The following is a 58,809-nucleotide window of genomic DNA, read 5'->3' as shown; positions in this document are numbered from 1 at the left end:
CTCCGCAATACAACTCCTGAGGTCGTTTACATATATAATAAACAGAGGAGGGCCGAGTATGGAGCCCTGTGGCACCCCCGCCTTAACGCTCAGCACATCCGAGTAGCATCGTCTCACAGTGCCTGCAGCATCGATGAAGGACACTTCTACGGCCTGTCGACGATCCCTCAAATAAGATGAAAGCCATTGGTTCGCCACTCCTCGAACTCCAATGCCTTCGAGCTTCTTCAACATGATGTCATGGGAAACCACATCGAAAGCCTTCCGAAGATCGAAAAAGACACCGGAAGCAGACCTACCTCTATCCAAGGCATTTACTATTTTGTTGATGAGCGTAAACATTGCATTGACAGTTGACCGTCCTTTAACAAACCCAAACTGATTCTCAAACAAAATACTGTTGTGATTAATAAAAGACCATAATCTATTTAAGACTGCCCTTTCAAATATCTTTGAAAACGTTGATGTGATAGATATTGGTCTAAAATTATCGAGTTCATCCACTCTTCCTTTTTTAAGCAAGGGCTTCACAATAGAAAGCTTCAACAAATCTGGGAAAACTCCACCTTCGAATGAACAGTGAATAAGGTGAACGAGTGGGTCAACAAAACATTCACTACATGACATAAGCAATTTAGATGATATCCTGTCGCAGCCAGAAGACGTCTTTGGCTTCAAAGACCTGATGATATCTGTTATCTCTCTCCTAGTAACTGGTGATAAGAAAAATGAAGATGTACACAATCCAGGCTGCACATAAGAATGAGGAATACTGGATGAGGTTGAGGCACTATTAGACACATCAATAAAGAATTTGTTAAACGTGTTTGAAACCAGTTTTGGATCACTGATATCAACTCCCTGGTCATCTTTGACGGTGCGGGGGACATTACATGGAGACTGATTCTTCCCTCTACTTTCATTAACGATCTCCCACATAGTTTTGACTTTATTAGAAGATTTTTGTATAACATCAAGCACCTTAGATGACTTAGCAAGCCTAACACAAGACTTGTATTCTCTCTTCAATGATAGGTAATGCTTTCTCCTCAGATCAGAAGAATCCAAATCTTTAGTGAAGCAATACCACTGGAGAACCGTATCTCTAAGTTTCAATTGGTCATCACTCAAGGACACTTTGCTGCGTGAGGCACCTTTGCGAACTCTTCTTTTCTTTTCAGGAAAAGCCTGTTCAAAATAAAAGGAGATTGAAGATTGGAATAGACGCATTTTATCATTTATGGTCCCAGCCTCGTAAACATTAGACCACGTTTCTTTGTCAATTAGATATTTGAAAATACGGATATTATCATCAGAAAACGATCGCTTGAGATAATACTTAGGATGACTTGAGTCACTTGAAGTGGGCAGTTTGACACTGATCACCAGTGCATGGTGATCGGACAATGCAGTAATTAAAACGTCATCAGGGAGATCGGTGTAAACATGGTCAATCAGGGACTTGGAGTTTTTAAATTCCCCGGTATAAGATTTTACCTTATTTTCAAGTTCATGAGAAGCCATGGTGTAAATCAAGTCATCAACTTTACCATCAGACACAGACAAGTCGACATTGAAGTCGCCCACAACAATGGTTCTGATATCTGGACTTATAATTTTTTCCAGACATTCTGATAAACACCTGTAAAATGTCTCATGTTCCTGTATTGAGGACGAAAAAGGTTGTGGCTTATAAGCAGTGATTATCAAAAATGAGGTGTTACTAAGGTGAAGCCTGGCAGCAGCAAGCTCGCACCTGCCCTCCAGACAAAAACGTGAGACATCTATTACCTCAGATTTGATTGAAGACTTACTATAAATACATACGCCTCCCTTATGAAGAGTTTTTCGACAGTAGGCTGTGATGCCATTATATCCATAGAAAGATGCAACTTCAAATTCAAAGTCTCTTAAATGGTGTTCCGAAAGGCAAATTATGTCTGGATCTTCAGAGTCAATGAACATTTGAAAATGGTCAAACTTACTTCAAAGATCCTGAACATTATGGTGAACTATCTTTAGTTTGCAAGGTGAACTGTGCTCAGCTACAGTGATAGGGTCATTTGAGACAGATCCTCTAAAAAATGTTCTCCTTGGGTGATATCAGATGGACTGCAAGGAACCTCCTCGGGCAGAATTGGCTCTTTTGAGGCATTTTCCTCCAAGCCAGGAATTACACCAACCGTGTCATATCCCTTTTTAAGACCAAAGGCAACAGAAAACACTTCTGAAAACAGAGTTCCTAGCTGATGGCTACCTCTTCTATTCAGATGCCTACCCTCTCTGGCAAGATGTTGCTTCTTCACCCAACAATTTGCCTCAACAAACATTACACCAAAATTGTTGCACATGACATCCAGCTGATCATTAAAATCAAACAAAGCTCTATATGTTATATCAGACCTTACTAATATGCTATTAACAAAAATCATAGTATTAGGAAAATGGGTTTTGGTGGTGAACAAAAGGTCGGCCATGTCATAGAGGGCCTCACGCTTTCCATGGCCACCGTTATAGCCAGCCCCTCCATTATACCATCTTTTAAGATTGTTTGTTCCCACATGAAAATATATGACAGAAATTTTTTCACCAGTGTACTTCAACAATTTCTCTTTTATATCCTTAATTTTGCCACCCGGACAAAGTTCCACTATTGCTCCCTTCTTAAAAGTTATTTCACTTGCATATCGAATAATTGAGTCACCTATTAATAACACATTTTCATTAAATCTAGAGTTGTTACTTCCGTTACTCACATCTTCGACCAACAACTCACTTTGAAGAGTAGACTGATTTTTAGTCATTGTAATAGGAGTCATTACCTGTTCTTTCTCAGTCACAGACTGAGTTTTAGTGTGGCGCATTAATTTAACATGGTCTTTTCTTGAAATGTTTTTATGCTTTGACATTGAACTTTGAGATTTTTGTTTCCATGTTCCAGATACATTTTTTATGTAAGACACTTGTACATCAAGTGGTTCTTATGAACTTAAACTACTAAACTTATTACTACATTCAAAGCGAGCTGACTGCTTTGCAACCGGCATGAATTTTATTTCGTTCCCTTTAGTTTTATTTTTTTTTAACTAACTTCCAGCAATTTTCTGCTGATTTCTTGAGTGTTACAGGACTTACAATTTGTCCGGCATTATCACTAAAGCTATCAGCTCTTTGACAGATAGATTTTCTATTTACAGGAAGATCAACAACATCAGTTTTATTTACAGAGTCATCAGGCAAACTCGACCCATCATGGAACCATTCGAGAAATGGTTTTTGTACATGAGAACAACAAAAATAGTTGAAAATTAACTTTGCATTTAGGATTACATTTATTTATGCATACATAGGAAAAGACAGCCTGTGACTTTTTTCTATGGGGTTACTTAAAAACAAGAGTGTGCCAGAACGATCCACCTAGAACTATCCTTGCCCTAAAAAAACGAATTCGGGACGAAATCGAAGGAATACCAGTCAATATGCTGCAAAATGTCATGAGAAACTTCCATGCCCGGCTGCAGCAGTGCATAGATTCCAATGGAAGACATATGACAAGTTTTATATTCGAAAAATAATTTTTTCACTTATTGTACAGTAAATGGCTACCTTTTTTCTTTATATTTATAACCATTAAATAATAAAATTAATTTTTCTTAACGAATTAGATACTTATTTGAATCTTCCCGTTTCACTGGCTAACCCTGTACTTTAACAAACAACCTTAATTTTATGTGTCTAGATGTAGAGATACAAATAAAATATAGCTTTTCAGGCGTATTTCAAGCATTTCTGTTTTTATTCATTATTTTGTAAAAAAACTGTTTTGAAAATATTGGTGACAAAATCGGGTGAAAAGAGCCGTGGTATATAGAGTAGTCGATACCTCGATATCACTGTGTACCAAGGTATTCATGTATGAAGTTCTAGAACCGGTTTAAATCGAATCGCTGATTATATTCAACAGAATCTATTAACTTTTTAATAACACATTTTCTTTGCACACAATATACTAGAATTGGTGAGTTGGCAAAACAATTCGCTATTCGTTTACTTGTGGCAATTTGCCTATTTATAATAATTGTTACTTCCCTTTTTAAGCGTCAAAATACTAAAAATATGTAGTACGATTCCTGGATAGTGTTTATTCATTACATTCTGTTACAAAAACGATTTAGTACGACATAAGTGCAACAAAACGGATACCTAAAAATTAACCATTTATCCGTAAACAAAGGTTCATTTATAAATGTGTACAAGCCACGGACAAAGGAGATTGGGAACCCTGGGCAAAACTGTCAACTTGCACCCCCCCTTTTCCCACTCGGTCACACTATAATATTATGTTTTCTATTTATCATGATTAAATTTTAGACTTTTTCCGTTTTAGACTACGTACCCTACAGTCTGATCTAATCTGATGAGATATAACATATCAACCTAACCTGACCTATTGCTATTTTGCCTGTAGGCCAGCGTAAGTTCCTAGCATATTTGCCGCACTATCATAGATGTTCCGAGTATATATATATATATATATATATATATATATATATATATATATATATTTTTTTTTTTTTTTGAAGCCTGCTATTTTTGAAGCCTCTCACTAAATTAAGAAACAATATTAAATAATCGAACATAGGCAAATAAATTATTCCAGAACGAATTTAAGTTGCCAGAAGAGAGTATATTGATCTGAAGCAGTGGATTAATATCAAGTGCCTGCTTCATTGCTTTTATCATGCTACTTTTTCAACTTTAAAGGCAAGCGGGACGGAGCTGGAAGAGTAACGGGCTTTAAACTATCCCTGTCTGGACAATGAGATGGGATTTGAAAAATCATGGTCCCGTTCAAAAGGGGATGGCTGCGTAAACTACTTATTTTGATGCTAAGTTTATTACGATGAGTGAGTTCTGCAGCATCAAAGAAGATAAAATATTTTTAATACAGTCAAATTAAATTTATTTTACGTCACGCACAACACTGACCATCACATTTGTTGGATGTGGACAATTCCTAATTTATGTAGTGTTTTGAACAGTTCCATGAAAACAGATAAGTTAAATTACAATATATGTCACAGACGTTCAATATCAATAACTTACGGATGTCTTTGATGTAGTTCTGAAATCATTTTATATATTAAAAGAAAACATGTGCCAATAGTATATGAAAAGTAAAAGTTTTATGTAAGCTAGATTATCTGTTAACGAGAAAATAATGTGTAATAATAACACTCATCTAGGGCAAGCTTACATATTTACACATAATATCTATAGCTGGTTGTACTGGCGTATTTAATTTTCCAAAGCTATGTATGGGTGGTTCCCGATAATGATTAGTCATCGTTCTGGAAAGTTTTGTTGACGTCATAGCCCCCACTCCTTTGACCTGGTTCACACCAAGAATAGATCTTCCTCTTTCGTCGTCGAGCTGTTGTAGTGATCGGTTGTAGTGCTCCTGTGATTTTCTACAATTCCCTTTGTCTCCAAAAGGTAAGAATTCCTTTATTTTATATTGAAATTGTATTAAAATAACAAGTCATTTCAACTTATCAATCGTTTTAAACAAATACAGGTTGAATTTTAGAGTGGGCACTGGTTGAAGTATTTGAGTCTCCTCGTCGCCATATTGTGATGAAAGATTACATTTCTCAGTAGGACGATATTTTCGATAGTTAATGTTTGTTTTGTTTAGTTTTCTCCAACAAATATTTTCATAGTCGTTGATTTTTTATTATTTATTTGATTGTAAAATAAAATAGTCTTACTGTCTTGTGTCCTTGAAATATATTGCGGATGTGACAAGTGACAACTGCGTCATTTCATTTCTGACAACTGCGACTTTCATTCTTTCAAGGACAAAGTGATGCAATTTATCTTGAAAATTTTAAGTCTGAGTATCATTTTTAAACTATAAATAATGTAATATTTTAGCTATCACGAGGGTTTTTGAATAAGTTTAGAGTAGTTCTTTTTGTTTGTTTTCACAATAAGGTATGTAGTTTGATTAATTGCTTTTGATCACTGGTAAGTTACAGGGAAATTCTGGGATCCCCTGGTAAAACCCTACTGTAGCCATCTCACAATATGTTGCATTTTTAATAGGAAAAAATGCTTACAAAGTGAGTAACAATAGTGAAAACAATTAAATTATGGGCAGCTCGGTTTATGGAATTAGGCCCTAAAGTGTGTAATTTAGGTCTTCAACTGGTCTTTGACATTTCTGTAATATCTGGCACTAATTATTCAGTCAAAATCAATCTAAATTGTGTATAATGTTTATTATTGAACTAAAATGTACACTATTATATATTTTCTTTTTAGTACATTGCAAGAAATATTTTAAATGCAGTTAGACCTAGGCTATTTTAATATTTATACTTAGGATTTCTTTGGCATTAGGCCTACAAATGAAAAAAAGATTAGGCTAATAGGCTAAACAAAAAAGTTGAAAAGTAAGGCCTTCCCAAAAAATTGCTTATTTAAATAAAAATATAAGATGGCCCCAAAACAGTTGGTATGCAACAAAATAGATCCCACTTATAAAAAAAAACAAAATTTAACATGTAAAATTTTGTAGACATTTCCCCTATGGTTAACTCACTATTACATATCTTACTACTTGATGGCAAATTCCATGATGAAAGTTAGATTATACAAAATTACAAAGACCGAGAAATGCAGAAATGCCTGTAATCGTGTTTGGAATGGATGCCTATCTTTGGACTAGATAGTAATAAACAGATGTTTAAACCATATTATCTTGTTAAGGAAGAAATTCTGAACACTGATGTAATTAGGCAACTTTTTATCCGGACAAAACTTTTTGTCAAAAGTAGAAAAAAATCCTGTGAGTAATATTTTTTACATTCTCTCAAAATAGGCGAGTTAACGTTTTGTATTAAAACAATAATTTTCGTGCTTATTTATTACGTATAATCGTTCAAAATACAATACATCAAATTAAATTAGACTTTGAAACATTCCAATTAATCTGATGTAAAAGTTTTCCTACTTAAATTTGATTTATGATGGAAAGAATTGACTTTGTATTACTTGGAAAATGACATGTCACAATAATCGGTTTTGCTTCCCAAAAGGAAGTGGTCATTGAGAAGTAGGTTGCTCTGTTTCTATCTACTTGTTATTACACAAAAAAAGTAGGTTTTGAATAGCTTATTATAAATATGTTAATAAGAGTACCAAAGTTAAAAGATAAATTTTACGGGCACTTACTTGAAAGTTAAAAGATAAATTTTACGGGCACTTACTTGAATTAAACTTGAATTTGGGTATTATCTCGGGGATTTAATAATTTTGAACCAGAAGTGTGGAACATTACTGCAGCCCACTTTGATAGCCAAAGATCACTAGTTAAATCATTCAGTTTTCCAACGACGTCAGTAGGGTTGTTGCAATATGAGGCTAGTTCCGATATTTGTTATCGATATCAATATCAAGCTTGGATATCGATATACCGATATTATCAAATCCAAATATCGATATCCTTAATATCGACCGATATCGAAATAAGGGAAGGGGAATGATTAAATTGGTGTATACAACCTTTGAATTGATGAGTGTGTAACTAGTATAATCAAAGATACAACTTACGAGTTCATTTCCAAAATAATGTTTTTAATACAAGTAACAACTTAATACATTAAAAAATAAACCATTATTTAAAGATAAAAAAGAAATTCCTTAATTATTCTATTTAACATTTTTTAACTAAGAACCATTTGAAGCACAATTATTAAAAAACAATTGTCAAAGTAAGAATAAAAATTACAATTTTAGAATTCAATATAAATCTATAAGAATCTAAATTGAATTTTTAGTACAACAATTACATTTTAAAAAGCAACTATAATTATATATGCTTAACTGAACCAAGCATCGTCTGGTTACTTTTTACTTAATTTGCAAAGTTAATTTCTTTGTTGGCGTTGCATTTAACAACTGAACAAAGCAAGTTGTTTGAGTTTTGCTTTTGCAAAACTAATAAAGGCAAAATAATAAATAATTAGTACCTACTCTTCATTCAATATGATATCAAAATTGTATATTTCTATATTTGTATATTTCTTCCGATATCACAATAATATCGGATAACTTATATCAATATAGGACATATCGAAACGATAATATCGATATATATTGATATCGATAATATCGCAACATTCCTAGACGTCAGATTCCAGAAAGAATTTGTAGAGATGATTCAATGTTGCACAATTATTGATATGTTGAAATTTTGTAATATCAAAATAGTCCCATCAATCAAGTAGACTGAGGGGAATTGGTGCCTTTTATGAGATAAAAAATCTTTCCAAACTCTAATTATTGTGTTGTTTTTGTACTCACTTTTGTAACATATTTCTCTTAGGAAAACAAATAAAATTGTGAAGTGTTAAGTAACTGAAGGTTTTTTATTTTTTACTTTGGCCTTGTGAAAATGTTTTACCTTTTTACAACGAAATCAAAGCACCAAAATATGGACTCACTCCTTCCAAGATTGCTAAATGTAGACAATCGTTCTGACCAGATATTGTAAGTTTCATGACCTCATGAGGACATTGCTACTGCCAAAACAGCCAAACAACTGTCACCATTGAAATCTACAATTCTTTCTGCTTGACATGTGGTGATAGTATTGACTTGTGTATATACAGAGTGAGTTTTATGTCCTGGCACACCTTGATATAATTTAAACGGCCCGAGATATATATGTGTGAAACCTTGACCCTACCTATTATGACATTTTTTTAATTTTTCAAGTTGAAAAATTTGCCCCCCTTTTCTAAAGGGGGTAAAGGGGGGCAACTAAACATTTTCAAATACAAACCCCAATCATGTGACCCCTCATTTTAAAGCGAATAAAAAAAGAAATCCAATAATGCAAACTAGAGGTCTCTACGTTTATTTTAACAGATTTTATGACAAATTTATAATTAAATAAAGGGGGGCAACTAACACATTTTCAAATACAAACCCCTATCGTGTCAAGTTTTTACACACGTCTAGCACACTGTCAAACAGCCGAAGGTGAATAGTTTGAACACCTGCTACATTAAAATCAGGTAACTGTTTTTAGAATTTGCGTTAGTGTTGACTCATGTTACGATAAACAGGACAAGACAGTTACTGATTTTATTATTGTAAGTTTGTCATGGATGTTAGTTCAGAAAAAAATTAAGAGATTGAAGTACTACTCCATGATATGTTGCAGATATTACTAGTGCCGAAGCTTCAATGCAGCTTGTAAACGTTTACGGCCAATGGTTAATTTTTTAACCCAAAATTTGGTTCTACATTAATTTTTTGGGGTTTGTTGTAGGTGCCAAGTCAAGACTGAAGAGAAGATTACGGGTTTTTATTGTCATCTGGGCTGCCCAACCTACAGTCATAGTAGGCCTAGAATAGTGCTTTCTATTTTATAATTATCGTTTCCCAACTTAATTAAGACATGTAGGTTATGCTTTGTAGTACATTTAATGAATTATTTGCATGCTTGGTTGTTGTTTTATAGTAATTTTTGACACGAAAATGGACTTTATTAGGAGAATAGATCCAGCAGCAGAGTTGGACTTTACAGTGTCTAGTTATAATATAGCAGCTGAAGTTCATTATGGATTTTGTAATTTGAGAAGTGGTGTTGGGTAGACGCAGTGATAATTTTACACTTTACTGAAATTATTATTAATCTAGCCAATGAAGGCAAGGCCTCATAAATCGGCGGAGACCTGTGTTTTTGAGGTTCTGCAACTTGAAATTATTTACCATGTGTTTTTGTTAGTAACTATATTGTAGTGAATCTCTCCACTACTTACTATTGATTCAGAGCGTTTGATGGTAATAGCAAACCATAATGGTAATGCAATGAAGTATTAAAATCTTAATCATTAGGAGGCTAACAAGAAATGGCTTTATTTTTAGTAAATTTATTAAATAGGCATTGGAGAAAAAATTGCTCAAAAATGTTCAACTTGGAGACTGTAAATTTTACTTTAAAACAGAATCTTTAATTTTTAATAATTATTTTTAAATCTAAGCAACTAGTCTGCATTATGCACAATAGTTATTCATTTCTACCAGCACGTCGTCTTCTTTCTACACTACTTCTCGCTAAAACAGTTTTTGTAAAAACTATTGTTTTGTTAATTTTAAATACTTAAAGAGTATTATATATGTAAATGCTTCAAGAAATATGTGGCAAATTAGAGTTAGTTACCAACATTATATAATAAACAAGTGCACTTGGTTGATGACAAATATTTTATTCTTAATCTATAATAAAATACCTCAAGATTATATCGACTAATGACTAAATAGCAAAGCAAATGGTGGTCATTTTTTTTATGAATCTTGATATTCCTCAAAAATGCTTATATAAAAACTACTGGCCTAATTTCTGAATTTTCATATACTGACCTAATATCTGCATTTTAATATTACAAGTATGATTTAATTGTCGTCGGTATATCCTTGATATATTTACTAAATTTAATTTCATGTGATGGAATACCTACCAGAAATATAATCATTATTAATTTGTTTTTCAATCGCCGATAAAATTTGGTAACAGGGAAGGAAGTGAAAAGGTTTGAAATTAATTTTTTTACATAACATATATCTTTGTTTAACATAATTTTCAGCAAATATTTTTTTATAGAAGTTAAACTGTTGCAAGCCTACATTCTTGGATGGTTGGTTATATTATCGATGGTTGGTTATTTTATCGATGGTTTTCTCACCTTACGGTGTGGTTATAATTTATACTAATTATGTAAGCATCTTGTATACAAGATATTTTAGCTTGGCACATCTTGTTCCATTTAAACATGCTGTTATAGAAGAATTAAATCAATATTGTTAACATCTCTTATTATGCTTAATAAATGAATACCTTAATGACTGTGTTGATAAATATAATCAAATATTAATATGAATGTTATTACTAAACGTTGTGTGAATAAAATTGAAAAAAAACTCTTCGACAAATCATGGACTAATATTTCATTAAACACAACTAATATTTCTTATAGACCGCTATTGAAGTATAAGATAAGACGTAAGGTATAGTTTTAAGTTGGGAAATGAATCAGGTTGAATTTGTAAGCAGGTTTCCGGGTTTCAGGTAGCTATAATGTGTCATTGTGTTTTCCACAGCTTTCACAGTTGTGGGAGTCCCAATTGATTCTCTAGTTTTTCTGACCCAAGCCTGCCTGTAATGATAATTGTTGTAATGTGGACAGCTCTTTCTACAATAAAGTTTGTTCTGTTAATAATTACTCGTATTTGTTCAATTCTCTATCCTCTAGTTTTTTAACATATCTAGTTTTGTTGGTGCAGCTTTTAGGTTTGGCTGGCTACTTGCACCTGACCTATGGTGTGATAGAAGCAGTTTTTGAGGGGAAAAGAAATAGCGTATTCCGGCCTTTGTCAAGGATTGTATATCGCCACTGCTAATACTGTACATGTGAAACGGTCGTCAAACCCCTTGTAATACCATGTTTGTATGATAGAAGGTATGTGATAGTTGGTATGCAGGACTAAAAGCCTACTATTGTTTGATATGACATTTGGTAAATGATTATTGCGAATGTGCTATTAATGTTGAATGAAATTTAAGTTGTTTATAAAACTGATTGTTTTAAATAGTAATCTCAAGTTTTTTTCTCATCAAAGAATAGCTTTTGCTAAAATCTGAAACTGATCATCTCAAAAATTAAAGAATAAGCAATGCTGTACTATTAAGTTAACTCATGTTTCTATGGAAACTACATGAAGGTTGTGCATGAAGTTTCCATACTGAGAAAATCTCACTCGAATAATTCTAATGTGAAGAAGTAAACATTGAATTGCAGGAATCATCTATGAATGCTTGTACAGTTGAGGTAACATTTGACTCTTTGTTCATAGTTAAAGTTCCTTCATGTACATTTTGGTGTAGATGATTTAGTAGAATACACATATCGAAATTGATTTTGATAAAAACTTATAAAAAGGTGAGATACTTCAGTGACAGTGCCTCACATTAGTGAATGTTCTTATGATTTTAATGGTCGGATATGGAAATGTATGTAATGCAGAACTGATACTTTCAGAAGTACTTAGTATCGTGTGTCGCTGCTCTCCGAAAAATGTTGCTGATACATGAATGACTCCTCAAAGAACAAGGCAAGTTCGTTCAGTTACAATGGTGTCCCTTTTTGGTAATTTTATGGTTAATATATTACATTTTCATTTATTTAGTTATTTTTCGCTGTCTAAATGATCATGTTCTTATTTATCCTAAACGAGTATTATGTAAAATGTTATAGCCTACAAAGCAAAAGAATTTTTGGTTTAAGTTGTACAGCACACAATTCATTCATTGTTGAAGATAAGATAACATGACTTCTATTTTTACAGCCTACTATGTAAAAAAGATTTTTTGTCCAGCAGATATTGTTAAAAAGTAACACATGAGTTGCTGTAATTTACACATGCCATGTTTTAATATTTCTGTTGTGAATTTTTTCTATAGATTTATTAACTGAATAAACATGTTCAGATATATTTTTCGCTTAAAAAATTCATAGCATTGGTTTATGATTGCACTTTTATTAAACAAACCAATTAAACGTACATTTGAGCTGGTTCTGTATTTAACTGAATTTATCAAACGGTTAGTAGTGTAATCTGAAGCCCTATAAACTGCTTAATTAAGTCTATTATTGAACTGAAGCGCGTGGAACTTTTTTAGTGTCTGCTGCCTTAGCTGCCGATTTTACACGTCTATCGACAACACCAAGATGTTCAAGCCGCATTGTACAGAGAAGAGAATCATCAAGGCTGTTTTGATACGGTAACATCGATAGCAATGTGCTTCTCTATGCGTTTAGTAAATCGTAACATTACAGTTATAATGTTTTAGTTCTTCTGATTGTAATGGATGACAACGCATGTACTGTGATGGATGATCAAACTATATAATATCAACAAACAGTTATTGTATCAAACTATATAATATCAACAAACAGTTATTGTAGAAACAAATAACAAAAAATAATCGACTCAATTTTAAATAGCTGAACTTTGTTGCTCACTAGCCATGCTCTCATGTACTGACAATTTATATTGGTTGCTTATTACTGAAGCATTTAAAACAAAGGAATTTCTCCTTTATGAAATCATTCTCTCAACTTAATATCATGGATTTGTAATTAAATTCTCTAAACAAAGCATAGTTAAAACTTTTTATGTCTCTTTAAGATTTAGATTTGAAGTTACTGCCTAAAAAGAGCTTTTAACATGACTAATTTTGTTTTAAGTAAGTAGGTCTGATCCTATAACTATCTTTAAACCAAATTAGCCATTCTTAATTAAAAATCTTCATAAAGAAAGGAATGATGGCTTTTTGTGCAATTATTGACTACTTTAAAGTTTAAAGATAACATTTTGATTGATCTTTTGTCTAGTAATAATATCTGAAAAGGTTGGTAGAATTTGCAGACACTTTAAATTGTTATAGGCTCAAAAATATTTCTAAATCAATCTTAAAATTAAAACAAAATACATGTCTTGGGTTTTGTAGTGGTGCATTCATGAAATTACAAGACTGAATTATGACTAAAAAATAAAAATTTGTGAATAAAATAGGTCGGTTTTTGAAAAAGAGTCATAATTCTGTAACATGTAAAAGGTACCCTAATATTTTAAAATGTAGTGAAATGTTTCTTTCAATTCAAAATTGTGGTAGAAATATTTGATTAAATTAAAATTGTGTCATATTACTGTATAAAGTAGTACAATTGATCATTTTGATGTGAACAATACAAAGAATTATTGGTTTAATTTTTTCCCAATCTGTATAAAATGTTTAGGCTACATACAACAAATAACTAGATAAATGCTACCAATAATTCATAAAAAATGCTCATTTGTTTCAATGAATTACCTGTATTGATGAGTTAAGACTTTGTAAATTTTGTTTACTATTTTTTAAAAATTCTTGAGAAATCTTGCACTATATTGTTGCTGAATAATATATTTGGCAAGAAAAACTATGTTGTAAAAATTTTGTTTTTGTATACAGTTTAACAATTAGGAAGTAACTAAAAGGCATTTTTCACCAGTTCATGAACTGTAGTCTAGTTCTAACTGATTTTGAGTGTTAAAGAGGATACAGTGTTTATTTTTGATTTTTACATTGTCTTTGTTCTCCATTTTGTCGAAGGATTGACAGAAAGTTTAGACTGCTTGATAGAAATTACACTTTTCCAAGATTTAAGTGGACGTTTTAAAAATAAAGCACCTATTTAAAATTCAAGGAATTTCAACATTGCAGAAGTAAATACAATATGTGAAGAAATCACATTTTGCAGGAACTGTACGTATAAAGGAAGAACAACCAACTTCTATTTCAGCTTGTAGTGAAATCAAATTTATAATATTAATCACTCAAATGTGGCAGAAATACATTTCAAGAATTGTTAAAAAATAAACTCAACTGCTAGTGGAATGCGAGAATCTGAAATTATACACAATTTCTTGTAATACAAAGTGAAGTAAAACAAAATCAATTAAATAATCAGCAAGAAAAATCTGAGTTTGATAATGTGATATGAAAAAGGTTAGTATACTTTAATTCATTGCTTTTGTTCATTTAAATTTGATTAAAATACATTTTTAGTAGTCAAAGTAGGGAAAGCAAATATTTATAACATTTTGTTGGTAATTGCCTAATTAAATTTATTTTACAAATCTCAAACTTATTTCCTTCACTTAAACTAACACTATTAAAAAAAGTAGTAATGTGGAGTCTGGCCACATTACTGAAAAATTGTGAGAAGCTGATACAATATTAGCTGAATAATGTGAATCTTTTTATTAAGCTTAAATTAATAAAATACATGAGGGTCACTTTGAAAGTTAAAGATACCAGCAAACTTTCATTCTGCAATATAAATTTTTATAGGATTGTCTCAGTGTTAGTGATTACATAAATAGCAATCTGGAGTCATCTGTGTCTTATCTCATTTAAAATTAATTTGATCATATCTCAAGAGGAAAGCGCAAAACATCTAAAAATTGCCTTGATTCTGAAGTTTCATCTTGTTTTATTGTCTTTAGGTAGCATCCAAAATTTTGAAGATGCTGTAATTCGTGTCAAAATAATAAAACATTTGGGAAGGCTGCATTCTGTTATCACTCAAGAAAACGTTTATTAGGTGTGCATTATTCAATGATTGAGGCTTTTCCTTGGGATTGAAACCGCAGTAGTGCGAATAGTCTTCCATGACTTTATAAGGGTCAAGAAAAATTTATCTCATGGGTAGCTCACAATTTGACAACTGAGCAAAAAACTGAGTGAGAATCAGCTAGCAGACCCTCCAACTGATAAATGAACATGGTTTTCTTCAGGAATAAGAGACAACTAAAGGCTATTAATCTGAAGGGACAAAGGACTTGCAGCAAGTTAATACACTGAACATTGCATACTAGAAGTTCTTCCTCACTTAAAACACAAGTACACTGGTGCAAAATCTTTTTAGAGAATTAGGCCGGAAATTTCATCAAAAGAGCACCCCTCTTATTCACCCAATCTTGCTATATGAGACTGGTTATTCTTCCAACTAAAAAAAGTTTGTACAGTTGTTACTTCGGAAGTCTGAATTGATAGATTCGTAAATATTTTTATTCTATCCAAAAAGTTGGGTGCTTTCAATGAGTGGAAAATTGACTTCAAAGTGCTTTGATGATGTGGAGGGGATTGATTTGAACACGCAACATTTGGTGTACATATGGTACGAAAACTTGATAGATGTATATATTATGAACTTTCAGAGTGACCCTCTTATTTCTTAACACAAAATGTATTAAGATTTTGGTACTTAATTTCTCACGATCGTACAGTTAGTCAATGACTTGATAATTGCTGCTCTTCCACATGCTAATTTTGGACAGTGTGCGGAATTTGTATTTTGTCAAATCATTAATCTGTTGATTACAGATAGTGTGACAAAGTCAACAGTCATGTGAGTAGATAATATTTTTGATAAATAACATTTGTACAGTATTGAGTTTTCATGAATCTGGCATAATAATACAGTAGTTATTACAAATAGACCAGTTAAAATCTAAATGTTCATTACCAACTAAATAACACAATTTAAAAAAAATAATATTTTTTTGAGTGTTGTGACATGGAATTCTTCAGAAAAAGACGAGCGCTTTCACATAACCATGAGGATATAATATGATTTGGGTGGTTTGTGTATGTATTCCAAAAAATGATTTTTTTAATTAAAAAAAAAATTGCACACAATAATTTGAATTGTGTAATAGTGTGTTTGAACTAGTTTTGACAATGTTGAATTAAATTTGAATACAGGCAACCATCTCAACAGATTATAGTAGAGTATCAACTGAAAGTAGCCAAAACAAGTCAATTACAATGTGTTGAAGAGGAATTATATGACAAAATGTGTATTGTGATTGCAATAACTTATGCAGGTAACTGAGGTTTATTCTTAACATTAATTATCAACCAAAGCAAGTTCCATAAAAGATATATTACATGAATTGGCAGCAAGTAATTGTAATGTGAAGACAAATTTAACTAACAAAGAAAAGCTACCTGTATCATCTTTACTAAAAAGTTTGATCAAACTGTGGGCATAATCTTGATTTTCTGTTTTTCATTTGAATTTTGAATGAATAAATAAGCTAAAGCAAAGAAGTTGGCATTTAACTGAATGGTTTTTCATGTCTCCACAAGAGAGTGATGTCATCTTGAATTAAATGCATACCCATTACAGAACTTTGTCAGCGGTGGAACAGACTAGTCTACTACACAGTAGTCTTCTAGTACAAGAGTTATCGAAGTGATGCTATTAAGAGAGAGCCGAGTTGCGGGTGTGCTTTTATGGAACCGACAAGCCCATTCTTCTTATGCCAGCACGATCTGTAAGCTTTTATGGTTATTAACACTTCAATATATTTAACAAACATCCTCATGACTTGAACATGAGTAGTAATAGACATTATGAAATAAATAATGGTCCAATTCCTTAACTGCAGCAGATGCCACATGGATGGTTAAGATGCTCACGATCACTCTGTATAAAACCAGTCGAGTGTTGAACATGTACAAAATTATATAATTTAACTTTTTAATTAACACGTTCACAACGATGTGTACCCAACCAGCTACACGTGATATTTTACAACTGCCATTGTATACCTGATTGGTACACACTAGACTTTTGTATTGCAAGTTGTAGGTACACGTAGCTATGAATTTCGTTTTTGGGTTTTTTGTTGTTTTCCTGTCTTGGTGGTTTTTTAAATTTGATCTCTTGCTTAAATACCTCAAGACTATTGTGTACCCCTCTGGGTGCACAATTGTTTAATTTTTAAAATAATTTTTTAAGCACCCCTTAGGGTTTTTTGCAAAATTTAAAAACATTGAAATAAATATTTTTGTACAAAATTGCGAAACCCTCTTTATACTTACCTTTGACGTACTAAAAATCCTATTACGGTTTTTTTTCCATCCATATTACTTAAAAATTCAACAGCAAATTAGTCTAGAAAAACACTGATGTGAACATGTTAAGGCAATGGAAAAAAGACATAGGTTTTTTTTATAGTTGCTACTACTATTTCAATAATTACTACGAAATTGGGAAAATCTTAAATTATTGACCCTAGTACTGTGGTAGTTTTGTAAATTATGAATTTGTTTAAATTTTTTAAGAATTTGTGAAAAAGTGTGAAATACTAAACTGCATGATTTACTTACTGTTTTCTACAGTTTTATATATTGGTTTATGTACATCTATAATCCCTTTATAATTGTCTTCTTTAATCTGACATTATTTGCAACAAATAAAATAAAATTAGGCTATACATTTTAATGACAAACTTTTCTTTCCTTATTTAGTGAGCTAAAAGAAAAATAAAAAAGTTCTGAAAATTATCAATATAAGTAATACATACATACATATATATATATATATATATATATATATATATATATATATATATATATATATATATATATATGTATATTAATTCTTTATCTAAAGTCAATTTCATCTTGGAAGAAATGAAGACAAGCTCTGTTCTACCCTCAAGGCAAAGCGGGTAGGGGAGGGTGTTTCCTCTTGTTTAGGATAGTCACAATTTTCAACACGAAGATCTCTACCCACTTAGTCATCCTCCTATCTGTCAACTGTATCTCACCAAATCTCAGGAGTGATGTGCGGTTCCTAGACAGTCGTGTTGCCCATATGCGACAGTGATTTTGCTGTACCCAGTGGAGGTTCAACTTGAAGGTACTTTAAGTTTTAATGATATAACCCTAACTAATCTATATTAATCAGTAAAACTAGAATTGGAACAAAAAAAAATGAAAAATCAACACCACTCATGTTGAACACAACCATGGCCAAGAGGGGAATTGAGTCACTCATTTTTATTTGGTCAGAAATGCCAAACTAGCACAAAATAGCTCCTCTTGTTTGTGAGTTGGTGTACCCACTCTTCCTCTTCATTATATTGAATTTTTAAACAAAATATATTATATATATATATATATTTGAGTCGATTTGTTCCTAATATCTTTATCTTTCTGATTAGCAATGTAATTAATTAGTTTAGAACAGCTCAGCGACTATAGGTATAGGGGAAACACGTGCGTTGCAAAAACTTTGTTCAAGGTAGGTTGGTTAAGGTGAGTACTTTTTTCTAGTTTCCATTTTCAGGGATCTTAACTCGACAAGAAGACAATTTGACATATCTTGGAATATCTTCAATTTCTACATCGGTCTAAGATCTGAAACTTATTCTGAAATGAAATGAAATATGCCTCTATTTAAGAGGCGGAGGAGGAGGAGGTTTATTTATTCTGCTGATGTTGACTGCGACTTCAGTTATATTTGATCACTTACAGATTTGACTACATTATTTTACTGAAATTTTAATAAAATTAAAAGTATTTGTCGGCAATATTGTAGTTTTGAATAAGTTTTATTACAATAAAATAAGTATCATATAAATGGTTTTCATTTTTGCCAGTTTTTTTCCGTTTTAATTTAATAACTACACTTGGTGGATAGATTATTAAAATACTAGTCTGTACAAAAATCCATTGAAGTAATATTTATTTGCCTTTTTTTTTTTAATGTAAAATTTGGTTTTGAATGCGTTTATTATTGATACTGTTACAAATAAGTTTTTTTCTGTTAGGATTCAATCAGCTGCCATCTGTTACTGATTTTTTATAACTGTTAGGATCTTAAGGTACATTTTTTCGGTATATTTGGTATCATAAAACGTTATATGTATAATGTAGAAGTATGAAACATATTGCACATCGTGGTTACCCAATATACTTTTTGTTGCTAAGAACTGAAAATTATAAATACAATTACTTGATCACAATGAAATATCACAAATAAAATGTTCATATGCTGCTTATACACTTGCTAATAGTTTTAAGGAATTATTTTAGTGTAGGTTGGGGCTTTTTGTTGTTAATTTTTCTTAGAAAATGCAGACTTTAATATTAATAATGAAAAAAATCCTATTGCATTTAACTAGTGGATTTCGTTTAAGAAAAATTAAGTCTTGGCAAGATAATTTTGTGTATGAACATTATATACATGAAGATCGTATGTGTTGATAAAGCTCCTACTAAAGCTGTGAAATGTTTTGACATTTTCTTGTTGAGCATTTTAATATTTGTTTTAATCAACCATAATGTCATACAGATGTCATAAAAAAATATTTTGTTTCATTAACCAGAAGTATTTTGGGGTTCTATTTAAGCTAATTTGAAAAGATTGGATGATTTAACCTTTTTTTATTGTCTAGTATAATAATTAGTTCTAACGTAATGCAGTAAACCATGTTTGGTGGATTTTGTTCATTGGCTTGACAATAAAAGAATTTATTAGTTGATAAAATTCTTATAGTGTATTAAAAAAGCTAGCAATTAATTTGATTAAACATTTATAATATAATTTAATTGATTTGAATGCTCTGTTATAAGATTATTAAATTGATATATTTTGGAAATTACTGCTTTGTTTTCTCAGAAAACATGTAATATGGTTTTAGAAGTGCTGTTTTGATCCAGCAGGAATTATATGAACTTGACCATGTGACAATATTCTCTATGGCTTCTCAAGTTTCACACGGCATATTTTAGACAGAGGTATGGAGAGAACTCTAGTGTGCGTTTGACCTAAACTGATGTGTAATAAAACCCAGGAGATTGCTGCAGCTGTCGAAAATGAGGTATTTTGGAGATGGGAGTATATTTTGAATATAGATGTTTTATTTTTAACTGTGTACATTTGGATTATTGGTATTAATAAGATCCTTGTAGTTTTTCTTATTTAAAATATTATGGTATGTTATCAAAAAATATTGCTAGTGAATCTTGCTCTGCTGGTCTGATGCTTGTGATGATATTACTAATTCCTAGAAATATTCCTGTAGTTATTTAAGAGAAAAGATTCTGCTGTATCACTTTTTTATTCAGCTTACTTTTTCATTTACATTATTTTGTATCTTATCTTAAAGATGACAAAAAGGTGGTCATATAATTATTATGTTTAAGATTTATTAATCATATTTTGTCAGTCCAATCATAAAAGCACTTTGATTTTTCTTCCAAAGTGATGCCTGTTGGTGATCTTTGTCCTTAGGAATGGCATTGCATACCTTGGCTCTGGCATACATTATTTTTTTTTTAGTAGCTGACATTTTCTATATGGAAAGATGATAACTGCTAGTGTACCTTTTGAAGTAGCTGTGGTGTTTGCAGTTTCTTGCTGCTTCAGGTAGTTTGCAGACTAGGTTTTCCACAGTAAGGACTTTTAACTCTACGAAGTCCTGTCTACAGGATTATCTTTAGTAGAATCCTTAATATTGATGAGAATCCTAATTGGAATTTTTTGTGAATAAGGAGCCACTGCTGCTATCAGCTACCTCCTGTTGTCTCCCTAAACTATAGTCCCATGTCAGGAGCCTTTGTTGATTTTTTTGTCTCTAAAACTTCCTAACCAGCACATAAACAAGTTCTTTTTATAATTTTTAACAAAGATTAAATAATCAGTACAAGTGAGACGTCCTCAGTAACTATTCCTAGGTACTTGCTGTGGTTGTTTCCTCTAGATTGCCTATAGTTTCTTTGTTACTTCCTAGAGTAAGTTCTTTTGTTTTATTTTCATTAACTACAAGGTAGTTTCCTTCACAATACTGAATTCCAATATTTAGTGCAATGTGCACAGGTATTTCAAGTTGATTTTATTTACTTCGCAAGAGTACATTGCACATCAATCTATGGCTGTAGTTTTCTATTTGTCTTGGGGAATCATTTGTTTGTAAAATGTACAAAACTGGCCCCAGTACAGTACACTTTAACACACTACGATTTGTCTTTATGGTCTCCGGGAATGACTTATCTGACATGTCCAGTTATCATTGGTATAGTTTATCGCAGGCTTCATTCTGTAAGATAACTATTTAACCAGTCATTTTAAAAACCTCTGGTGTGTTTTTAACCTCCTTCCCCCAAAATTGCCAAGTTTTGCCAAAAAAGGTGGTCATGGTTGAGGCAGTCAAAGGCTATAGTCAAGTAGAATGGCTGTGGCTTTGTTATCTTCCTTCAGTTGGTCTGTTCTGAATTTCTTCAAGTTGATAAGGTTGATACAAGCTGTTGTTGATCTAGTCTGAAATGCTGCTAAGATGCTTAGTTGACAAGTTTTGTGTTGTCTGGTCAGAACAGTTTTTCTGTAACATTAAAAATAATAAAGTGGAAAACTGTTGAAAACCAGTAGATGTTTTGTTTTCAGTGATTGGATTAGTTTATCCATCTTAATTGGAGTTATTGGTCGCAGTATTAAGTTTGGAATATCTTAAGTTAGTCTGTTAGTATTCTTTGGTTATATAGAAGATTCTGATTTAATATAAAGTGTCCTCAGCAATATTTATGAAAAATTAATTGAGGTTTTCTAAATTTGTGTTATTGCACTAAAGATCATTCATTGGTTTATAAGGTTTATACAATCCTCAACATTTTTTATATTCAATTATTTTAGTTGAAAATGTATGCGTGTATGTGAAAAAAAACTGGTTACTGGAGTCATTCGTGAAACAGGTCCTGCTATACTTCCTTATAGATCACGCCTACTACTTAAATTAAAAAATAATATGGGACCTTGTAAGGGATGTAGAAATATTAGGAGATAAATGATTGTCACAAAAATTGTACATATAGGCGGGCCTATTATGGCTGCTTTGCAAAAAATTTTTATAAATGCTCTCAGGCATGTTATCACTAAAAAATGTACTTGTGTTTTTCAGCGTGAATTTTTTCGTAATTTTCGATTTGAAATGTATAAAATTTACTTCATACATCTTTGTAAACGTGCAATTTTTATCTTATTAGACAAGATTGGTATTTAACACTTATTGTAAACTTTACTAAAATCTGATATATAGCTGAAACAATTATAATCAAGGAAGCTTCAGTTCCGTTTACAACAGTACATCGTTCACAATAGCACGTAGAGCAGCAACAATAAACTTGAAGAACCTGTAAAATAAATATGTTGTTTCTTGAAAACTCAGTATAGAAACAGTTGATTGCAGTTAAGCAGAATATTTAAGTAATGAAATATAACTTAATGTGATGAGTAAAAAACATTCAAATATCATGACAAACTGATCACTTCAGCGATGTACATTTTGTTTTGACAGACCCAAAATTCCCTCCTTGACCGAGGAAACTCTATAAATGAACATTATGTACATAGAGATTATATTATATTATATGTATTGGTCAAACACACAGAAAATTCCCTCCTTGACCAAGGAAACTCGATAAATGGACATGATCTATATAGAGATTAAGTGTTGGTCAAAGATCCAAGTATAACTGCGAGTCTTGTAAGTAATATATTTTTCAGTTTCTATTTTTGAGTGTTTTAATGCTTGCTATAACAGCAACTACAAAAACAAAATAGAGACCAGTACTTACATTTGGAGAGGAATAGTGTTCCATTAACAAGTTTAAGTATTTTGTTTAAATTTTCGCATTTTAACAATGAAAATGAAACCGTTTTGGGTTGATTGTAGTGGCTAAAAGAATCTTAAGACATTCATACTATAATAATTGAATTTACTATATTAGTTTTCTCTAGATAAAGTTATGTAATATGGTTTTAGAAATGGTGCCTGATCCAGCAGGTATATATAGAATATACATAACAGAAATGAAAGGTATAAAATAAAATCATATCATTATATCAGATGAAAGTATTAAAATTAAAATTGAAACTACCAATAAAATGATTTAAATCTATTTATGAGATTAATAAATATATAATGTGTTTTAGAATTGGTATCTTTTTGTGGAGAAGTGGACGTTTGTTAGTATGGTTTAAAATCAACTGCAGCAGGAGTCTTATAGTAACCTTTGGTGAACTTTTCCGATTTTTTAGGATGATAGAAGAAAATAAAAACTTCGATTTTAAAAACATGAAGCATTATCCTCTTTTTTTAAAAACCTGAAGCATTATCAGCTTGAGGACTTTGGTTAAGAAATTTCGACTTGACAAGAATATTTGGTGAATAAACATCTCTACAAAGTTCAAATGTGTTGATTGTTCTGACTATAGAAGTGAGTGTTATAAAAACATATTCAAATTTGAGTTACTGCACACAAAAATTTGTTATTTTACCCAGTTAAAGTAATTAGTTGTTTTTTATCGCATTATAACTAATTTGAAAAATAAATTATTAAACCATATTGAGTGTTGCTGGTAGTGCCAAAAAGAATAAAATTAATCAATTGGTAATATGTTTTGGAAATGGCTTTTGCATTTTCTTTCCCCAGGAAAAAGATTTGTAAAGTTATTTTTAATGTCCTGCTTGATCCGGCAGAAATAATATGAATTTAAGGATGTGACTTACGATTCTCCTATGACTATGCAAACCTGTAGTGTATGTTAAAACCTATTTACTGATTTTACGAAAACCAGGATGTTACTGTCAGCTATCCTAAAATAGGTAAAGTAGAGATGCAAATATATCAACTATTGTAAACTTAAACAAATAACACAAAATATAGAAGTATAAAATATTTGCATATCACAAGTAATTTCACATAATTCATACATATAATAAAAAAATAATATAATGGTACATATATGAATTAGAATATAGAAATTAATATTTTCACAATGTAGTTGTTGGTTGTTTGTGTTGTTTTGTTATTTGTCAGGAATAGATATCTAACCGCGATTTGTGGAGTTCCTGCCGTACCTACTTTATATTGAGCTTACTACACGAGGAATTTAGAAAACGATGGGGCCGATAATCGAGGTAGAAATATCGGAGGTAAATGATTTATTCACAAGACTTATATAATAGAGGTATAAAATATAAGCACATGTTTATATAAATATCAGAATAGAAATGTTTGATAATAATATTAAAACTACCAATAAAAAGATTTTAAAGTGTATATATATATATATATTTGAGAATAATCAATGGAAAAATTATTGTGGAACTGGCATCTCGTTGTTTGTTTCTTAGGCGTGGAGGTTGTAGTGTGATTTAAATGAACTGTCTTATACTGCGAGATTCATATGTATGTGCCCAAGTGATTTGAAATTCATATGACACTGCAAGTTTTAATTAACGGGTACGGAGATTCTTGTATCGTGCTTGTCGGAGCCCAACATAATCAGTTGTCATGGAATTTAGGAGGGTGCCAGCTATATAGAAAGAGGTACAATTTAATAATTGTACTATAAATTATTTGTTAGCTATACAGTACTTACAATTAATTCTTGTTTAAACTTTTATTTGCAAAAAGTTTTTGTTTGTTGTGTGTCTTGGTTTGTTACTTGTCAGGATTGGATATATTACTGCCAACTGCGAAGGTATGGGGAGTCACGACTGAAAGGAGTTCTTACTGTACTTTCTTTACTCCAGCCTACTACGTGAGGAATTAAGAAAAGTGTGGGATCTTGTAAGCAAAGTAGTATTACTGGAGGTAAATTATTTGTCACTAAACTTCTACATATAACGCAGAATATAGAAGTATAAAATATTTGCACGTCACAGGTTCAGACAAAAGTTTTAAAAATTAAACATTAAGTAGTATTACTGGAGGTAAATTATTTGTCACTAAACTTCTACATATAACGCAGAATATAGAAGTATAAAATATTAGCACGTCACAGGTTCAGATAAAAGTTTAAAAAATTAAACATTAAAACTACCAATACATTTATTTTAAAGCGCTATTTATTATGACCTTAATCAATTGATAATTTGGATTGGAATTGGCATCTCTCTTTGTTTCTTAAGAATGGAAGGGTTTATAGTATGGTAGAAAACGGCTGTGGGAGTCATAAGTATTGGCCCCAGTGACTGTGTAAATCGAGTGGCAAGTCCTTAACGGCATATGTGGATAAGGGGATACTTGATCAGTGGTTATTTGAACTCTGCAATTTAACGATATCACGAAATCCTGGAGATTACTGCTTCCTATATTAAATGAGGTAAATTACAGTTGAGACAATAATAGAATTAAAAGTTTTATATAGTTAAAAATCCTTATTATTAGTCTTTGAAAAATTCTTTATTAGTCAGTATTTATTTAATATACAGTATTATTTAAATTCATCAACTTACGTCTGAAGTAAAAAATGTAAATTTTTGTTGTTGGTTGTGTGTCTTCTTTGGTTTTTTGTCAAGATTTGGAGTACTAGTGCATTAATTACCTGGTCACTCGAAACAACGAGATTCCCAGTCTGTGATTGAGCCAACACGTGATGGATTAAGATATGAATCTGAAGTCATTTGAGGCAGCAGTGAGTTACTTGTAAGGAATTTGTGGTTCAGCCGACAACTTGTTGTTTTAAGATTTATACAGAGACTTCCAAGAGATGATGATAAACAATGATAATAATTAATTTCACGTAATTCATACGTATATGATAAAAAATAATTTAATTGGTATACTTCAAGGACATTATTCTGTAAAAGGTAATAGCATTATTTGTTTAAAGAGTAGTATTTGTATTTTATAAAATATAAAAGTTTTGATTGAAAATGAAATAACTGGTTCATAAGAAAGAATATAGCTTAAACACTCTTCATGAGTCTATGGAATTATAATATTGTTAGAATATTTGTGTTGTTTCTTATTCTTAGGACGATGGAAGATAAAGCAGACTTTGATTTTAATCCTGTAGAAACGTATTGCATTATCAACTTGAGGACTGTGGTTATGAATGTAAAGGCTTGGCAAGTGAACTTTGCGAATGAACATTATCTCGTTGAAGTGTGTTGATCAGGCTTCCAACTAAAGCCGTGAGTCTTTTAATGACATATTCTAAAATTTACTTTTTGAGTGTTTTAGTGTTTGCTGTAGCAATAAGTACAATATCATGGTAAAGAGCATTAATGTTGTATTAACCAGTTTAAGTAATTAGTTATTTGATTTTGTGCATAATAACTATTTGAAAAATGGAATGATTTAATCCTTTTAGGTGTCTGAAGTGTGAATTATTCTAATATAATTTAACAATCAAAGTCTTATAAATGCTTTTGATTGGTATTTTAGTACTTGCAATGTGGACAAACTGCCTAAATAGTTTCAAAAAGAATCGATAAAATATTCATACTACAATTTATTGAAATGAATAGCTCTATTTCTTAATTAATCAGTTTTTAATATGTTTTGAATATTTTATTTGTATTAGTTTCCTTAGGGAAAAGATGTGTGTGTAGTATGGTTTTAGAAGCGGTGCCTAATCCGGTAGAAAAATATGAGTTTGAGGATGTGATTTACAATTATCCTACGACTATCCAGACCTGTGGAGTGCGTGTTGGAACCTATAAACTGATGTCGCGAAACCCAGGAAATTACTACCAGCTATTTAATAAGAGGATGATGAGGTATAGTAGAGATGACAATATTTCAACTACCTACATTCCGTAGAATTTTGGTATTAATATAATTCTTTACAATGTCTGTACTTGTATTGGTTGTGCGTCTTGTTTTGCCACTTTTGTTAGGATCAGAAACTTACCTACGATTCATGCTGCCTGCATTCATTTGAGGCAATAAATTCCTGCTGTATCACTTTTTGAGGAAATAAGAGAAATATTGGACCTTTTATTCAAAGATAACTAGAGGTAAATGATTTATGTCACAGAACTTATACATATATGAATTAGAATATAGAAATTAATATTTTCACAATGTAGTTGTTGGTTGTTCGTGTTGTTTTGTTATTTGTCAGGAATAGATATCTAACCGCGATTTGTGGAGTTCCTGCCGTACCTACTTTATATTGAGCTTACTACACGAGGAATTTAGAAAACGATGGGGCCGATAATCGAGGTAGAAATATCGGAGGTAAATGATTTATTCACAAGACTTATATAATAGAGGTATAAAATATAAGCACATGTTTATATAAATATCAGAATAGAAATGTTTGGTAATAATATTAAAACTACCAATAAAAAGATTTTAAAGTGTATATATATATATATATTTGAGAATAATCAATGGAAAAATTATTGTGGAACTGGCATCTCGTTGTTTGTTTCTTAGGTGTGGAGGTTGTAGTGTGATTTAAATGAACTGTCTGATACTGCGAGATTCATATGTATGTGCCCAAGTGATTTGAAATTCATATGACACTGCAAGTTTTAATTAACGGGTACGGAGATTCTTGTATCGTGCTTGTCGGAGCCCAACATAATCAGTTGTCATGGAATTGAGGAGGGTGCCAGCTATATAGAAAGAGGTACAATTTAATAATTGTACTATAAATTATTTGTTAGCTATACAGTACTTACTAATTAATTCTTGTTTAACCTTTTATTTGCAAAAAGTTTTTGTTTGTTGTGTGTCTTGGTTTGTTACTTGTCAGGATTGGATATATTACTGCCAACTGCGAAGGTATGGGGAGTCACGACTGAAGGGAGTTCTTACTGTACTTTCTTTACTCCAGCCTATTACGTGAGGAATTAAGAAAAGTGTGGGATCTTGTAAGCAAAGTAGTATTACTGGAGGTAAATTATTTGTCACTAAACTTCTACATATAACGCAGAATATAGAAGTATAAAATATTAGCACGTCACAGGTTCAGATAAAAGTTTAAAAAATTAAACATTAAAACTACCAATACATTTATTTTAAAGCGCTATTTATTATGACTTTAATCAATTGATAATTTGGATTGGAATTGGCATCTCTCTCTTTGTTTCTTAGGAATGGAGGGTTTATAGTATGGTTGAAAACGGCTGTGGGAGTCATAAGTATTGGCCCCAGTGACTGTGTAAATCGAGTGGCAAGTCCTTAACGGCATATGTGGATAAGGGGATACTTGATCAGTGGTTATTTGAACTCTGCAATTAAACGATATCACGAAATCCTGGAGATTACTGCTTCCTATATTAAATGAGGTAAATTACAGTTGAGACAATAATAGAATTGAAAGTTTTACATAGTTAAAAATCCTTATTATTAGTCTTTGAAAAATTCTTTATTAGTCAGTATTTATTTAATATACAGTATTATTTAAATTCATCAACTTACGTCTGAAGTAAAAAATGTAAATTTTTGTTGTTGGTTGTGTGTCTTCTTTTGTTTTTTGTCAAGATTTGGAGTACTAGTGCATTAATTACCTGGTCACTCGAAACAACGAGATTCCCAGTCTGTGATTGAGCCAACACGTGATGGATTAAGATATGAATCTGAAGTCATTTGAGGCAGCAGTGAGTTACTCGTAAGCAATTTGTGGTTCAGCCGACAACTTGTTGTTTTAAGATTTATACAGAGCCTTCCAAGAGATGATGATAAACAATGATAATAATTAATTTCACGTAATTCATACATATATGATAAAAGATAATATAATTGGTATACTTCAAGGACATTATTCTGTAAAAGGTAATAGCATTATATGTTTAAAGAGTAGTATTTGTATTTTATAATATATAAAAGTTTTGATTAAAAATGAAATAACTGGTTCATAAGAAAGAATATAGCTTAAACACTCTTCATGAGTCTATGGAATTATAATATTGTTAGAATATTTGTGTTGTTTCTTATTCTTAGGACGATGGAATATAAAGCAGACTTTGATTTTAATCCTGTAGAAACGTATTGCATTATCAACTTGAGGACTGTGGTTATGAATGTAAAGGCTTGGCAAGTGAACTTTGCGAATGAACATTATCTCGTTGAAGTGTGTTGATCAGGCTTCCAACTAAAGCCGTGAGTCTTTTAATGACATATTCTAAAATTTACTTTTTGAGTGTTTTAGTGTTTGCTGTAGCAATAAGTACAATATCATGGTAAAGAGCATTAATGTTGTATTAACCAGTTTAAGTAATTAGTTATTTGATTTTGTGCATAATAACTATTTGAAAAATGGAATGATTTAATCCTTTTAGGTGTCTGAAGTGTGAATTATTCTAATATAATTTAACAATCAAAGTCTTATAAATGCTTTTGATTGGTATTTTAGTACTTGCAATGTGGACAAACTGCCTAAATAGTTTCAAAAAGAATCGATAAAATATTCATACTACAATTTATTGAAATGAATAGCTCTATTTCTTAATTAATCAGTTTTTAATATGTTTTGAATATTTTATTTGTATTAGTTTCCTTAGGGAAAAGATGTGTGTGTAGTATGGTTTTAGAAGCGGTGCCTAATCCGGTAGAAAAATATGAGTTTGAGGATGTGATTTACAATTATCCTACGACTATCCAGACCTGTGGAGTGCGTGTTGGAACCTATAAACTGATGTCGCGAAACCCAGGAAATTACTACCAGCTATTTAATAAGAGGATGATGAGGTATAGTAGAGATGACAATATTTCAACTACCTACATTCCGTAGAATTTTGGTATTAATATAATTCTTTACAATGTCTGTACTTGTATTGGTTGTGCGTCTTGTTTTGCCACTTTTGTTAGGATCAGAAACTTACCTACGATTCATGCTGCCTGCATTCATTTGAGGCAATAAATTCCTGCTGTATCACTTTTTGAGGAAATAAGAGAAATATTGGACCTTTTATTCAAAGATAACTAGAGGTAAATGATTTATGTCACAGAACTTATACATATATGAATTAGAATATAGAAATTAATATTTTCACAATGTAGTTGTTGGTTGTTCGTGTTGTTTTGTTATTTGTCAGGAATAGATATCTAACCGCGATTTGTGGAGTTCCTGCCGTACCTACTTTATATTGAGCTTACTACACGAGGAATTTAGAAAACGATGGGGCCGATAATCGAGGTAGAAATATCGGAGGTAAATGATTTATTCACAAGACTTATATAATAGAGGTATAAAATATAAGCACATGTTTATATAAATATCAGAATAGAAATGTTTGGTAATAATATTAAAACTACCAATAAAAAGATTTTAAAGTGTATATATATATATATATATTTGAGAATAATCAATGGAAAAATTATTGTGGAACTGGCATCTCGTTGTTTGTTTCTTAGGTGTGGAGGTTGTAGTGTGATTTAAATGAACTGTCTGATACTGCGAGATTCATATGTATGTGCCCAAGTGATTTGAAATTCATATGACACTGCAAGTTTTAATTAACGGGTACGGAGATTCTTGTATCGTGCTTGTCGGAGCCCAACATAATCAGTTGTCATGGAATTGAGGAGGGTGCCAGCTATATAGAAAGAGGTACAATTTAATAATTGTACTATAAATTATTTGTTAGCTATACAGTACTTACTAATTAATTCTTGTTTAACCTTTTATTTGCAAAAAGTTTTTGTTTGTTGTGTGTCTTGGTTTGTTACTTGTCAGGATTGGATATATTACTGCCAACTGCGAAGGTATGGGGAGTCACGACTGAAGGGAGTTCTTACTGTACTTTCTTTACTCCAGCCTATTACGTGAGGAATTAAGAAAAGTGTGGGATCTTGTAAGCAAAGTAGTATTACTGGAGGTAAATTATTTGTCACTAAACTTCTACATATAACGCAGAATATAGAAGTATAAAATATTAGCACGTCACAGGTTCAGATAAAAGTTTTAAAAAATTAAACATTAAAACTACCAATACATTTATTTTAAAGCGCTATTTATTATGACTTTAATCAATTGATAATTTGGATTGGAATTGGCATCTCTCTCTTTGTTTCTTAGGAATGGAGGGTTTATAGTATGGTTGAAAACGGCTGTGGGAGTCATAAGTATTGGCCCCAGTGACTGTGTAAATCGAGTGGCAAGTCCTTAACGGCATATGTGGATAAGGGGATACTTGATCAGTGGTTATTTGAACTCTGCAATTAAACGATATCACGAAATCCTGGAGATTACTGCTTCCTATATTAAATGAGGTAAATTACAGTTGAGACAATAATAGAATTGAAAGTTTTACATAGTTAAAAATCCTTATTATTAGTCTTTGAAAAATTCTTTATTAGTCAGTATTTATTTAATATACAGTATTATTTAAATTCATCAACTTACGTCTGAAGTAAAAAATGTAAATTTTTGTTGTTGGTTGTGTGTCTTCTTTTGTTTTTTGTCAAGATTTGGAGTACTAGTGCATTAATTACCTGGTCACTCGAAACAACGAGATTCCCAGTCTGTGATTGAGCCAACACGTGATGGATTAAGATATGAATCTGAAGTCATTTGAGGCAGCAGTGAGTTACTCGTAAGCAATTTGTGGTTCAGCCGACAACTTGTTGTTTTAAGATTTATACAGAGCCTTCCAAGAGATGATGATAAACAATGATAATAATTAATTTCACGTAATTCATACATATATGATAAAAGATAATATAATTGGTATACTTCAAGGACATTATTCTGTAAAAGGTAATAGCATTATATGTTTAAAGAGTAGTATTTGTATTTTATAATATATAAAAGTTTTGATTAAAAATGAAATAACTGGTTCATAAGAAAGAATATAGCTTAAACACTCTTCATGAGTCTATGGAATTATAATATTGTTAGAATATTTGTGTTGTTTCTTATTCTTAGGACGATGGAATATAAAGCAGACTTTGATTTTAATCCTGTAGAAACGTATTGCATTATCAACTTGAGGACTGTGGTTATGAATGTAAAGGCTTGGCAAGTGAACTTTGCGAATGAACATTATCTCGTTGAAGTGTGTTGATCAGGCTTCCAACTAAAGCCGTGAGTCTTTTAATGACATATTCTAAAATTTACTTTTTGAGTGTTTTAGTGTTTGCTGTAGCAATAAGTACAATATCATGGTAAAGAGCATTAATGTTGTATTAACCAGTTTAAGTAATTAGTTATTTGATTTTGTGCATAATAACTATTTGAAAAATGGAATGATTTAATCCTTTTAGGTGTCTGAAGTGTGAATTATTCTAATATAATTTAACAATCAAAGTCTTATAAATGCTTTTGATTGGTATTTTAGTACTTGCAATGTGGACAAACTGCCTAAATAGTTTCAAAAAGAATCGATAAAATATTCATACTACAATTTATTGAAATGAATAGCTCTATTTCTTAATTAATCAGTTTTTAATATGTTTTGAATATTTTATTTGTATTAGTTTCCTTAGGGAAAAGATGTGTGTGTAGTATGGTTTTAGAAGCGGTGCCTAATCCGGTAGAAAAATATGAGTTTGAGGATGTGATTTACAATTATCCTACGACTATCCAGACCTGTGGAGTGCGTGTTGGAACCTATAAACTGATGTCGCGAAACCCAGGAAATTACTACCAGCTATTTAATAAGAGGATGATGAGGTATAGTAGAGATGACAATATTTCAACTACCTACATTCCGTAGAATTTTGGTATTAATATAATTCTTTACAATGTCTGTACTTGTATTGGTTGTGCGTCTTGTTTTGCCACTTTTGTTAGGATCAGAAACTTACCTACGATTCATGCTGCCTGCATTCATTTGAGGCAATAAATTCCTGCTGTATCACTTTTTGAGGAAATAAGAGAAATATTGGACCTTTTATTCAAAGATAACTAGAGGTAAATGATTTATGTCACAGAACTTATACATATATGAATTAGAATATAGAAATTAATATTTTCACAATGTAGTTGTTGGTTGTTCGTGTTGTTTTGTTATTTGTCAGGAATAGATATCTAACCGCGATTTGTGGAGTTCCTGCCGTACCTACTTTATATTGAGCTTACTACACGAGGAATTTAGAAAACGATGGGGCCGATAATCGAGGTAGAAATATCGGAGGTAAATGATTTATTCACAAGACTTATATAATAGAGGTATAAAATATAAGCACATGTTTATATAAATATCAGAATAGAAATGTTTGGTAATAATATTAAAACTACCAATAAAAAGATTTTAAAGTGTATATATATATATATATATATATATTTGAGAATAATCAATGGAAAAATTATTGTGGAACTGGCATCTCGTTGTTTGTTTCTTAGGTGTGGAGGTTGTAGTGTGATTTAAATGAACTGTCTGATACTGCGAGATTCATATGTATGTGCCCAAGTGATTTGAAATTCATATGACACTGCAAGTTTTAATTAACGGGTACGGAGATTCTTGTATCGTGCTTGTCGGAGCCCAACATAATCAGTTGTCATGGAATTGAGGAGGGTGCCAGCTATATAGAAAGAGGTACAATTTAATAATTGTACTATAAATTATTTGTTAGCTATACAGTACTTACTAATTAATTCTTGTTTAACCTTTTATTTGCAAAAAGTTTTTGTTTGTTGTGTGTCTTGGTTTGTTACTTGTCAGGATTGGATATATTACTGCCAACTGCGAAGGTATGGGGAGTCACGACTGAAGGGAGTTCTTACTGTACTTTCTTTACTCCAGCCTATTACGTGAGGAATTAAGAAAAGTGTGGGATCTTGTAAGCAAAGTAGTATTACTGGAGGTAAATTATTTGTCACTAAACTTCTACATATAACGCAGAATATAGAAGTATAAAATATTAGCACGTCACAGGTTCAGATAAAAGTTTAAAAAATTAAACATTAAAACTACCAATACATTTATTTTAAAGCGCTATTTATTATGACTTTAATCAATTGATAATTTGGATTGGAATTGGCATCTCTCTCTTTGTTTCTTAGGAATGGAGGGTTTATAGTATGGTTGAAAACGGCTGTGGGAGTCATAAGTATTGGCCCCAGTGACTGTGTAAATCGAGTGGCAAGTCCTTAACGGCATATGTGGATAAGGGGATACTTGATCAGTGGTTATTTGAACTCTGCAATTAAACGATATCACGAAATCCTGGAGATTACTGCTTCCTATATTAAATGAGGTAAATTACAGTTGAGACAATAATAGAATTGAAAGTTTTACATAGTTAAAAATCCTTATTATTAGTCTTTGAAAAATTCTTTATTAGTCAGTATTTATTTAATATACAGTATTATTTAAATTCATCAACTTACGTCTGAAGTAAAAAATGTAAATTTTTGTTGTTGGTTGTGTGTCTTCTTTTGTTTTTTGTCAAGATTTGGAGTACTAGTGCATTAATTACCTGGTCACTCGAAACAACGAGATTCCCAGTCTGTGATTGAGCCAACACGTGATGGATTAAGATATGAATCTGAAGTCATTTGAGGCAGCAGTGAGTTACTCGTAAGCAATTTGTGGTTCAGCCGACAACTTGTTGTTTTAAGATTTATACAGAGCCTTCCAAGAGATGATGATAAACAATGATAATAATTAATTTCACGTAATTCATACATATATGATAAAAGATAATATAATTGGTATACTTCAAGGACATTATTCTGTAAAAGGTAATAGCATTATATGTTTAAAGAGTAGTATTTGTATTTTATAATATATAAAAGTTTTGATTAAAAATGAAATAACTGGTTCATAAGAAAGAATATAGCTTAAACACTCTTCATGAGTCTATGGAATTATAATATTGTTAGAATATTTGTGTTGTTTCTTATTCTTAGGACGATGGAATATAAAGCAGACTTTGATTTTAATCCTGTAGAAACGTATTGCATTATCAACTTGAGGACTGTGGTTATGAATGTAAAGGCTTGGCAAGTGAACTTTGCGAATGAACATTATCTCGTTGAAGTGTGTTGATCAGGCTTCCAACTAAAGCCGTGAGTCTTTTAATGACATATTCTAAAATTTACTTTTTGAGTGTTTTAGTGTTTGCTGTAGCAATAAGTACAATATCATGGTAAAGAGCATTAATGTTGTATTAACCAGTTTAAGTAATTAGTTATTTGATTTTGTGCATAATAACTATTTGAAAAATGGAATGATTTAATCCTTTTAGGTGTCTGAAGTGTGAATTATTCTAATATAATTTAACAATCAAAGTCTTATAAATGCTTTTGATTGGTATTTTAGTACTTGCAATGTGGACAAACTGCCTAAATAGTTTCAAAAAGAATCGATAAAATATTCATACTACAATTTATTGAAATGAATAGCTCTATTTCTTAATTAATCAGTTTTTAATATGTTTTGAATATTTTATTTGTATTAGTTTCCTTAGGGAAAAGATGTGTGTGTAGTATGGTTTTAGAAGCGGTGCCTAATCCGGTAGAAAAATATGAGTTTGAGGATGTGATTTACAATTATCCTACGACTATCCAGACCTGTGGAGTGCGTGTTGGAACCTATAAACTGATGTCGCGAAACCCAGGAAATTACTACCAGCTATTTAATAAGAGGATGATGAGGTATAGTAGAGATGACAATATTTCAACTACCTACATTCCGTAGAATTTTGGTATTAATATAATTCTTTACAATGTCTGTACTTGTATTGGTTGTGCGTCTTGTTTTGCCACTTTTGTTAGGATCAGAAACTTACCTACGATTCATGCTGCCTGCATTCATTTGAGGCAATAAATTCCTGCTGTATCACTTTTTGAGGAAATAAGAGAAATATTGGACCTTTTATTCAAAGATAACTAGAGGTAAATGATTTATGTCACAGAACTTATACATATATGAATTAGAATATAGAAATTAATATTTTCACAATGTAGTTGTTGGTTGTTCGTGTTGTTTTGTTATTTGTCAGGAATAGATATCTAACCGCGATTTGTGGAGTTCCTGCCGTACCTACTTTATATTGAGCTTACTACACGAGGAATTTAGAAAACGATGGGGCCGATAATCGAGGTAGAAATATCGGAGGTAAATGATTTATTCACAAGACTTATATAATAGAGGTATAAAATATAAGCACATGTTTATATAAATATCAGAATAGAAATGTTTGGTAATAATATTAAAACTACCAATAAAAAGATTTTAAAGTGTATATATATATATATATATATATTTGAGAATAATCAATGGAAAAATTATTGTGGAACTGGCATCTCGTTGTTTGTTTCTTAGGTGTGGAGGTTGTAGTGTGATTTAAATGAACTGTCTGATACTGCGAGATTCATATGTATGTGCCCAAGTGATTTGAAATTCATATGACACTGCAAGTTTTAATTAACGGGTACGGAGATTCTTGTATCGTGCTTGTCGGAGCCCAACATAATCAGTTGTCATGGAATTGAGGAGGGTGCCAGCTATATAGAAAGAGGTACAATTTAATAATTGTACTATAAATTATTTGTTAGCTATACAGTACTTACTAATTAATTCTTGTTTAACCTTTTATTTGCAAAAAGTTTTTGTTTGTTGTGTGTCTTGGTTTGTTACTTGTCAGGATTGGATATATTACTGCCAACTGCGAAGGTATGGGGAGTCACGACTGAAGGGAGTTCTTACTGTACTTTCTTTACTCCAGCCTATTACGTGAGGAATTAAGAAAAGTGTGGGATCTTGTAAGCAAAGTAGTATTACTGGAGGTAAATTATTTGTCACTAAACTTCTACATATAACGCAGAATATAGAAGTATAAAATATTAGCACGTCACAGGTTCAGATAAAAGTTTAAAAAAATTAAACATTAAAACTACCAATACATTTATTTTAAAGCGCTATTTATTATGACTTTAATCAATTGATAATTTGGATTGGAATTGGCATCTCTCTCTTTGTTTCTTAGGAATGGAGGGTTTATAGTATGGTTGAAAACGGCTGTGGGAGTCATAAGTATTGGCCCCAGTGACTGTGTAAATCGAGTGGCAAGTCCTTAACGGCATATGTGGATAAGGGGATACTTGATCAGTGGTTATTTGAACTCTGCAATTAAACGATATCACGAAATCCTGGAGATTACTGCTTCCTATATTAAATGAGGTAAATTACAGTTGAGACAATAATAGAATTGAAAGTTTTACATAGTTAAAAATCCTTATTATTAGTCTTTGAAAAATTCTTTATTAGTCAGTATTTATTTAATATACAGTATTATTTAAATTCATCAACTTACGTCTGAAGTAAAAAATGTAAATTTTTGTTGTTGGTTGTGTGTCTTCTTTTGTTTTTTGTCAAGATTTGGAGTACTAGTGCATTAATTACCTGGTCACTCGAAACAACGAGATTCCCAGTCTGTGATTGAGCCAACACGTGATGGATTAAGATATGAATCTGAAGTCATTTGAGGCAGCAGTGAGTTACTCGTAAGCAATTTGTGGTTCAGCCGACAACTTGTTGTTTTAAGATTTATACAGAGCCTTCCAAGAGATGATGATAAACAATGATAATAATTAATTTCACGTAATTCATACATATATGATAAAAGATAATATAATTGGTATACTTCAAGGACATTATTCTGTAAAAGGTAATAGCATTATATGTTTAAAGAGTAGTATTTGTATTTTATAATATATAAAAGTTTTGATTAAAAATGAAATAACTGGTTCATAAGAAAGAATATAGCTTAAACACTCTTCATGAGTCTATGGAATTATAATATTGTTAGAATATTTGTGTTGTTTCTTATTCTTAGGACGATGGAATATAAAGCAGACTTTGATTTTAATCCTGTAGAAACGTATTGCATTATCAACTTGAGGACTGTGGTTATGAATGTAAAGGCTTGGCAAGTGAACTTTGCGAATGAACATTATCTCGTTGAAGTGTGTTGATCAGGCTTCCAACTAAAGCCGTGAGTCTTTTAATGACATATTCTAAAATTTACTTTTTGAGTGTTTTAGTGTTTGCTGTAGCAATAAGTACAATATCATGGTAAAGAGCATTAATGTTGTATTAACCAGTTTAAGTAATTAGTTATTTGATTTTGTGCATAATAACTATTTGAAAAATGGAATGATTTAATCCTTTTAGGTGTCTGAAGTGTGAATTATTCTAATATAATTTAACAATCAAAGTCTTATAAATGCTTTTGATTGGTATTTTAGTACTTGCAATGTGGACAAACTGCCTAAATAGTTTCAAAAAGAATCGATAAAATATTCATACTACAATTTATTGAAATGAATAGCTCTATTTCTTAATTAATCAGTTTTTAATATGTTTTGAATATTTTATTTGTATTAGTTTCCTTAGGGAAAAGATGTGTGTGTAGTATGGTTTTAGAAGCGGTGCCTAATCCGGTAGAAAAATATGAGTTTGAGGATGTGATTTACAATTATCCTACGACTATCCAGACCTGTGGAGTGCGTGTTGGAACCTATAAACTGATGTCGCGAAACCCAGGAAATTACTACCAGCTATTTAATAAGAGGATGATGAGGTATAGTAGAGATGACAATATTTCAACTACCTACATTCCGTAGAATTTTGGTATTAATATAATTCTTTACAATGTCTGTACTTGTATTGGTTGTGCGTCTTGTTTTGCCACTTTTGTTAGGATCAGAAACTTACCTACGATTCATGCTGCCTGCATTCATTTGAGGCAATAAATTCCTGCTGTATCACTTTTTGAGGAAATAAGAGAAATATTGGACCTTTTATTCAAAGATAACTAGAGGTAAATGATTTATGTCACAGAACTTATACATATATGAATTAGAATATAGAAATTAATATTTTCACAATGTAGTTGTTGGTTGTTCGTGTTGTTTTGTTATTTGTCAGGAATAGATATCTAACCGCGATTTGTGGAGTTCCTGCCGTACCTACTTTATATTGAGCTTACTACACGAGGAATTTAGAAAACGATGGGGCCGATAATCGAGGTAGAAATATCGGAGGTAAATGATTTATTCACAAGACTTATATAATAGAGGTATAAAATATAAGCACATGTTTATATAAATATCAGAATAGAAATGTTTGGTAATAATATTAAAACTACCAATAAAAAGATTTTAAAGTGTATATATATATATATATATATTTGAGAATAATCAATGGAAAAATTATTGTGGAACTGGCATCTCGTTGTTTGTTTCTTAGGTGTGGAGGTTGTAGTGTGATTTAAATGAACTGTCTGATACTGCGAGATTCATATGTATGTGCCCAAGTGATTTGAAATTCATATGACACTGCAAGTTTTAATTAACGGGTACGGAGATTCTTGTATCGTGCTTGTCGGAGCCCAACATAATCAGTTGTCATGGAATTGAGGAGGGTGCCAGCTATATAGAAAGAGGTACAATTTAATAATTGTACTATAAATTATTTGTTAGCTATACAGTACTTACTAATTAATTCTTGTTTAACCTTTTATTTGCAAAAAGTTTTTGTTTGTTGTGTGTCTTGGTTTGTTACTTGTCAGGATTGGATATATTACTGCCAACTGCGAAGGTATGGGGAGTCACGACTGAAGGGAGTTCTTACTGTACTTTCTTTACTCCAGCCTATTACGTGAGGAATTAAGAAAAGTGTGGGATCTTGTAAGCAAAGTAGTATTACTGGAGGTAAATTATTTGTCACTAAACTTCTACATATAACGCAGAATATAGAAGTATAAAATATTAGCACGTCACAGGTTCAGATAAAAGTTTAAAAAATTAAACATTAAAACTACCAATACATTTATTTTAAAGCGCTATTTATTATGACTTTAATCAATTGATAATTTGGATTGGAATTGGCATCTCTCTCTTTGTTTCTTAGGAATGGAGGGTTTATAGTATGGTTGAAAACGGCTGTGGGAGTCATAAGTATTGGCCCCAGTGACTGTGTAAATCGAGTGGCAAGTCCTTAACGGCATATGTGGATAAGGGGATACTTGATCAGTGGTTATTTGAACTCTGCAATTAAACGATATCACGAAATCCTGGAGATTACTGCTTCCTATATTAAATGAGGTAAATTACAGTTGAGACAATAATAGAATTGAAAGTTTTACATAGTTAAAAATCCTTATTATTAGTCTTTGAAAAATTCTTTATTAGTCAGTATTTATTTAATATACAGTATTATTTAAATTCATCAACTTACGTCTGAAGTAAAAAATGTAAATTTTTGTTGTTGGTTGTGTGTCTTCTTTTGTTTTTTGTCAAGATTTGGAGTACTAGTGCATTAATTACCTGGTCACTCGAAACAACGAGATTCCCAGTCTGTGATTGAGCCAACACGTGATGGATTAAGATATGAATCTGAAGTCATTTGAGGCAGCAGTGAGTTACTCGTAAGCAATTTGTGGTTCAGCCGACAACTTGTTGTTTTAAGATTTATACAGAGCCTTCCAAGAGATGATGATAAACAATGATAATAATTAATTTCACGTAATTCATACATATATGATAAAAGATAATATAATTGGTATACTTCAAGGACATTATTCTGTAAAAGGTAATAGCATTATATGTTTAAAGAGTAGTATTTGTATTTTATAATATATAAAAGTTTTGATTAAAAATGAAATAACTGGTTCATAAGAAAGAATATAGCTTAAACACTCTTCATGAGTCTATGGAATTATAATATTGTTAGAATATTTGTGTTGTTTCTTATTCTTAGGACGATGGAATATAAAGCAGACTTTGATTTTAATCCTGTAGAAACGTATTGCATTATCAACTTGAGGACTGTGGTTATGAATGTAAAGGCTTGGCAAGTGAACTTTGCGAATGAACATTATCTCGTTGAAGTGTGTTGATCAGGCTTCCAACTAAAGCCGTGAGTCTTTTAATGACATATTCTAAAATTTACTTTTTGAGTGTTTTAGTGTTTGCTGTAGCAATAAGTACAATATCATGGTAAAGAGCATTAATGTTGTATTAACCAGTTTAAGTAATTAGTTATTTGATTTTGTGCATAATAACTATTTGAAAAATGGAATGATTTAATCCTTTTAGGTGTCTGAAGTGTGAATTATTCTAATATAATTTAACAATCAAAGTCTTATAAATGCTTTTGATTGGTATTTTAGTACTTGCAATGTGGACAAACTGCCTAAATAGTTTCAAAAAGAATCGATAAAATATTCATACTACAATTTATTGAAATGAATAGCTCTATTTCTTAATTAATCAGTTTTTAATATGTTTTGAATATTTTATTTGTATTAGTTTCCTTAGGGAAAAGATGTGTGTGTAGTATGGTTTTAGAAGCGGTGCCTAATCCGGTAGAAAAATATGAGTTTGAGGATGTGATTTACAATTATCCTACGACTATCCAGACCTGTGGAGTGCGTGTTGGAACCTATAAACTGATGTCGCGAAACCCAGGAAATTACTACCAGCTATTTAATAAGAGGATGATGAGGTATAGTAGAGATGACAATATTTCAACTACCTACATTCCGTAGAATTTTGGTATTAATATAATTCTTTACAATGTCTGTACTTGTATTGGTTGTGCGTCTTGTTTTGCCACTTTTGTTAGGATCAGAAACTTACCTACGATTCATGCTGCCTGCATTCATTTGAGGCAATAAATTCCTGCTGTATCACTTTTTGAGGAAATAAGAGAAATATTGGACCTTTTATTCAAAGATAACTAGAGGTAAATGATTTATGTCACAGAACTTATACATATATGAATTAGAATATAGAAATTAATATTTTCACAATGTAGTTGTTGGTTGTTCGTGTTGTTTTGTTATTTGTCAGGAATAGATATCTAACCGCGATTTGTGGAGTTCCTGCCGTACCTACTTTATATTGAGCTTACTACACGAGGAATTTAGAAAACGATGGGGCCGATAATCGAGGTAGAAATATCGGAGGTAAATGATTTATTCACAAGACTTATATAATAGAGGTATAAAATATAAGCACATGTTTATATAAATATCAGAATAGAAATGTTTGGTAATAATATTAAAACTACCAATAAAAAGATTTTAAAGTGTATATATATATATATATTTGAGAATAATCAATGGAAAAATTATTGTGGAACTGGCATCTCGTTGTTTGTTTCTTAGGTGTGGAGGTTGTAGTGTGATTTAAATGAACTGTCTGATACTGCGAGATTCATATGTATGTGCCCAAGTGATTTGAAATTCATATGACACTGCAAGTTTTAATTAACGGGTACGGAGATTCTTGTATCGTGCTTGTCGGAGCCCAACATAATCAGTTGTCATGGAATTGAGGAGGGTGCCAGCTATATAGAAAGAGGTACAATTTAATAATTGTACTATAAATTATTTGTTAGCTATACAGTACTTACTAATTAATTCTTGTTTAACCTTTTATTTGCAAAAAGTTTTTGTTTGTTGTGTGTCTTGGTTTGTTACTTGTCAGGATTGGATATATTACTGCCAACTGCGAAGGTATGGGGAGTCACGACTGAAGGGAGTTCTTACTGTACTTTCTTTACTCCAGCCTATTACGTGAGGAATTAAGAAAAGTGTGGGATCTTGTAAGCAAAGTAGTATTACTGGAGGTAAATTATTTGTCACTAAACTTCTACATATAACGCAGAATATAGAAGTATAAAATATTAGCACGTCACAGGTTCAGATAAAAGTTTAAAAAATTAAACATTAAAACTACCAATACATTTATTTTAAAGCGCTATTTATTATGACTTTAATCAATTGATAATTTGGATTGGAATTGGCATCTCTCTCTTTGTTTCTTAGGAATGGAGGGTTTATAGTATGGTTGAAAACGGCTGTGGGAGTCATAAGTATTGGCCCCAGTGACTGTGTAAATCGAGTGGCAAGTCCTTAACGGCATATGTGGATAAGGGGATACTTGATCAGTGGTTATTTGAACTCTGCAATTAAACGATATCACGAAATCCTGGAGATTACTGCTTCCTATATTAAATGAGGTAAATTACAGTTGAGACAATAATAGAATTGAAAGTTTTACATAGTTAAAAATCCTTATTATTAGTCTTTGAAAAATTCTTTATTAGTCAGTATTTATTTAATATACAGTATTATTTAAATTCATCAACTTACGTCTGAAGTAAAAAATGTAAATTTTTGTTGTTGGTTGTGTGTCTTCTTTTGTTTTTTGTCAAGATTTGGAGTACTAGTGCATTAATTACCTGGTCACTCGAAACAACGAGATTCCCAGTCTGTGATTGAGCCAACACGTGATGGATTAAGATATGAATCTGAAGTCATTTGAGGCAGCAGTGAGTTACTCGTAAGCAATTTGTGGTTCAGCCGACAACTTGTTGTTTTAAGATTTATACAGAGCCTTCCAAGAGATGATGATAAACAATGATAATAATTAATTTCACGTAATTCATACATATATGATAAAAGATAATATAATTGGTATACTTCAAGGACATTATTCTGTAAAAGGTAATAGCATTATATGTTTAAAGAGTAGTATTTGTATTTTATAATATATAAAAGTTTTGATTAAAAATGAAATAACTGGTTCATAAGAAAGAATATAGCTTAAACACTCTTCATGAGTCTATGGAATTATAATATTGTTAGAATATTTGTGTTGTTTCTTATTCTTAGGACGATGGAATATAAAGCAGACTTTGATTTTAATCCTGTAGAAACGTATTGCATTATCAACTTGAGGACTGTGGTTATGAATGTAAAGGCTTGGCAAGTGAACTTTGCGAATGAACATTATCTCGTTGAAGTGTGTTGATCAGGCTTCCAACTAAAGCCGTGAGTCTTTTAATGACATATTCTAAAATTTACTTTTTGAGTGTTTTAGTGTTTGCTGTAGCAATAAGTACAATATCATGGTAAAGAGCATTAATGTTGTATTAACCAGTTTAAGTAATTAGTTATTTGATTTTGTGCATAATAACTATTTGAAAAATGGAATGATTTAATCCTTTTAGGTGTCTGAAGTGTGAATTATTCTAATATAATTTAACAATCAAAGTCTTATAAATGCTTTTGATTGGTATTTTAGTACTTGCAATGTGGACAAACTGCCTAAATAGTTTCAAAAAGAATCGATAAAATATTCATACTACAATTTATTGAAATGAATAGCTCTATTTCTTAATTAATCAGTTTTTAATATGTTTTGAATATTTTATTTGTATTAGTTTCCTTAGGGAAAAGATGTGTGTGTAGTATGGTTTTAGAAGCGGTGCCTAATCCGGTAGAAAAATATGAGTTTGAGGATGTGATTTACAATTATCCTACGACTATCCAGACCTGTGGAGTGCGTGTTGGAACCTATAAACTGATGTCGCGAAACCCAGGAAATTACTACCAGCTATTTAATAAGAGGATGATGAGGTATAGTAGAGATGACAATATTTCAACTACCTACATTCCGTAGAATTTTGGTATTAATATAATTCTTTACAATGTCTGTACTTGTATTGGTTGTGCGTCTTGTTTTGCCACTTTTGTTAGGATCAGAAACTTACCTACGATTCATGCTGCCTGCATTCATTTGAGGCAATAAATTCCTGCTGTATCACTTTTTGAGGAAATAAGAGAAATATTGGACCTTTTATTCAAAGATAACTAGAGGTAAATGATTTATGTCACAGAACTTATACATATATGAATTAGAATATAGAAATTAATATTTTCACAATGTAGTTGTTGGTTGTTCGTGTTGTTTTGTTATTTGTCAGGAATAGATATCTAACCGCGATTTGTGGAGTTCCTGCCGTACCTACTTTATATTGAGCTTACTACACGAGGAATTTAGAAAACGATGGGGCCGATAATCGAGGTAGAAATATCGGAGGTAAATGATTTATTCACAAGACTTATATAATAGAGGTATAAAATATAAGCACATGTTTATATAAATATCAGAATAGAAATGTTTGGTAATAATATTAAAACTACCAATAAAAAGATTTTAAAGTGTATATATATATATATTTGAGAATAATCAATGGAAAAATTATTGTGGAACTGGCATCTCGTTGTTTGTTTCTTAGGTGTGGAGGTTGTAGTGTGATTTAAATGAACTGTCTGATACTGCGAGATTCATATGTATGTGCCCAAGTGATTTGAAATTCATATGACACTGCAAGTTTTAATTAACGGGTACGGAGATTCTTGTATCGTGCTTGTCGGAGCCCAACATAATCAGTTGTCATGGAATTGAGGAGGGTGCCAGCTATATAGAAAGAGGTACAATTTAATAATTGTACTATAAATTATTTGTTAGCTATACAGTACTTACTAATTAATTCTTGTTTAACCTTTTATTTGCAAAAAGTTTTTGTTTGTTGTGTGTCTTGGTTTGTTACTTGTCAGGATTGGATATATTACTGCCAACTGCGAAGGTATGGGGAGTCACGACTGAAGGGAGTTCTTACTGTACTTTCTTTACTCCAGCCTATTACGTGAGGAATTAAGAAAAGTGTGGGATCTTGTAAGCAAAGTAGTATTACTGGAGGTAAATTATTTGTCACTAAACTTCTACATATAACGCAGAATATAGAAGTATAAAATATTAGCACGTCACAGGTTCAGATAAAAGTTTAAAAAAATTAAACATTAAAACTACCAATACATTTATTTTAAAGCGCTATTTATTATGACTTTAATCAATTGATAATTTGGATTGGAATTGGCATCTCTCTCTTTGTTTCTTAGGAATGGAGGGTTTATAGTATGGTTGAAAACGGCTGTGGGAGTCATAAGTATTGGCCCCAGTGACTGTGTAAATCGAGTGGCAAGTCCTTAACGGCATATGTGGATAAGGGGATACTTGATCAGTGGTTATTTGAACTCTGCAATTAAACGATATCACGAAATCCTGGAGATTACTGCTTCCTATATTAAATGAGGTAAATTACAGTTGAGACAATAATAGAATTGAAAGTTTTACATAGTTAAAAATCCTTATTATTAGTCTTTGAAAAATTCTTTATTAGTCAGTATTTATTTAATATACAGTATTATTTAAATTCATCAACTTACGTCTGAAGTAAAAAATGTAAATTTTTGTTGTTGGTTGTGTGTCTTCTTTTGTTTTTTGTCAAGATTTGGAGTACTAGTGCATTAATTACCTGGTCACTCGAAACAACGAGATTCCCAGTCTGTGATTGAGCCAACACGTGATGGATTAAGATATGAATCTGAAGTCATTTGAGGCAGCAGTGAGTTACTCGTAAGCAATTTGTGGTTCAGCCGACAACTTGTTGTTTTAAGATTTATACAGAGCCTTCCAAGAGATGATGATAAACAATGATAATAATTAATTTCACGTAATTCATACATATATGATAAAAGATAATATAATTGGTATACTTCAAGGACATTATTCTGTAAAAGGTAATAGCATTATATGTTTAAAGAGTAGTATTTGTATTTTATAATATATAAAAGTTTTGATTAAAAATGAAATAACTGGTTCATAAGAAAGAATATAGCTTAAACACTCTTCATGAGTCTATGGAATTATAATATTGTTAGAATATTTGTGTTGTTTCTTATTCTTAGGACGATGGAATATAAAGCAGACTTTGATTTTAATCCTGTAGAAACGTATTGCATTATCAACTTGAGGACTGTGGTTATGAATGTAAAGGCTTGGCAAGTGAACTTTGCGAATGAACATTATCTCGTTGAAGTGTGTTGATCAGGCTTCCAACTAAAGCCGTGAGTCTTTTAATGACATATTCTAAAATTTACTTTTTGAGTGTTTTAGTGTTTGCTGTAGCAATAAGTACAATATCATGGTAAAGAGCATTAATGTTGTATTAACCAGTTTAAGTAATTAGTTATTTGATTTTGTGCATAATAACTATTTGAAAAATGGAATGATTTAATCCTTTTAGGTGTCTGAAGTGTGAATTATTCTAATATAATTTAACAATCAAAGTCTTATAAATGCTTTTGATTGGTATTTTAGTACTTGCAATGTGGACAAACTGCCTAAATAGTTTCAAAAAGAATCGATAAAATATTCATACTACAATTTATTGAAATGAATAGCTCTATTTCTTAATTAATCAGTTTTTAATATGTTTTGAATATTTTATTTGTATTAGTTTCCTTAGGGAAAAGATGTGTGTGTAGTATGGTTTTAGAAGCGGTGCCTAATCCGGTAGAAAAATATGAGTTTGAGGATGTGATTTACAATTATCCTACGACTATCCAGACCTGTGGAGTGCGTGTTGGAACCTATAAACTGATGTCGCGAAACCCAGGAAATTACTACCAGCTATTTAATAAGAGGATGATGAGGTATAGTAGAGATGACAATATTTCAACTACCTACATTCCGTAGAATTTTGGTATTAATATAATTCTTTACAATGTCTGTACTTGTATTGGTTGTGCGTCTTGTTTTGCCACTTTTGTTAGGATCAGAAACTTACCTACGATTCATGCTGCCTGCATTCATTTGAGGCAATAAATTCCTGCTGTATCACTTTTTGAGGAAATAAGAGAAATATTGGACCTTTTATTCAAAGATAACTAGAGGTAAATGATTTATGTCACAGAACTTATACATATATGAATTAGAATATAGAAATTAATATTTTCACAATGTAGTTGTTGGTTGTTCGTGTTGTTTTGTTATTTGTCAGGAATAGATATCTAACCGCGATTTGTGGAGTTCCTGCCGTACCTACTTTATATTGAGCTTACTACACGAGGAATTTAGAAAACGATGGGGCCGATAATCGAGGTAGAAATATCGGAGGTAAATGATTTATTCACAAGACTTATATAATAGAGGTATAAAATATAAGCACATGTTTATATAAATATCAGAATAGAAATGTTTGGTAATAATATTAAAACTACCAATAAAAAGATTTTAAAGTGTATATATATATATATATATTTGAGAATAATCAATGGAAAAATTATTGTGGAACTGGCATCTCGTTGTTTGTTTCTTAGGTGTGGAGGTTGTAGTGTGATTTAAATGAACTGTCTGATACTGCGAGATTCATATGTATGTGCCCAAGTGATTTGAAATTCATATGACACTGCAAGTTTTAATTAACGGGTACGGAGATTCTTGTATCGTGCTTGTCGGAGCCCAACATAATCAGTTGTCATGGAATTGAGGAGGGTGCCAGCTATATAGAAAGAGGTACAATTTAATAATTGTACTATAAATTATTTGTTAGCTATACAGTACTTACTAATTAATTCTTGTTTAACCTTTTATTTGCAAAAAGTTTTTGTTTGTTGTGTGTCTTGGTTTGTTACTTGTCAGGATTGGATATATTACTGCCAACTGCGAAGGTATGGGGAGTCACGACTGAAGGGAGTTCTTACTGTACTTTCTTTACTCCAGCCTATTACGTGAGGAATTAAGAAAAGTGTGGGATCTTGTAAGCAAAGTAGTATTACTGGAGGTAAATTATTTGTCACTAAACTTCTACATATAACGCAGAATATAGAAGTATAAAATATTAGCACGTCACAGGTTCAGATAAAAGTTTAAAAAATTAAACATTAAAACTACCAATACATTTATTTTAAAGCGCTATTTATTATGACTTTAATCAATTGATAATTTGGATTGGAATTGGCATCTCTCTCTTTGTTTCTTAGGAATGGAGGGTTTATAGTATGGTTGAAAACGGCTGTGGGAGTCATAAGTATTGGCCCCAGTGACTGTGTAAATCGAGTGGCAAGTCCTTAACGGCATATGTGGATAAGGGGATACTTGATCAGTGGTTATTTGAACTCTGCAATTAAACGATATCACGAAATCCTGGAGATTACTGCTTCCTATATTAAATGAGGTAAATTACAGTTGAGACAATAATAGAATTGAAAGTTTTACATAGTTAAAAATCCTTATTATTAGTCTTTGAAAAATTCTTTATTAGTCAGTATTTATTTAATATACAGTATTATTTAAATTCATCAACTTACGTCTGAAGTAAAAAATGTAAATTTTTGTTGTTGGTTGTGTGTCTTCTTTTGTTTTTTGTCAAGATTTGGAGTACTAGTGCATTAATTACCTGGTCACTCGAAACAACGAGATTCCCAGTCTGTGATTGAGCCAACACGTGATGGATTAAGATATGAATCTGAAGTCATTTGAGGCAGCAGTGAGTTACTCGTAAGCAATTTGTGGTTCAGCCGACAACTTGTTGTTTTAAGATTTATACAGAGCCTTCCAAGAGATGATGATAAACAATGATAATAATTAATTTCACGTAATTCATACATATATGATAAAAGATAATATAATTGGTATACTTCAAGGACATTATTCTGTAAAAGGTAATAGCATTATATGTTTAAAGAGTAGTATTTGTATTTTATAATATATAAAAGTTTTGATTAAAAATGAAATAACTGGTTCATAAGAAAGAATATAGCTTAAACACTCTTCATGAGTCTATGGAATTATAATATTGTTAGAATATTTGTGTTGTTTCTTATTCTTAGGACGATGGAATATAAAGCAGACTTTGATTTTAATCCTGTAGAAACGTATTGCATTATCAACTTGAGGACTGTGGTTATGAATGTAAAGGCTTGGCAAGTGAACTTTGCGAATGAACATTATCTCGTTGAAGTGTGTTGATCAGGCTTCCAACTAAAGCCGTGAGTCTTTTAATGACATATTCTAAAATTTACTTTTTGAGTGTTTTAGTGTTTGCTGTAGCAATAAGTACAATATCATGGTAAAGAGCATTAATGTTGTATTAACCAGTTTAAGTAATTAGTTATTTGATTTTGTGCATAATAACTATTTGAAAAATGGAATGATTTAATCCTTTTAGGTGTCTGAAGTGTGAATTATTCTAATATAATTTAACAATCAAAGTCTTATAAATGCTTTTGATTGGTATTTTAGTACTTGCAATGTGGACAAACTGCCTAAATAGTTTCAAAAAGAATCGATAAAATATTCATACTACAATTTATTGAAATGAATAGCTCTATTTCTTAATTAATCAGTTTTTAATATGTTTTGAATATTTTATTTGTATTAGTTTCCTTAGGGAAAAGATGTGTGTGTAGTATGGTTTTAGAAGCGGTGCCTAATCCGGTAGAAAAATATGAGTTTGAGGATGTGATTTACAATTATCCTACGACTATCCAGACCTGTGGAGTGCGTGTTGGAACCTATAAACTGATGTCGCGAAACCCAGGAAATTACTACCAGCTATTTAATAAGAGGATGATGAGGTATAGTAGAGATGACAATATTTCAACTACCTACATTCCGTAGAATTTTGGTATTAATATAATTCTTTACAATGTCTGTACTTGTATTGGTTGTGCGTCTTGTTTTGCCACTTTTGTTAGGATCAGAAACTTACCTACGATTCATGCTGCCTGCATTCATTTGAGGCAATAAATTCCTGCTGTATCACTTTTTGAGGAAATAAGAGAAATATTGGACCTTTTATTCAAAGATAACTAGAGGTAAATGATTTATGTCACAGAACTTATACATATATGAATTAGAATATAGAAATTAATATTTTCACAATGTAGTTGTTGGTTGTTCGTGTTGTTTTGTTATTTGTCAGGAATAGATATCTAACCGCGATTTGTGGAGTTCCTGCCGTACCTACTTTATATTGAGCTTACTACACGAGGAATTTAGAAAACGATGGGGCCGATAATCGAGGTAGAAATATCGGAGGTAAATGATTTATTCACAAGACTTATATAATAGAGGTATAAAATATAAGCACATGTTTATATAAATATCAGAATAGAAATGTTTGGTAATAATATTAAAACTACCAATAAAAAGATTTTAAAGTGTATATATATATATATATATTTGAGAATAATCAATGGAAAAATTATTGTGGAACTGGCATCTCGTTGTTTGTTTCTTAGGTGTGGAGGTTGTAGTGTGATTTAAATGAACTGTCTGATACTGCGAGATTCATATGTATGTGCCCAAGTGATTTGAAATTCATATGACACTGCAAGTTTTAATTAACGGGTACGGAGATTCTTGTATCGTGCTTGTCGGAGCCCAACATAATCAGTTGTCATGGAATTGAGGAGGGTGCCAGCTATATAGAAAGAGGTACAATTTAATAATTGTACTATAAATTATTTGTTAGCTATACAGTACTTACTAATTAATTCTTGTTTAACCTTTTATTTGCAAAAAGTTTTTGTTTGTTGTGTGTCTTGGTTTGTTACTTGTCAGGATTGGATATATTACTGCCAACTGCGAAGGTATGGGGAGTCACGACTGAAGGGAGTTCTTACTGTACTTTCTTTACTCCAGCCTATTACGTGAGGAATTAAGAAAAGTGTGGGATCTTGTAAGCAAAGTAGTATTACTGGAGGTAAATTATTTGTCACTAAACTTCTACATATAACGCAGAATATAGAAGTATAAAATATTAGCACGTCACAGGTTCAGATAAAAGTTTAAAAAATTAAACATTAAAACTACCAATACATTTATTTTAAAGCGCTATTTATTATGACTTTAATCAATTGATAATTTGGATTGGAATTGGCATCTCTCTCTTTGTTTCTTAGGAATGGAGGGTTTATAGTATGGTTGAAAACGGCTGTGGGAGTCATAAGTATTGGCCCCAGTGACTGTGTAAATCGAGTGGCAAGTCCTTAACGGCATATGTGGATAAGGGGATACTTGATCAGTGGTTATTTGAACTCTGCAATTAAACGATATCACGAAATCCTGGAGATTACTGCTTCCTATATTAAATGAGGTAAATTACAGTTGAGACAATAATAGAATTGAAAGTTTTACATAGTTAAAAATCCTTATTATTAGTCTTTGAAAAATTCTTTATTAGTCAGTATTTATTTAATATACAGTATTATTTAAATTCATCAACTTACGTCTGAAGTAAAAAATGTAAATTTTTGTTGTTGGTTGTGTGTCTTCTTTTGTTTTTTGTCAAGATTTGGAGTACTAGTGCATTAATTACCTGGTCACTCGAAACAACGAGATTCCCAGTCTGTGATTGAGCCAACACGTGATGGATTAAGATATGAATCTGAAGTCATTTGAGGCAGCAGTGAGTTACTCGTAAGCAATTTGTGGTTCAGCCGACAACTTGTTGTTTTAAGATTTATACAGAGCCTTCCAAGAGATGATGATAAACAATGATAATAATTAATTTCACGTAATTCATACATATATGATAAAAGATAATATAATTGGTATACTTCAAGGACATTATTCTGTAAAAGGTAATAGCATTATATGTTTAAAGAGTAGTATTTGTATTTTATAATATATAAAAGTTTTGATTAAAAATGAAATAACTGGTTCATAAGAAAGAATATAGCTTAAACACTCTTCATGAGTCTATGGAATTATAATATTGTTAGAATATTTGTGTTGTTTCTTATTCTTAGGACGATGGAATATAAAGCAGACTTTGATTTTAATCCTGTAGAAACGTATTGCATTATCAACTTGAGGACTGTGGTTATGAATGTAAAGGCTTGGCAAGTGAACTTTGCGAATGAACATTATCTCGTTGAAGTGTGTTGATCAGGCTTCCAACTAAAGCCGTGAGTCTTTTAATGACATATTCTAAAATTTACTTTTTGAGTGTTTTAGTGTTTGCTGTAGCAATAAGTACAATATCATGGTAAAGAGCATTAATGTTGTATTAACCAGTTTAAGTAATTAGTTATTTGATTTTGTGCATAATAACTATTTGAAAAATGGAATGATTTAATCCTTTTAGGTGTCTGAAGTGTGAATTATTCTAATATAATTTAACAATCAAAGTCTTATAAATGCTTTTGATTGGTATTTTAGTACTTGCAATGTGGACAAACTGCCTAAATAGTTTCAAAAAGAATCGATAAAATATTCATACTACAATTTATTGAAATGAATAGCTCTATTTCTTAATTAATCAGTTTTTAATATGTTTTGAATATTTTATTTGTATTAGTTTCCTTAGGGAAAAGATGTGTGTGTAGTATGGTTTTAGAAGCGGTGCCTAATCCGGTAGAAAAATATGAGTTTGAGGATGTGATTTACAATTATCCTACGACTATCCAGACCTGTGGAGTGCGTGTTGGAACCTATAAACTGATGTCGCGAAACCCAGGAAATTACTACCAGCTATTTAATAAGAGGATGATGAGGTATAGTAGAGATGACAATATTTCAACTACCTACATTCCGTAGAATTTTGGTATTAATATAATTCTTTACAATGTCTGTACTTGTATTGGTTGTGCGTCTTGTTTTGCCACTTTTGTTAGGATCAGAAACTTACCTACGATTCATGCTGCCTGCATTCATTTGAGGCAATAAATTCCTGCTGTATCACTTTTTGAGGAAATAAGAGAAATATTGGACCTTTTATTCAAAGATAACTAGAGGTAAATGATTTATGTCACAGAACTTATACATATATGAATTAGAATATAGAAATTAATATTTTCACAATGTAGTTGTTGGTTGTTCGTGTTGTTTTGTTATTTGTCAGGAATAGATATCTAACCGCGATTTGTGGAGTTCCTGCCGTACCTACTTTATATTGAGCTTACTACACGAGGAATTTAGAAAACGATGGGGCCGATAATCGAGGTAGAAATATCGGAGGTAAATGATTTATTCACAAGACTTATATAATAGAGGTATAAAATATAAGCACATGTTTATATAAATATCAGAATAGAAATGTTTGGTAATAATATTAAAACTACCAATAAAAAGATTTTAAAGTGTATATATATATATATTTGAGAATAATCAATGGAAAAATTATTGTGGAACTGGCATCTCGTTGTTTGTTTCTTAGGTGTGGAGGTTGTAGTGTGATTTAAATGAACTGTCTGATACTGCGAGATTCATATGTATGTGCCCAAGTGATTTGAAATTCATATGACACTGCAAGTTTTAATTAACGGGTACGGAGATTCTTGTATCGTGCTTGTCGGAGCCCAACATAATCAGTTGTCATGGAATTGAGGAGGGTGCCAGCTATATAGAAAGAGGTACAATTTAATAATTGTACTATAAATTATTTGTTAGCTATACAGTACTTACTAATTAATTCTTGTTTAACCTTTTATTTGCAAAAAGTTTTTGTTTGTTGTGTGTCTTGGTTTGTTACTTGTCAGGATTGGATATATTACTGCCAACTGCGAAGGTATGGGGAGTCACGACTGAAGGGAGTTCTTACTGTACTTTCTTTACTCCAGCCTATTACGTGAGGAATTAAGAAAAGTGTGGGATCTTGTAAGCAAAGTAGTATTACTGGAGGTAAATTATTTGTCACTAAACTTCTACATATAACGCAGAATATAGAAGTATAAAATATTAGCACGTCACAGGTTCAGATAAAAGTTTAAAAAATTAAACATTAAAACTACCAATACATTTATTTTAAAGCGCTATTTATTATGACTTTAATCAATTGATAATTTGGATTGGAATTGGCATCTCTCTCTTTGTTTCTTAGGAATGGAGGGTTTATAGTATGGTTGAAAACGGCTGTGGGAGTCATAAGTATTGGCCCCAGTGACTGTGTAAATCGAGTGGCAAGTCCTTAACGGCATATGTGGATAAGGGGATACTTGATCAGTGGTTATTTGAACTCTGCAATTAAACGATATCACGAAATCCTGGAGATTACTGCTTCCTATATTAAATGAGGTAAATTACAGTTGAGACAATAATAGAATTGAAAGTTTTACATAGTTAAAAATCCTTATTATTAGTCTTTGAAAAATTCTTTATTAGTCAGTATTTATTTAATATACAGTATTATTTAAATTCATCAACTTACGTCTGAAGTAAAAAATGTAAATTTTTGTTGTTGGTTGTGTGTCTTCTTTTGTTTTTTGTCAAGATTTGGAGTACTAGTGCATTAATTACCTGGTCACTCGAAACAACGAGATTCCCAGTCTGTGATTGAGCCAACACGTGATGGATTAAGATATGAATCTGAAGTCATTTGAGGCAGCAGTGAGTTACTCGTAAGCAATTTGTGGTTCAGCCGACAACTTGTTGTTTTAAGATTTATACAGAGCCTTCCAAGAGATGATGATAAACAATGATAATAATTAATTTCACGTAATTCATACATATATGATAAAAGATAATATAATTGGTATACTTCAAGGACATTATTCTGTAAAAGGTAATAGCATTATATGTTTAAAGAGTAGTATTTGTATTTTATAATATATAAAAGTTTTGATTAAAAATGAAATAACTGGTTCATAAGAAAGAATATAGCTTAAACACTCTTCATGAGTCTATGGAATTATAATATTGTTAGAATATTTGTGTTGTTTCTTATTCTTAGGACGATGGAATATAAAGCAGACTTTGATTTTAATCCTGTAGAAACGTATTGCATTATCAACTTGAGGACTGTGGTTATGAATGTAAAGGCTTGGCAAGTGAACTTTGCGAATGAACATTATCTCGTTGAAGTGTGTTGATCAGGCTTCCAACTAAAGCCGTGAGTCTTTTAATGACATATTCTAAAATTTACTTTTTGAGTGTTTTAGTGTTTGCTGTAGCAATAAGTACAATATCATGGTAAAGAGCATTAATGTTGTATTAACCAGTTTAAGTAATTAGTTATTTGATTTTGTGCATAATAACTATTTGAAAAATGGAATGATTTAATCCTTTTAGGTGTCTGAAGTGTGAATTATTCTAATATAATTTAACAATCAAAGTCTTATAAATGCTTTTGATTGGTATTTTAGTACTTGCAATGTGGACAAACTGCCTAAATAGTTTCAAAAAGAATCGATAAAATATTCATACTACAATTTATTGAAATGAATAGCTCTATTTCTTAATTAATCAGTTTTTAATATGTTTTGAATATTTTATTTGTATTAGTTTCCTTAGGGAAAAGATGTGTGTGTAGTATGGTTTTAGAAGCGGTGCCTAATCCGGTAGAAAAATATGAGTTTGAGGATGTGATTTACAATTATCCTACGACTATCCAGACCTGTGGAGTGCGTGTTGGAACCTATAAACTGATGTCGCGAAACCCAGGAAATTACTACCAGCTATTTAATAAGAGGATGATGAGGTATAGTAGAGATGACAATATTTCAACTACCTACATTCCGTAGAATTTTGGTATTAATATAATTCTTTACAATGTCTGTACTTGTATTGGTTGTGCGTCTTGTTTTGCCACTTTTGTTAGGATCAGAAACTTACCTACGATTCATGCTGCCTGCATTCATTTGAGGCAATAAATTCCTGCTGTATCACTTTTTGAGGAAATAAGAGAAATATTGGACCTTTTATTCAAAGATAACTAGAGGTAAATGATTTATGTCACAGAACTTATACATATATGAATTAGAATATAGAAATTAATATTTTCACAATGTAGTTGTTGGTTGTTCGTGTTGTTTTGTTATTTGTCAGGAATAGATATCTAACCGCGATTTGTGGAGTTCCTGCCGTACCTACTTTATATTGAGCTTACTACACGAGGAATTTAGAAAACGATGGGGCCGATAATCGAGGTAGAAATATCGGAGGTAAATGATTTATTCACAAGACTTATATAATAGAGGTATAAAATATAAGCACATGTTTATATAAATATCAGAATAGAAATGTTTGGTAATAATATTAAAACTACCAATAAAAAGATTTTAAAGTGTATATATATATATATTTGAGAATAATCAATGGAAAAATTATTGTGGAACTGGCATCTCGTTGTTTGTTTCTTAGGTGTGGAGGTTGTAGTGTGATTTAAATGAACTGTCTGATACTGCGAGATTCATATGTATGTGCCCAAGTGATTTGAAATTCATATGACACTGCAAGTTTTAATTAACGGGTACGGAGATTCTTGTATCGTGCTTGTCGGAGCCCAACATAATCAGTTGTCATGGAATTGAGGAGGGTGCCAGCTATATAGAAAGAGGTACAATTTAATAATTGTACTATAAATTATTTGTTAGCTATACAGTACTTACTAATTAATTCTTGTTTAACCTTTTATTTGCAAAAAGTTTTTGTTTGTTGTGTGTCTTGGTTTGTTACTTGTCAGGATTGGATATATTACTGCCAACTGCGAAGGTATGGGGAGTCACGACTGAAGGGAGTTCTTACTGTACTTTCTTTACTCCAGCCTATTACGTGAGGAATTAAGAAAAGTGTGGGATCTTGTAAGCAAAGTAGTATTACTGGAGGTAAATTATTTGTCACTAAACTTCTACATATAACGCAGAATATAGAAGTATAAAATATTAGCACGTCACAGGTTCAGATAAAAGTTTAAAAAATTAAACATTAAAACTACCAATACATTTATTTTAAAGCGCTATTTATTATGACTTTAATCAATTGATAATTTGGATTGGAATTGGCATCTCTCTCTTTGTTTCTTAGGAATGGAGGGTTTATAGTATGGTTGAAAACGGCTGTGGGAGTCATAAGTATTGGCCCCAGTGACTGTGTAAATCGAGTGGCAAGTCCTTAACGGCATATGTGGATAAGGGGATACTTGATCAGTGGTTATTTGAACTCTGCAATTAAACGATATCACGAAATCCTGGAGATTACTGCTTCCTATATTAAATGAGGTAAATTACAGTTGAGACAATAATAGAATTGAAAGTTTTACATAGTTAAAAATCCTTATTATTAGTCTTTGAAAAATTCTTTATTAGTCAGTATTTATTTAATATACAGTATTATTTAAATTCATCAACTTACGTCTGAAGTAAAAAATGTAAATTTTTGTTGTTGGTTGTGTGTCTTCTTTTGTTTTTTGTCAAGATTTGGAGTACTAGTGCATTAATTACCTGGTCACTCGAAACAACGAGATTCCCAGTCTGTGATTGAGCCAACACGTGATGGATTAAGATATGAATCTGAAGTCATTTGAGGCAGCAGTGAGTTACTCGTAAGCAATTTGTGGTTCAGCCGACAACTTGTTGTTTTAAGATTTATACAGAGCCTTCCAAGAGATGATGATAAACAATGATAATAATTAATTTCACGTAATTCATACATATATGATAAAAGATAATATAATTGGTATACTTCAAGGACATTATTCTGTAAAAGGTAATAGCATTATATGTTTAAAGAGTAGTATTTGTATTTTATAATATATAAAAGTTTTGATTAAAAATGAAATAACTGGTTCATAAGAAAGAATATAGCTTAAACACTCTTCATGAGTCTATGGAATTATAATATTGTTAGAATATTTGTGTTGTTTCTTATTCTTAGGACGATGGAATATAAAGCAGACTTTGATTTTAATCCTGTAGAAACGTATTGCATTATCAACTTGAGGACTGTGGTTATGAATGTAAAGGCTTGGCAAGTGAACTTTGCGAATGAACATTATCTCGTTGAAGTGTGTTGATCAGGCTTCCAACTAAAGCCGTGAGTCTTTTAATGACATATTCTAAAATTTACTTTTTGAGTGTTTTAGTGTTTGCTGTAGCAATAAGTACAATATCATGGTAAAGAGCATTAATGTTGTATTAACCAGTTTAAGTAATTAGTTATTTGATTTTGTGCATAATAACTATTTGAAAAATGGAATGATTTAATCCTTTTAGGTGTCTGAAGTGTGAATTATTCTAATATAATTTAACAATCAAAGTCTTATAAATGCTTT

The 58,809-nt window shown here is 31.3% G+C and overlaps 1 long non-coding RNA gene across 1 annotated transcript; it reads left to right on the top strand.

The window, feature by feature from the left end:
* The first annotated feature begins 5,382 nt into the window (after positions 1-5,382).
* On the top strand, positions 5,383-57,450 carry LOC124364692. Its single transcript, XR_006922641.1, has 3 exons — positions 5,383-5,496; positions 9,344-25,072; positions 25,192-57,450. It is a non-coding gene; the product is annotated as an uncharacterized LOC124364692 (long non-coding RNA).
* Positions 57,451-58,809: the final 1,359 nt, after the last annotated feature.

This window comes from Homalodisca vitripennis, chromosome 6, assembly GCF_021130785.1.
Source record: "Homalodisca vitripennis isolate AUS2020 chromosome 6, UT_GWSS_2.1, whole genome shotgun sequence".
NCBI classification, from domain to species: Eukaryota; Metazoa; Arthropoda; class Insecta; order Hemiptera; family Cicadellidae; genus Homalodisca; species Homalodisca vitripennis.
This window is presented reverse-complemented; position numbering and strand designations above follow the sequence as displayed.